Source organism: Taudactylus pleione, unplaced genomic scaffold (assembly GCF_031769625.1).
Source record: "Taudactylus pleione unplaced genomic scaffold, aTauple2 ptg000935l, whole genome shotgun sequence".
Lineage (NCBI taxonomy): Eukaryota > Metazoa > Chordata > Amphibia > Anura > Myobatrachidae > Taudactylus > Taudactylus pleione.
In genome coordinates, this window is record NW_028285336.1 from 2,680,561 (window position 1) to 2,752,649 (window position 72,089).

Sequence of the window (72,089 nt, forward strand, 5' to 3'; positions counted from 1 at the left end):
TTGTTGATGAAGGTGTTGGTGGTGAAGATGGCAGGTGCTTTTATCTAGCAGAGAAGAGAGAAGGGAGCTAGCTGACACTGGACTGCTAGTTGTTACTTTTTTAGCCAAAGTTTCTGAATTTTACAAAAACTTTTTTGATGGATGCGCTGAAGATGATTTAACAGGGAAGAGGTTCCTAGATGTTTAAGGTCCCCACCTCTAATTACTCTGGCTTCACAAAGGGTACAGATGGCTTGACAATTGTGTCTGGATTTGAGTAGATATAATTCCAGATAAAATATATGAATTCAGCATCCCTACTCTGATGGAGGTTACACATATCCTGACGGCTGGAGACATTAACGTAAACCAGCGGAGTGCCCGGGACCAATGCTGAAGTATTACACTTTACGCTCATTGAGGTTTTACCTCCCTGCCATCTGATAATTGCACACCTTTGTCATTTGGGATTTCCTAGCTAGGGATGCTGAATTCATGTATTTTATCTGTTTATGTTAAATAAAACTGTGCTTCACTATATGCACATTCTCTCTCCCATTTATGTCCATGAGCAACATAGGTCTACTGTGAGATGGGTCATCAATCAGACCTATATTTAGGGGTCTATTTACTAAGCAGTGTTAGGAGGCAGAGTGAAAAGTGATAAGTGCCAGCCAATCAGCTCCTAACTGCCATCTCACAGGCTGTGTTTGAAAAATTACAGTTGGGAGATGATTGGTTGGCACCTTATCACTTTTCACTCTCCTAACACTGCTTAGTAAATAGACCCCTCAGTCTCCATTGAGTGATTTATTAATTAAAGGGGATTTCCCCCTTTTTTGTGTGGATTTTAACTAAGTGCAGGTTATGTGATTTTCTACTTTTTCTATTTTGTCTTGTATTGGTGGAGGTGTGGGGATCCCTTTATAAGAAAATTACTTACCCGCTGCAAGAGTTTATTGTGCGCACATCTACTTTCTTCACCTACTATATAAAGTATTGGTATATGTCTTGTCACATATACCAATACTTCGCGAATGACAGGAGACAGGCCTCTACAGGAAATCCCATGGCCTGCCAGCCAATCAGAGGCCGCTTTATTTGTAGCGGATGCTCAATGGCTGTGACCCACGTGTGTCATAGCCAATGAGCGGCCACTACATGTAAAGCAGCCTCTGATTGGCTGGCGGGTCATGGAATTTCATGTAGAAGCCCATCTCTTGTCATTCCTGTGTTATGCTGAAGTGAATGAAAAGTACTTCCGAATTGAGTCAATGGTGTACCATTTCTAGTGAAAAAAATGTCCGAATTTGCGGGATTAACATGGCCAAATTCACCCCCCCCCAAAATAAAAAAAATACCCGATGTTAACAATAGTAAATTAACGTGTTGGTAAAAAACTATATTTTCACCAAAGTTTGCAATCTCAGACCAACACAAATCTTAATAAAATTCCCCCTAGGTTTAGCAGACTGTAGTGATGAATGAATCCTTGCTGCTGAAGGCAGACAGCACACTGTTGCAAGGTAGCGCTGATTAGAACAGGTGAACACACTCTTAGGAGTAAATTTACTAAGAATTGTGTCTGGTCGAAATTGCCCGAGTAGAAACTCGATTTGCATCGCTGATACTCGGGTGATTTTTGCGTGATTAAATTCTCAAATTTACCAAGAATCAGGATTTGCTGAAAACGTGTTTTCCAATAGTGTATGTCATTGAGATTTCTCTGTCAAATTCCCTGAGTCTGACTGCAACCAAATTCACCCTAACAAGCAGCCTGCACATATCAGTGAGAAAAAAAAATAAATGGTTAATGTTAAAAAAAAATAACGTACGGTTTCCCCCCAAAAAGCATAACAACCCCCGGGCTCCTGAGACAGTCCTGGGTCTAAAAATATAGGAAAAAAATTAGTAGGGTTCCCCCGTATTTCTGGACCCTACTGGACAAGGGGACTGACCTGCACCAGGAGGTAGGTGATTATTTTTTTTTTCACAGGTAAACCCATAGGATTTGTATTTGGAGAAGGGGACGTGAACATCTGGTAGAAGGTAAGTATTTGTGAGTGTGTTAGGTGTGTAATAAACTTTTAAATTCTACGGTGGATGTGTACTATCTTTTCTTTTTACAATTTTTTTTTTACAGTGGGAGTATGGGTGCTGACCGCCTGCTGGCACTTGTAGTTCCACAAGTGCCAAAGTGAAGGCACGCTTCCACCTGTAGTTCAACTGTAAAAAAAAAAAATAGAAAATAGTTTTAATCTATTCTGCACACTATTACCCCTGCACCCACCGGCCAGGGGTGCAGGGAAGAGTCCCGGGCTTCAGCGTAAGCCTAGGGTGCTTGAGAGAAGGGGTACCCCTTTATTGGGTGGATCCCCAAATCACCTGAGATCACCAGGTTATGCTGACTAGCTTGGGGTGTTAATGCTTTGGCCGGGGAGACCTGGTGAAAGGGTCCCCTGGCTGTGACACTACACCCCGGCTAGATTTGAGTCCGGTGCTGGTTTTAAAAATAGGGGGAACCCCATGCATTTTCCCCTACTTTTAAAACCAGGACTGGCTCTGGGAGCGCAGTGCTGGTTTAGAAAATACGGGGGGACCCTACTCATTTTTCCGCCCATATTTTAAGAACCAGGACTGTCTTAGGAGCCCAGGGCTGGTTATGCTCTTTGGGGGCATCCCTACGTAAGTTTTTTTAACATTAACCATTTATTAATTTTTTAAATACAAAAGCAGCCTGCACATTTCTCACTGACATGTGCAGGCTGCTTGTTCAGGAACTCGGAAAAGAAAACTCAATCACATACACCATCAGAAAACACGATTTAAGCAAATCTCGTTTCTTGGTATATTTGAGAGTTTCATCAGGCAAAATCACCCGAGTTTCAGCAACGCAAATCGAGTTTCTACTCAGGCAATCTCGACCAGACACAATTCTTAGTAAATGTATCCCTTAGTTGCAGTATGATAAGCGAATGCTGACAGGCTGAATCCACTGGAAGGAATGCACTCAGGTGAAATAGTCGAGTAGTACAGATGCTGGAACTCAGGAGATGGGAACCTGTCACAGGAGACCAGGGGCCCTAGGAAGCTTGTACTGGCAAAGGACAGGTAGCAATAAGCAGTTTAAATAGGGAGCTCCAGCACAGGATTGGATGTGAGAGTCATGTTCAGCGCAGAGATGCGGTGGATGGCTGAAACAACTAAGTACTCGATTTGTGTCAAAGAAATAGTGAGGTCATCTCCGCAGGGATATGTATTGAAATAATTTCAAGGATACACTATAACTTGAGGATGATGGGAGATTTTGTTTTTCCAGTCGCCAAGTACAAGCAACCGCCTTTAGAATCTCCTCCGATTCCCAAAATGCTGCTCCGCAGTGCCGGACCGGCGCTCTAGAGCAGAAAACACTCACTGGGAAAATGGCGGTGGCCATTTTCCCAGTGATCTGTGCATGTGCAAAAAAAGTGTCCCCGGGAAAGTAGGCGTGGGCACCATTTTCCCGGAGACCCGCACATGCGCTGTAGATTCAGGCATGAAGCCAGAATCCACAGCGCTCAGTGCGCCGCTGAGCCGCCGTCAGAGATGAGGGGGCCCAAACGGAGGCTGCACACGGGCCCCTTCCTCTCTTAAAATGCCCCTGTATAGATAGATACATTATTGTGATGGGCAACACCTCCACTTGTCTTCTTTAGAAGGTTTATACAATTTCCACTTAGTTGGCTGAGCTGTCCAGGGTGGCTCCGTTCCGATTATCCTGGGACTGCCACTACTCAAAGTGCTACAGACAGGTGTGCGGTATAAAGAATGCATATACATTATGCAATAATATGCCACCCAGCATTCCATATTCTAGTACACTTCCACTTAACTAGTGCATATGCAAATACACAATGAAGGAATAAGTAATAAGTTAAAACACAAAGGGCATGACACTGTTTAATTATGAGAGTTGCAAATAATATCTTTACATATTGTCTAGTACTGCAGGGAATCTTGTACTCAGAAATGTTGTGGCTTTGTTGTAGTAGCTAAGATGCAAGTATATTCAGTGCTTATAGGTAATAAAATCTGTCTGCATCCCTGACATTAGTGTAATGTTATGTCAATAGCTGGAGGGGTTATATAGTGCTATGCTATTTTAACAGCTATTACACCAACATAGATAATGACAGCAGTGAGACAACTCTTGAAGGTTTTAGCACTGAATCAGTATTACCTTTCCCAGATTGGCTTCCCTCTAGTTTAGTGACTACTGAGCAAGGATGCAGGAATAGCCAAAGGCCTAAGAACAAGACACAACAAAGAGAAAGACCAAAAACAATCAAATATTCTACGTAGTATCTTCAATCACTGTCCAAGCAATTGCATCTAGTGTTAAAACCAACATCTGCTTTCATAGGTAAAAGAATCAGGATAAGGAGAGAGACCAGTAACAAAGATACTGCAGGGTGGAAGCAATTAGCAAAATTAAAAATAAATAAAATAAAACAATATTGTGCCCATTTCAGGGGCTCACCTGCGATAGCTTCCTCATCCAAAGGAAAACATATTAATGCAAATTCACCAAATATAGTGCCTGTAACTGTACCACCAGCTGTACATTCTATCGCCTGTAACTGTACCACCAGCTGTACATTCTATCGCCTGTAACTGTACCACCAGCTGTACATTCTATCGCCTGTAACTGTACCACCAGCTGTACATTCTATTCTACGCGATAAATTCTATCGCCATCTCAGGATGGTGCTAGTAGATGCAACAAAGCTATAAAAATGCTTTATTGTTCAAATAGAGCATTTTTACTTGTTTCATGTACTTTTTCTATCTAATTTTTACAGAATCTGCACGTAGAAGCCCAAAACCAGGTTCCAGGTGCAGTCTGCATGTGTGATCCATCAATGCCAGGTCACCATGCTGATATGAGACCACAACTGACTGGCGATGTTGACAGTAACTGCTTACTGCTGCCATCCAGAAGGTTCAGGGATCTGAGCATCACTCAGCTGCCCCAGAATTTTTTTTTTTATTAAAAAGTCCCCAAAATTATCTTCTTTCACTGTGATAAGTAGGACTAAAAAATAGACCCCTTCATTTGATTTGTGTATACCTATTTTTAAAAGGTACACCATAATAAATAACAGAAAGTAACTAAGGACCTCATTCAGAGTCGGTCATTGCGGCCGCACGGTCGTACGCCACCGATGTTCGCTAAACTGTGCATGCGTAAATTTCGCAATGCGCGTGCGCAAACTAGCTGCTACGATCAGAAATTTCTCTCTCCTTGAACACAGCCAGTTCGGTAGTTTGAGTGACAGAATGAGGCGTTTGTGGGTGGTAACAGGGGAAGGTGCTTGAAAACGGGTGAGTGGAGATCCGAACGCAGGCGTGCCTAATTATGCGAACAGCGTTTAATGGGAGTGCATAATTAACAAAGTACTGTCATGGCACACGTGACATGGGTGGTTTGTACTCTGACTTGATCGTAGTGCTTAAGACAGGGTATGGTCAACCTTAAGCTCTAGGACCAGTTCCGATGGTTCCCGATGCTCGCAATTAATCCTTATATCCCAGGAGATGACGTGTGTGGTGAACGAGAAGGGGGCGTGATTTAGTCTTACGACCACTTCTTACCCTCGGTCGTTCAGCTAACGATCTCATCTTAGGACCGCAAATTGTGATCGCTTAATTTGCATATCCAGTCCCTTTCCCCTACGACCGTGTGGCCGCAACGACTGACTCTGAATGAGGTCCTAAATGTCAAGGTGTGTGGCCTGTCAGGAGACAAGCAAGCATGCCACTAAAAGGCATGTGGTCTGCTAAATAAAGTGCATTTTTTCTTTTTGGTAATTGTTAATTATGCGGATGCCACTGTGTCTCCTCCATTGAACAACTTTTTTCCAATCCCCAAGTCCATGAATAAGTCATTGCGACAGCCAGTCAGCTAAAGATCTGAATAAGACAACTCAAGTAGAGGTAATAGACCAGAGCTGGAGAGTTAAAGTAGCATTTTTATAATTAACAAGTGCCAAAAGAAAAGAAAATTATAAAAGTTATGTTTTATCTGGATTAAAAATGTTGTTCCCAATTAGCCTAAGTGTACCTGTAAATAAGCAGCTTTCTTTATTTAGACAAATAATTGTATAAATAAACATATATATATATATATATTAAAGAAAGCGCTAGTGTGTAAAACTATAAATAAAAAATATATATATATATAAAAGCAATATAAACAAATGGCAACAATGTAAATAGTAGAATTCTTGTGTTTATTCATTGATACTTTTTAAGGGTAAGCGGTGCCTGCTTGTCTGTATACGGACACAGGTATCTTTCCCAATCTTACCCTAACTTAGGCTGTCTTCCCATTCTCCTTCTTCTGCACTTAGGGCTAGTAGTGCGTCCGGTGTGTGGATCTTTCTAACCAGCTGCAGTGGCAAACGCAGGATTTCCAGAGGGGGGGGTTTCCAAATGCTTAATTTTAGAGCGAATGTGGCCAGTCCATGAAGAGGGCAGAATTAGTATTTATCCAGCTTTAATAAGCATCATATAAAGTGTATTATGTGTCATAATTCCAGCATATACAGGACCAGTGATCACAGTGAGCCATTAGATGTGGCAGTAAGCCATCCTGCCTGAGCTGAACATATTTATTTTAGATGTGGGCATTATTCCAGACTATTGGAGCAAGTCCGGGAGCCTGTAGGAACAGCAGAGGAACCTAGCACTGCCCTGCACATATATATATATACATATTGGGCTCTATAGCAGTGCATCTCTAACAGTGCATGTTTTCCAGATCTTCTAGTTGGTGCACAGGTTATTACTGGCTTATACAGTACATTTTAAAAGAACCACAGGTGGTGCTAATTATTTCATTTGTGATACTGAGAAGAACATGCAGCACTAGTAACAATCCATTATATTACTATTTCTAATGTTGTCATGGTATGTGTTGGGGAGGGGGGTTTCCAGGCAGACGGAAACCCCAGTGGCAAACGCAGGATTTCTAGAGGGGGGTTTCCAAATGCTTGTTTTAGTGTGATGTGGCCAGTCCATGAAGAGGGCAGAATTAGTACTCAACCAGTTTTATTATGCCTCATACAAAGTTTATTGTGTGTCATAATTCCAGCATATACAGGACCAGCGATCACAATAAGCCAATAGATGCGGCAGTAGGTCCATCATTCCTGAGCTGGATGTTTTTATTTTAGATGTTTGCACCATTCCAGACTATTGGAGCAAGTCCGGGAGCCTGGAGGAGCAGCAGAAGAACCTCGCACTGCCCTGGACATATATGTACATATTGGGCTCTATAGCAGTGCATCCCTAATAGTGCATGTTTTCCAGATCTCCTAGTTGGTGCACAGGTTATTTATTACTGTCTGATACATGTTAAAAGATCCACAGGTGGTGCTAATTATTTCATTTGTGATACTGAGAAGAACATGCAACACTAGCAAAATTCTATTATATTACTATTTCTACTGTGGTCATGTGTGTGCTGGGGAGGGGGGTTTCCAGGCAGACGGAAACCCCCCTGCGTTTGCCTATGAGCTGTCTGTCTTTTCTGTGAGCGCGCAGACACCGTCTTCGATCCTCCGAGCACCCCTAGGGGTAAATTTACTAAAGTGAGAGATTTTAGAAGTGAGTTTTAAAAGTGATGTTGCCCATAGCAACCAATCAGATTCTAGCTATTGTCTTCTAGAAGGTGCTAGTTAAATGTTAAGTAGAATCTGATTGGTTGCTAGGGGCAACATCACTTTTAAAACTCACTTCTAAAAACTCTCGCTTTAGTAAATTTACCCCCTAGTCTGTGCGGGCGTCAGCTGTAGTAAGCACAGCTCCGGCTGTCCGATCTGAGCACTGCCGTGTTCAGACTTCCCAGGAGCAACATTTTAGATGTGTGGTTTCAATGTGTTTCATCTAATAAAAGACTTTATTAAGAAACGCACCATATATATTAAAGAAAGCGCTAGTGTGAATGACTAAAAATTAGAAAAAAATAAATAAATAAATAAAAATAATGCAGCAATATCAACATAAACAGCAAGGAACCTCCACCATGCTTCACTGGGGTCTGCAGATACTCATTATTGCACTGCTCTCCAGCACTTCGGAGAACAAATTGCAGGCCAGGTGACAGGTGGGGACTAGGGGCACAGCTGTACCGGGCCCCGAGATTGTAGGGGGCCTCGATGCTGCAGAGAATACATAGAGACATTGCATCGTCACATACAAAGGGGAGGAGGGAGATTATTATTATCATCAATATATATGGTGGGCTGGGCTGGGTGGCCACTAGTTTCCTGCAGCTGCACGCGGCATACCCTGGAATTGTCCATCCCTGCATCTAGCTCATTGACAATCTGACTGCTGCTGGGACCTGGAAGGCTGAGCACTTTGGTGGGGGCGGAGCTGCTCAGTGATGACTCCACGGATCTCAGCCAGTGATTTCAGAAGTCTTAAATAAATTGAACTGTCTGCTTCAGACTGCTCGGCGCACTGGCTGAGAGATCTGAGGAGTCATCAGGCAGTAACCCAGCCCCCACCCCAGTGACTAACCACTTCAGTACCGCCCTGAAAGGAGCCAGCAGCACTCGGAACTTTCCCTTTCCAGCTAAGGTAAGTGCACAACAAGGTCGGTGAGGACGCAACCGTCAGTAGGGGTGGGGTCACTTTGAGCTGTGGGATTAGGAGGAGGGGCAGGGCAGCACAGGGTCAGTGAGGCATGTGTATAGGAGAAGGGAAGAAGTAAGCACAATTTTGATGGGGAGCACAGTAAAGGGAGTACAGTCAGTCTGGGATGTGGAGGGAGAAGGGGAGCACATACTGGCATGTGGATGGGGAGCAAAGTGTGGGATGTGAAGTGGGAGCACCGTGTAGGATGTGGAGGGGGAGCACAGTCTGGGATGTGGAGGGGGAGCACAGTCTGGGATGTGGAGGGAGAAGAGAAGCACAGTCTGGCATGTGGATGGGGAGCAAAGTGTGGGATGTGAAGGGGGAGCACCGTGTAGGATATGGAGGGGGAGCACCGTGTGGGATCTGGAGGGGGAACACAGTGTGGGATGTGGAGGGGGAACATGATGTGTATGGGGAGCACAGTGTGGGATGTGGATGGGGGGCAAAGTGTGGGATGTGGAGGGGGAACACAATGGGGATGGGGAGCACAGTGTGGGATGTGGATGGGGAGCACAGTGTGGGATGTGGATGGGGGGCAAAGTGTGGGATGTGGAGGGGGCACACAATGGGGATGGGGAGCACAGTGTGGGATGTGAAGGGAACACAATGTGGATGGGGAGCACAGTGTGAGATGTGGATTTTTATTCATATATTAATATAGGAATTATAAATAATAAAGTAAATGCATGCCACATTTATAATGTAAATATCTATATAGTTTTCCGGCACAGTTTTCTCGGGCCAAGTGCTTGTGTTTGCCCCCCAGCCTGAAAGTTGGACAGGTGGACAAGGACAGGTGGCTGATCCAACCTCAGGGGCACCCTAACCAGTCTTTTCTCATCCCCGTTACAGCGCTGCAAACTGCCATTAGCAGGAGCAGCCTGAGTACACCTGTGCAAACTGCAGGATGGGGAGACATGAACCCCGCGAAAGAGCCGGGAGAAGGCAGCACTTAGTGGCTGGAGATCAGCATGACGTGGCTGGGGAAGGAGAGTCTGTGGAACCACCGTGCTGTTTGGAAGTGGCTGCAGGAGACCCCAGAGAGGAGTGCATGGACACCACCATACAATCAGCCCTCAGATCCGGCCAGGTGAGTGCCTAAGACTGATAGGAAAACACAGTATAATATGCATGGCATTAAGAATCCATACTGTAACCATTAGGTTTAAGTTAGGTTTAGGTTGCGGGAAGGGGGAGGTTAGGTTTAGACTCTCCAGAGACCGGCTTGTACTTGCCAGGGATCCGGGGATGGGGGGGGGGGGGGGCAAAAAAATGTGTGTACCGGGCCCCATGATTTCTATTGCCGGCCCTGACAAAATGCCTTCTGTTACAGCCAATTATATAACATTTTGATTTATTACTCCAGAGCACCTGCTGCCATTTGTCTGCACCCCAGTACCTATGTTTTTGTGCATCTGGCCAGACTTCTCCAAACAGTAGATGGGTGTACCTGGGTCCCATTGGTTTATGCCAGTTCTGAGCTGATGGCACTGCTGGACATCATTCAATTTTGAAGGGAAGTAAGCCTGACGTGTCTTTCATCTGATGTACTAAGTTTCCTTGGCCGACCACTGCATCTACGGTCCTCAACGTTGCCCATTTTTTCGTGCTTCTCCAAAATAGCTTGAACAGCACATCTTGAAACCCCAGTCTGCTTTGAAATCTTTGGCTGGAGAGACCTTGCTGATGCAGTATAACTACCTTGTGTCTTGTTGCTGTGCTCAGTCTTGCCATGGTGTATGACCTGTGACATGAAACTGTCTCCCACAACCTCACCTTTGTAGCAGAGTTTGACTGTTCTTCACCCAGTTTTAAGCCTTCTACCCATATGTTTTTGTTTCAGTTAATGACTGTGTTTCAACCTACATATGAAAATGATGATCATTATCACCTGTTTATTATGATTGGTTAGTATTACCCCTGACTATAATCCTACAAAATCCCTGACTTTGTGCAAATGTACCTAGAAGAATTGATGCTGTTTTGAAGGAGAATGGTGGTCACACCAAATATTGATTTGATTTAGATTCCTCTTCAGTTCATTCACTTTGCATTTTATTCATTGGTAAAAATAAAATATTAACACTTCTATTTTTGAAAACATTCTTACTTTGCAGCATTTTTTTCCACACCTGCCTAAAACGTTTGCACAGTATTGTGTATATATATATCTCTCGAGAGATGGCTCTCAAAAGACACTATTTGGCAAGGGGGTGCTAGGTCCAAAACAAGTTGTAATATAAACACCCTGTCACTAAGCTAGCTAATCGCCTGCAGAGTAAACAGAAAACAGCACTCACGTTTAGATGAATCCACAGGTTTATTCACCAGGCATGTAAACAGACATAGCACATAGCTATCAGGGGCTGAGGAAAACCGAAGTACAGTTGAAACGATCGTTGGGCCACTGATAGCTATGTGCTATGTCTGTTTATATGCCTGGTGAATAAACCTGTGGATTCATCTAAACGTGAGTGCTGTTTTTTTGTTTACTCTGCAGGCGATTAGCTAGCTTAGTGACAGGGTGTTTATATATATAAATATATATATATATAATATATATATAGTATCTCAATAGTCCGGCACTCCTTAGCTACAAATCAACTTCTAGTGTGCCCGTGCTGTAATGTGTACAATGTTGGTCCTCATGTGTTGAATTGCACATCCAAATATGTAATTTATTACATTACCTGTCCGTGCGGTCTATTTTACGTGGGTATGACAAGCCGAACATTTAGAGAAAGAATGGCCCTTCATAGATCAGCTATCAATAAGGCCATCACAGGAGGTAAAGTGGACCAACCAGTGGCAAAACACTTCAAAGAACAACACCATCTATTGTCAACCTTGAAATATCAGATTATCGACCAAGTCCCCCCACTTAGTAGGGGAGGAGATAGAAATAGGCTTCTTTTGAAATTAGAATCCAGATGGATACATAGATTGAACACATTGTACCCAGCAGGACTGAATGAGAAAATAGATTGGAATGCGTTTTGAAACATTGGAGCCGTGGTTATACTACAAATTTATCATTCATACATGCTAATATTTTTGATTTATTAATTATCTTTTTTACAGGAATTTCTATATATGTATTATCTGTCTTTCATCACTTTTAGTTTTCAAATTGTTATTTATGCAGTGTAAATTGTCATATACATTAGGGACACTGTATTTTACATTTCATTCAGTGATCCATTATACGGATAGTGATCATATTAGGTAGAGAACTATGTATTTATTAATGGGCTTGACATTATATGCAATGTACCATAGAAGCAGGGAGACTATGTCATGCCTTTTACACACTTTTCATACACATGTGTAGTTTTTTTCTTAATATTTTTGTTTTCATACAGCCGTGTCCCGGAGACAGAGGCAGCGTCGGGGTTGCTTTGCAACGGCCTGACGAGCAGCGCTGATGTCATTGGAGGGCGTCCGGATGGACAGGAGAGCGCGGCCAGTCTCCGGGATTGGCATACACGAGGTGACATAACAGATAAAGGTAGGAAGGTTTTAACATTCACATATTCACTGTATTTTCTTTGCTTAGTATTGCAAACATCATAGCAGCCTGAGGACGGGGTCCGGAGGGATCCTGAAACGTTGCTCATAAGCTGGACATTTTGTAACATGTACTAATTTGTACTTCAACATGATATAAACAGTTTTTTTCTATAGTAGTGCCGTGCGTGGACTTTGGAATATTTTTTGAGGACCAACATTGTATATATATATATATAATAAAACTTCTTTCTTTCTTTCTTTCTTTCTTTCTTTCTTTCTTTCTTTCTTTCTTTCTTTCTTTCTTTCTTTCTTTCTTTCTTTCTTTCTTTCTTTCTCTCTCTCTTTCTTTCTTTCTTTTCTCCACCGATTGCAAGATTAATCAATAAGCCATGCCATCTGTGCCAATGTAACACTTGATTTTGGACTGGGTTTCATTAATCCTCAACCTGTACAACTGTTACTTGTTTGCTTAAATTTTTAAGACCTACGTGCTCATGTTGTATATGTGAACAAATTAGGCTTTATGAAATTAACGTTTAAATGGAGCGATTATCACAAATGCTGGCACATGATGGCCCTAAATTAGGTCTTGAAAGGACTAAAGTCAGTAGTGGACAAACTGTTAATTACCTACCTCCCAACATTTGCTGAGGAGGAATCGGGACTACCGCGCGCTGTAGGTGCGAGCGGTTGAAAAAGGGGGCATGGTCTGATTGCAATGGGGGTGTGGCCTGATGGTAAAGGGGACATGACCTGGTGGTAAAGGGGTGTGGCCTGGTGGCACACCTCCATTTAGATCACTAAGGGGCGTGTCCAGCATCTCCGAGATGCTGGGCTGCCCCTGGGCTTCTCCCAGTGCTGTGAATAGATGCTGTGCGATTCTCGCTCTGCATACCCGCTGCTCTGCATAGCTTCCCCCAACTTTCCCCCCACCGCGGGACACTGTGGCCCGCGGGTGGGACAGCGGGACAGTTCCAGAAAAACGGGACTGTCTCGTCCCGCTAAATGCGGGACAGTTGGGAGATATGTAATTATAAGATCCATACCGCAAGCGAGGTACCTCCAAAGTCAGAAGTACAAATCACAACTACAAAAGGGATACATTAAAATTAGTAAGAGTACCAAATAAATATATAACTGGACACAGGTCAGATAAAACAGAAGTGTGCATGTCAGGCCTGTATCACACAGCGCTCTCGTGTTACCAACCTCTGTGACTGACGTGTGTTGTGCTGCATCTAATGCAGGGCATACAGTGTAAAAGACTTTCCACCATGTTCCCAAACTATCTCCCATGGGTGCCTGGGTAAGATCACCCTCACACCCAGGGCTTAGATCTTCTCTACTATGACTTAATGTGCCAATAATTCCATAAAAAAGAATGATGTGGTGCATAAGAATGCCCTGCACATAGGGAAGGACCTGATCCAACAAAATGAATTTGCAATGACTGCGCAAATGTGCTGTTCATCTTTGCAAAAATATGTGTAATAGATTTGTCTAAAATAATTGTACAAATTAGAACAACATTTATTCCCAAGTCTGTCTCTTCAGTAAAAAATAACAAGGCCAGAATTCTGGATTTATTGTCCATACTGGGCTGTTATGGAGAGAGATGCACAAAAAGCCATCTCACAGCCACAGCTGGTCTTCAGGATAAAGCATTCCACCACTTTACCAGTGTCCCACCCAAATATCTCCGTCACTCACCTCTACAGCAAGGGAAAATTGCCCGGAGAGAAAATAGTTTAGACAAACAAGGATATTCGTGATACTAGCAATCAGGCCACAACCCCTCCCCACAAAGGAGAAACTGTGCTGTCCAGAACCTGGGGGAGATGACATAATGGTTACAGCATTAAAAGATATTAACATGCTTGCAATACAGTATAACACACACTATTACTAAAGAAACTCACTGTACCTTATCTGTACAATGCTGTGGTGTCTCTATGTGTGGGGCCAGTCACCAGGAATAGCAGCAGGACCTGGGCAGTGTAACTCTGCTCACTTCTAGTTGGGAAGAGAAGGAAACATTACCCTTCTTTCAGGTATGCCCAGGCATGCCGCCTCTGTTATAAGACCAACCTAGGAAGGCACATGCGACCCTGCCTCATCTAACATGGGTACTATGTTGCAGAATCATGGCTTTGTCCCCTAGGGTGTCCTGGTAAGCCTTTCCGGCACTGTTCAAAATACATGGAAGCATTAAAAAGGTCCCTTATACAAGAACAAGTTTTTAAACATTTTAATTTTTTGGGAGTCAGAAAATAATTGTTTTATTCAACCATCAACAATTCATCCTGAGTTTATTAGCATTTTAGGAGCTGTTTGTTGTTTTTGTGCTATGACTACAGTACCAGTAGGGAAAACACAGTGGCAGCAATGGGATGGCACTTTTAGTTTAAATGGACAGGGTCATGACCCCTAGAGAAACTTTATCTCTTCACTGTCACCTCCAATTGCAAACTAGCACCAGAAAGAGGTTCCCCCCCCCTCTACGCCACACACAAACACACTCACACAATACATTGGCCTGAGGCTGGACCCTCTGCTAGGGTTAAGGGATTTATGATCCTGCCACACTTTGCTTTTATTGAGCTGTTTTCAGAAGAGGTGTGTAGCCTTCTCCATCTTGCCTTTGGCTGACGGATAGGCTGATTGTCTCTGCTGAAGGCATGTTTATCTCAAGAGATTATGGAGCTTGAAAACCTTTTCCTAATGCTGGCCATACACTAGTACGACCAGCATTAGATAAGATTCATCTTACGATTTCCCTTGAACTCCCCGGCAGCTCCCTGGCAGTCTCGAACGCACTTTGGACACACGATGTACATACAATCTCACGTTACGATCGATCATGTGCCTGCTGAAAAACTGATCATCATTCTTCAATATGTCCCTGAAATGACAGCGGTCGGACGCACGATGCATCGCATGGTGAAAAACACGGGAGTGATCAGCATACGAATACGACTGATCATATGGGCTGCACATCTGATCATACAATACCTTTTAGGAGCTGCGGGAGAGCGCATCGGATCGTATCCTACCTAAAAAATACACGATTCATCTTACGACAAATTGAAAATCGGGAAATCGGCCCAAAATCATGCTAGTGTATGGCCAGCATTACTCTGCCCTTTATAAGTCTTGCAAAATATATAAGATGGGGAAGAAAAAAATATATACAGCTCACACTTTACTGTATGAAGAGAATAGTAACTATCAGTCATGTTGTTTGCTCCCTACTTGGAGAAATGTTGGTTGGATAGTACCTAATCTTAGAAGATATTAAAGTTTATCTTGTAGGCTGATTTATCAAAGGGAAATAAGCCCAAAATTAGCCCTGGCCAACCTGTGGCTCTTCAGCTGTTGTGAAACTACAGCTCCCATTGTGCCCTGCCACAGTTTTTGGTTTTATACCACGAATGACATCTTGAGCTGGCTTCTCTTATATTTAAAATGGGATGTAGTCAAATTGCCGGCGGACGGGATGCCAACCATTGAAATACTGCTACCAGAATCCCGCCGCCTGGCATAATGCTGATGCCGATATCATACCTCCCAACATGACTCTCTCCAGGAGGGACAAGATGATCTGGTCCTGGACTTCCCTGGTAATCTATGATTGGTAGAGGCTCCAGGGGCGGGGCTGCAGTACAGTCCAAAATTCAAATAGGGGAATCACACCAACTGCCAGTGAGTCCCAGCCAGTGATGTTTGGCAGCATTTGAAATGACAGTTGGTGTGACTCCCCTATTTGAATTTTGATCTGCGCTGCAGCCCCACCTCTTAGCAGGGAAGTCCAGGACCAGAGCATTGTCTCCCTCCTGGAGAGGGTCATGTTGGGAGGTATGCAATATCCCGAAGCAGTGGCGTAACTATGGAGGGTGCAGGGGGTGCGGTTGCTATGGGGCCCGGCGGCTTAAGGGGCCCGCCGGCCCAGCGATCGCACCCCCTGCACTTTCCATATGCCGGGCGCCCGCTGAGATTGTGTTACCAGCGGACGCCCGACTCCTACTCAAACCCCCGGCGGCAGCCGGAGGACGGAGCTCACTCCGTCTTCCGGGTCCCGCAAGGCACTACGGGAGTGACGTCATGCCGTCACTCTCATAGTGCCGAGGAGCGGACGCCGGGGACGGAGCTCAGGAATGAGCTCCGTCTTCCGGGTCCCGCAGTGCACTATGGGAGTGACGTCATGATGTCACTCTCATAGTGCCGAGGAGCGGGCGACGGGGCGGTCGGCGGCTTCACTGGAGCGGGGATAAGGTAAGGTTTTTTTTGTTTGTTTTGTGTGTGTGCACGCGCCCGCGCGCGTGGGGGGAAGTTACTGGGATCGCACTACTGGGGGCATTACAGAGGGCTCACTACTGGGGGCATTACAGAGGGCTCACTACAGGGGGCAACTACTGGGGGCATTACAGGGGGCTCACTATTGGGGGAAGCTACAGGGGGTCACTACTGGGGCAGCTACAGGGCTTCACTACAGGGGGCTCACTACTGGGGCAGCTACTGGGGTCTCACTACTGGGGGCAGCTACAGGGGGTCGCTACTGGGGGCAGCTACAGGGGGTCGCTACTGGGGGCTCACTACTGGGGGCAGCTACAGGGGCTCACTACTGGGGGTATTACAGGGGGCTCACTACTGGGGGCAGCTACTGGGGGCTCACTACAGGGGGCTCACTATTGGGGGAAGCTACAGGGGGTCACTACTGGGGGCTCATTACTGGGGGCAGCTACAGGGGGTCACTACAGGGGTCTCACTACTGGGGCAGTTACAGGGGTCTCACTACTGGGGGCAGCTACAGGGGGTCACTACTGGGGGCAGCTACAGGGGGTCACTACTGGGGGCAGCTACAGGAGGTCCCTACTGGGGGCAGCTACAGGGGGCTCACTACTGGGGGCAGCTACAAGGGGCTCACTATTGGGGGCATTACAGGGGGCTCACTACTGGGGGCAATTACAAGGGGCTCTCTACTGGGGGCATTACAGGGGGCTCACTACTGGGGGCATTACAGGGGGCTCATTACTGGGGGCAACTACAGGGGGCTCACTACTGGGGGCACTGCGTAAGGGGCACCATTACAGTGGGCATTGCATAAGGGGCACCATTACAGTGGGCATTTAATGTTTTAGGGGAACTACTGTGGTTATTGTGTAAGACCTAAGTTAGGGGGGGCCCTTAAAAATGTTGCTATGGGGCCCAAAAAGTTCTAGTTACGCCCCTGTCCCGAAGGACATCAGGATACCAGCGTCAGCATCCCGAATGCCAGAATCCTGAACATACAGACATCGGTAAGTAAGAGCTTTAACCGTGGGGGGTAAGGGTTAGATTTAGGCACCCCCGGGGGGACATAGGCAACCCCCTGGGAGGCTTAGGGTAAGGCTACAGTGAGGGGGGTTAGGGTTAGGCACCACTGGGGGGAGGTTAGGGTTAGGCACCCCCCCGGGAGAGTTAGGTTAAGGGTGCAAGAAGGGGGGGTTTTGGTTAGGCACCACGGGGAGGGGGTAGGGTTAGGCACCCCCCCAGGTAGGTTAGAGTTAGGCACCACTAAGGGAGGGTTAGAATTAGGGTGGAGAGGGGAGGGTTAAGGTACTTACCTGCCCTAGCCGGCTGTCACAAGCTGCTACTGCGTCTTGTCTGACAACAGTACACCGGGCAGCTCTCTCAGGCCGGTTGCTAGGAGACAGGGACGCCGGCCTGTTTCTCCGTAAGGTCCTCCGCTTTGTCCACTCCATCATCTCTGCCCTGCTCAGATTGGATCCTTCTCCTTATTCTTCCCTGCTGGTTCTCTGCTCGGATGCCGGTGATAGCGTTCACTACTTGCCTTCCATTTCCTGTGTGTGGAGATCATCCTCGTGTGTGTTCCAGATCCTCCTGTCCAGCATGTTTCTACTGTCTCAGCCGCACTGTTGTGTCTGAGTGGACTTTTAGTTCCTTTAAACATCACGATGGTCTCAGCCGCATTACAGTGTCTCAGTGTACTCTCTGTTACTAACATCGCATCACAGCCGCACTGCTGCATCTGAGTGGACTTTTAGTTCCTTAACATCACGATGGTCTCAGTCGCATTGCAGCGTCGGAGTGGACTTTTGTGTCTTACACCTCGGCAATCTCAGCTGCATCACGGCCCCAAGGCCGCACCTCAGGCAAGTACACATCAGCCCTCATGGCTGCAACTCGGCTTGAGGCCGCACCTCAGCCAAGTACACATCAGCCCTCAAGACTGCAACTCAGCCTGAGGCCGCACCTCCACCAAGTACTTATCAGCCTTCAAAGTTGTAACTTGACCATAGGACTGTACCTTAGTCTAGCTCTCATATGTTCTCCTGGGACTCATTTATACTTCTTGTGTGTGTGATCTCCCCAGGGATTCATAACACCGGAATCTCATACCCATCCCATTTAAAACATTAAGTTCCATTAATTTTACTATTTTGTACAATTTTTTATGACTCCCATAGGCAAACGCATAGGGGTTTCCGTCTGCCTGGAAACCCCCCTCCCCATCCCACACCATGACCACAATAGAAATAGTAATATAATAGAATTTTACAAGTGCTGCATGTTAATCTCAGTATCACAAATTAAATAAGTAGGACTACCTGTGGATCTTTTAACATGTATTCGCTAGTAAGAAATAACCTGTGCATCAATTAGGAGATCTGGAAAACATTCATAATTAGGGATGTGCTGCTATAGAGCCCAATATGTACATATATGTCCAGGGCAGTACTAGGTTATTATGCTGCTCCCAGACTCCCGGACTTGCTCTAATACTCTGGAATGGTGCCCACATCTTAAATAAAAACATTCAGCTCAGGCAGGATGGTCCTACAGCCGCATCTAATGGCTTACTGTGATCGCTGGTCCTGCATATGCTTGAATTATGACACACAATACACTTTGTATGACGCATATTAAAGCTGGTTAAGTGCTAATTTAACCCTCTTCATGGAGTGGCCACACTCTCTCTAATATCAAGCATTTGGAAACCCCCCTCTAGAAATCCTGCGTTTGCCACTGACTCCCATTAATATTTCTGTATTTTGGAGTATATGCATACCATAATGAGATTTCTAGGGGATGGGACCCAGGTCTAAACACAGAATACATTTATGTTTCATATACACCTTATTAGAGATGAGCGGGTCCGGTTCTCGGAAAACCAGACCCACCCGAACATAGGGGATACGATTAGCATCCGATTCCGGCTCGGGTTTTCCCGCATACCTTGGAAACCATAATGAGGCAAAACGTCATCCAGCTGTCAGATTCTCACGGGTTTTGGATTCTATAAAGGTCCTGGTGACCTGCGCCATTTTCACTCCGGCTGTGGAGAATGTACAGAACAGACGTGCTTTGTGCTGCTCTGTCTGTGCACGTGTTCTCAGATTCTCAAGGTTCTTTGTCATCCACCTATTGTGACACTATAAGTCGTAGCGCAGTGTGTTATTCTAATTCATAAAAAATATTGTGACACTGTAAGTGGTAGCAAATTGTATTATTCTTTTCTTATTCATAAAAATTATTGTGACACTGTAAGCAGCAGCGCAGTGTTTTACTCATAAAAAATCTTGTGACACTGTAAGTAGTAGCAAAGTGTGTTATTCTTATCTTCTTATTCATAAAAAATATTGTGACACTGCAAGTGGTAGCGCAGTGTGTTATTCTTATTCATAAAAACATTGTGACACTGTAAGTGGCAGTGAAGTGTGTTATTCGTTTCTTATTCATAAAAAATATTGTGACACTGTGTTAGCACAGTGTGTTATTCTCAGTCATAAAAAATATTTTGATACTATTAGCGCAGTATGTTATTCTTATTCATCAAAAATATTGTGACACTGTAAGTGACAGCTCAGTGTGTTATTCTTTTCTTTTTATTCATAAAAAAATCTTGTGACACTGTAAGTGGTAGCGCAGTGTGTTATTTTTTCCTAATTCATAAAAAATATTGTGACACTGTAAGTCATTGATACCGCAGTGTGATATTTAATATTGGTACAAATTGACGTGTGTGCTGTACTCCACTTCATTCATGTTTGTTGATATGGAGAACGATCAGTTGAGAGGGGAGTAGGAACCACATACTAGTGCAGGAGCTGCTGCCAGTGCCACCAGTCATGACGATACTAGTTTGTCTACATCATTTACTAAGCCGATGCCCAAGGGCATACAGGGCTTAAGTCAAGGCATCTAAAATAAAAGAACAAATTTTTTACAGTGGTAAAGAATAAAACATCAAAGGGAAAGTTGGCTGCAGAAAGACATAAAATTGGCAAGGCTAAGGCCTTGGCCATTATATATGACTGGTGGTTCTGATTCTTATGATGATGTAAGCCCTTCTTCTTGTAAACATTTGAAAAAAAGAAAATTGTTAAGGCACAGGAACCAACTGTGTGCTCAGAAATTTCACAAATCCCTGAGGAGAGTCTCAGTGTGTTGGCGGGTGCCATGGGTGAGCCTGACCTTTCCAATACTGTACTCAAAGAGGAGCCTACTTCCACCACTTGTGCATCCTCTGCAAATGTGGGGATGAGCAGCACAAGTCAACATGCTGAAATTGAGGATGATTCTATAGAAGTGCACCAGAATGAGGAGGATATTTGTGTGGCTGACCTTAATAAGGATGTTGATGATGAGAATGCTGATGATGAGGATGTTGTTGATGAGGATGTTGTTTGTGTAAATCAGGCCCCATTTGAAACACTTGTTGCCCATGATAAAGAAAAGCCCATTGTCATGCCTGGGCATAAAAATCCACTTCTTATGTTTTGAATCATTTCTACCCATATCCGGACAACAATTGTTAAGCCATCTGTACCCATTGTCATGCCAGAGTAAGTAGAGTTAGGGACCTTAATCATCTTGGAACCTCCTCCCTGTTACGTCATCTACAGCGCATCCATCCAACACATTTGCAAAATTCAGAAACTTTGGTTAAAATGTAACAACAAGCAGTCCAGCATCAGCTAGCTAACTTCTCTCTGCTAGATCCTTCACCACCAACACCATCATCAACAATATCCTCAATTATGATCGGAACTAGTCCTGCATCCAATTTGATAAGGCTAACTCGGTCCTCCCCTATCCTGGATTCCTCAGAAGAATCCTGAAGCGCTACTCCTGCTGCTGCTGCTGGGAGTGGATCTTCATCCCAGAAGGGGAAAATGAAGACTACTAGTAGTCTTCATTTTTTCAAAAAACAATGGACTATTAAACAATCCTTTGTAAGGGGGAGCAAATATGACAGCAGTCGCCCAGTTGCACAGCGGATCACTGACGCCATATCATCTATGCTGATATTAGATGTGCATCCGAAATCCACCATTAGTGCAGTGGGTTTTAGACAGTTAATTGAGGTCCTGTGTCTCTGCTACCAAATCCCATCTACTTCAGTAGAAAAGCAATTCCCAGCCTGTACAGGGACTTAAAAAAACGTAAGAAATGTCCTCCAAAATGCCATTTTACCCACTGTCCACTTAACGACAGATATGTGGACAAATGGAACAGGACAAAAGCACGATTACATGACTGGAACAGGTCACTGGGTGGGTGTATTGCCTTCAGTGGCACCAACAGCAGCAGCATCTAAGAAACAGCAGCTCATTCAGAGGCAGGCTACTCTGTGTATCACTGGTTTCACTAAGAGGCATACAACTGACAACCTCTTAGAAAAACTCAGGGAAGTCATTGCAAAATTACCTACCCGTTTGGACTCTCCTCGGGATTTGTGATTTCTGACAACGCCACCAATATTGTGAGAGCATTACAGCAGCATTACAACCTCCCATGGTTTGCTTACACAATCAACTTGGTGGTGCAAAACTAAAAAAAAATGACAGGGCCATGCAGGAGATGCTCTCTGTGGCCCGCCAAATTTTCTGGACATTTTCACCATTCAGCAGGTGCATGTAGAAGATTGCAGCACCTGCAAGAAATGTTGAATTTGCCCTGTCACCAGCTGAAGCAAGAGGTAGTTACAAGGTGGAATTCCACACTTTATATGCTTCAGTGGATGGAGGAACATCAAAAAGCCACTCAAAGCTACACAATGAACTATGACATAGGAAGAGGAGGGGGAATGCATCTTACTCAAGCTCAGTGGAAAATACTTTCTGTGTTGTGCAAAGTGCTGAAACCCTTTGAAGTAGTCACCTGTGAAGTGAGTTCAGACACTGCCAGTTTGAGTCAGGTAATTCCCCTAATTATACTGTTGGAAATGCAACTTGAGAAACCGAAGTAGGAGCTGAAATAAGTGATTCGGACTTGTAGATCAAGTCCTTTATTCGCTTTGCCAGTATTCAAGGGTTGTCAGGATCTTACAATCGGATCAATACATTTTGGAGACCGTGCTGGATCCTAGGTTTAAGTCATACATCTTGTCTTTCTTCCCAGTGGACACATATCTGAAGAAATGCAAAGAGCTGTTGGTAAGGAAATTGTCAGCTCAAGCGACACGTAATGCAGCGATGGCTCCTCCTTCAGTTTCTCCAGCAAGTGCGGCTGCCAGGAAAAAACTTAACTTTCCCCAAAAAAGACCCACTGGTGATGCAGATGAGTCAACAAAACCAAGTTTTGACATCTGGTTGGATCTAAAAGATTTGCCTACATTTAATGAGACCTCTACCATGACTTTATCTGATATTGTCACCATTCAAAGAATGGTTGAGGACTATTTAAATGATAGCATCCAAATAGGCATGTCAGACAGTCCATTTCACTACTGGCAGGAAAAAAAAGGCAATTTGGAGGCCCTTGCAAAAACTGGCTTTGCTTTACTTGAGCTGCCCACCCTCCAGTGTTTACTCAGAAAGAGTTTTCAGCACAGCCGGGAACCTTGCCAGCATGCAGCCTAGGAGGCTACTTCCTCAAAGTGTGGAAAAGATGATGTTCATGAAAGTGAACTACAATTTTCACGAGGAAGACCTTTACCGCCAATTACATCCAAAATTTACAGAGGCACCTGAGGCTGTAATGGTGGATTCTATTGTGTGAAGATGATTTACACACTGTTGAGGGTGAGGAATCGGATAACGATGGCCACAACATATTGCCTCTGTAGAGCCAGTTTGTGCACAGAGAGATCATTGCCAGCAATGTCAGCTACCCGTTGGTAGCTTGTTTTGTGGGGGCCCAAACAAACCAATTGCTTCAGCCACAATTGTCAGTCCCTGTCGCTGACGTGATTGGTTTGTTAAACTGTGCATGTCCTGTTTACTATATACAACATAAGTGTGGGTGGAAGGGCCTAAGGACAATTCCATCTTGCACCTCTTTTCTTTGCATTATGTGCTTTTTGGGGCATTGTTGCCTGACATTTTTCATTTTATAAAAGGCAGGCAATACTGGGCATTACATCTAGTGTGATATAAACAACAACAACAGCTAATCAAATTCAGCCATATTTATATTGCAACTTACTATATAGATTGAAAGCACATGTTTGAATTCTGCTGAGGGTTACGTAACATCTGCACACAGAGCATCACGTTATCCACTTCTTTAAGATGTTGTCATTTTACAGCAATGATTACATAAGACACACAAAGCAATAGTAACCAAACTAAGCACTCAGAAATAATTATCTACATCGTGACACTAAGCAACAATTGGCTTTACCAACTGTGGCACTCAGCTAACATAAGCTCTGCAGTCTTTGTCACATAACAAAAATAAATGCTGTGGCCTGTGGGCCTGATTCAGAGCCGCTCATAAGCGGCCGCTCGTTCGCTCCGAGCGATGTTCGCACATCTGCGCATGCGTATGGGTTGTAATACGCATGCGCGAACCAGTCAGTGCGGTCGGAAATCGTGTACTCGCAAAATAGCGAATGCCTGCTAATTTGAGTGACAGGATGAGGTGTTTGTGGGTGGTAACAGGGGAAGGTGCTTGAAAACGGGGAGTGGAGATCCGAACGCAGGCGTGCCAAACGGTCAAAACGGGCGTTTTAAGGGTGTGCATAATTAATACAGCAGCGTCATCTACCACGTCACTTGGCTGTCTTTTAGCCTGAACTGCTCGCATGATTGCGGTAGGAAAATGCTACCACAAGAATAGCGAGCAGTTCATACGCCGTTCGATGTACTTGATTAATCTAATAAATAGCGGAGATGACGTATGATGCGAGTGGCCAGGGGGCGTTTTTTTCAAAATAGCGAGCGCATGTTTTGTTCGCTCGTTCAGACATAGAGGCGTGAACAGACCACAAAGAGCGAGCGCTCAATTTAAATATCCGGCCACTTTTTCAGAACGAGCGTCCGCAAATAGCATCCGGCTCTGAATGAGGTCCTGTGGCTCCCAGAAAAAATCAAATATGTGGCATATAGCAAAAATCACCTCTGCATCCTATGGCCCTCAGCAATACTAAACACCCAATAATAATAAGCTCTGCAGTCTCAGCAATAAGCTCTGCAGTCTGTGGCACCCAGTAGTAATAAGCTATATGGTCCGTGAGACCAAGAAAGAACAAGTGCTACTGTCTGTGGCACCAAGAAACATACACCTCTGAAAACTTAGGCAGCTGGACGCAGACCCACCCTGCCTTCGAGGCGCGTGTGGTGCAGTTCTGCCTGGGGAATGGAAGAGCACTATCTCGCGTGAGGACTGCAATGTTTTTTCTCACGATGTCAGCCTGCTTGCTTTGACAAATGCCGGCCATACAGTACAGAGAGCATGTCAGTGAACACCATTCAATGCATAGACATCCTAGTAACACTTTACATTACTACATATATGTATAATTCCACTGCTCAAATTACAGAGGGGTTATTGAAGTAAGTAAGAACGAAGGCTGTCAATTTAGGTCTAAGGGACATTAAACCATCAGTGTTTTGAGTGTTGCCAGTTTAATAACGTGTTGGATATTGCCCCTTTAAGTTTATCTGGTCTTATGCAGCCAATGAATGTTTCATGGGGAGTGGTCTAAGAGTATTTAATGGAGTGATGTATACAAATCTGCCTCTTTGTTACAGTTTTTCCCACCCTCCCTCCCTCTTTTTTGATTTGTTTATTGAATGTATGATGGTGTTTGTGTAAGAACGACACTTGGAGTTAGTTTATGTTAATAGGTAGGCTTAGTGGGTGCGCTCTCATTGAAGTGGAGTAAGGCGACAGCCAATTGTCCTGGACGGGAAATGGCTATACCACCTGATCCGGTGGTTGAAGGTAAAGGATAGTTGATCACCAATGCTTGGCTTGTGTGTGTGTGTTTGTATTGAGCTGTTTGGTTGTTATTGTTCTGTGCGTTCTTTTGTGTCGTCATCATTATTAGCATTAACTTATAGTCTAAAAATTTAATGACATGTCAAAAATAAATTTGACTAAATATTTAAAAGCCAACACTGTTGTCTGTGTCTTTGTTTTAGAAGATAAGTTACATTGTATTTAAGAAGGTATTATATGGTAACACGATGATACACGTTAGTGAGTTTAGTTGTATTAACCATCATAATGTTTTGAATGAGGCAAAATTATTTTTAAGTAGAGTTAACCTGAAAGTTCTACTTGAAGGATCGCGCTATCCAAGAATGCTGGGTGAAGAAAAAAAGGGACTATAAACACTCCAAAAATTATATTAAAACAACAAACAATGATTTGTATATCAAAATGATGGTGAGGAAGCAGAGAAGCATAAAGGGTGTCAATCATATACCAACAGAACAATATTGGCTGCAGATACATGATTAAAAGTATCACAAGAGTAACATGATGGAAACAGAGCACAGTTTATAGATTACATTGTCTGGTATACTATGCAAGCATTCACTTATATATGGGAGAGCAAACGCTGGTACTGTATATGGTGGGAGCACTGGTTGGTATGTAGTCACTAGTGTTTTGGTACACTTGAGGGGCACAGATTGTCATGTGAGGGCACCAGTACATAGGAACTCGTTAGTACTATAGGTACTGGTTCTGCTATTTTCAGAAGTCACCAGATGGAATATATGGTCTCTGATTCTGTTATTCTTTAGGGGCATAGGTTAGCATACAGTATGTGACATGGCAGGGATAATATGGAGGGGTAATGGTATACTGCATAGGCCCTGGCTAGACTATAGATGGACTTGCACTGCTAATTTCACATGGCACATAGGGACGATTTAATTGTAGTGTAATTTTTTTGTAAGAAGAGTTTGAAAAGTAAAGCAAGTGTAAATCATTATAGAATACAGTATGTGTCCCTTCCCCAGTGACATAAGACAGATCCATTCCATTCTACACAGTCACAGAATAATAATAATTATAATAATAATAATTAATAATACTGTGGCACCTCTCATCTGGACTAGCAGTAGAGAGGAGCTGTTATTATTGTTAATACCACCCTCCACTGAGTGAGTCCCTCATGCCCCCTTTAACACTAATGGCTATAGAATCGAGACCTGACTGATGTGGCACCAGGCAAAGCAACCACTTGCCCGCACCACCAGCAGAAAGAGCAGCCCCTGGTCCAAAACAGAGAAGGCAGTCTCCATTGTACCCACTCTTCCACCCTCCATGAATGCAGCATCTGTACTGCCTCCCCTAGAGAAGGCAACCTCCATTATGCCTCTGCCCCGAGAAAGCAGTCTATGTTATGGCTCACCTCCACCCACAAGCTAGAATGCTTTATTTAATACTTACTCACCACCAGGCAGGCAGCCGGACGTGGACCTGCTCTGCCTCTTAGGCGCAGCGTCTACTGTAGGCAGGGAATGGAGGATGGAGTTCTGTCTTCTTGCGAGACTTGACTGCTGCAGTGACTCTTCTCGCAATGTCAGCTCATCCTCCATGGGCGGGCCACTCTGCTTGCTATGACAGGAGAGTGAGGGCTGCCTGTCATTCAAGAAGGCTGGGTGATGTGCTACTGTGGGTGGGGCCACCAGTTACAGGTGGCCCCACAGTTGCGTCAGCCCACCGGGAATCTTCCCGATGAAGTTAACTGCCAATCCGCCCAGGCCCACATACCACCCTGTCAGGCCTCTTGGTTTGACAACAATGTTGGTGAACTCAAGAAAAGGGGTCATAGACTTGAAAGGCAATGGAGGAAGACGAACCTGGTAGTCTTCCAACCGGACTGAAATCCCTACAGTGCCATCAAAGGATTGCCAGACTACCAAGCCTGCCAAAATAAGCCACCTGTCTCCATGGAACAGCTGTGACATAATGGATGCAAACGACATTGCTAAAATTACCCGAATGTTGTGTCCCACCACCTGTCATCCGGATCCTGCCTCAACCATGCTTCTAATAGAGTGTATGGACATGATTGGCCCTGTATTTGCAAAAATAGTTCAATGCTCTTTGCAGACAGACATTTTTCCTGAACCACTAAAAGAAGCAATTGTTAGACCACTTCTTAAGAAACCTAATTTAGACCCCGACTGCATGACCAACTATAGACTGGTATCAAACCTTCCTTTTCTAAGAAAGGTTATTGAGAAAGTGGTGGCAAATCAATTAGAAACCCACCTGTCTACCCATGATATTTATGATCTATTCCAGTCAGGATTCAGGAGAAGACATAGCACTGAAACAGCCCTGGTATGGGTGCTTAATGATCTTATGATGGCAAGAGACAGAGGTGACAGTTCAATCTTAATTCTTTTGTGTCTCTCAGCAGCATTTGATACCATGGATCACGGGATTCTAAATTGAGAGTCTGAAAAATTTCTGTGGACTGGATGGCACAGTCCTTAGCTGGTTCAAATCATTTCTCACTGGTTTCTTCTGGAGTAAACTCTTCATGACTAGTGCCACTGCCATGTTATGTCCCACAGGGTTCTTTACTATATCCCATGCTTTTTACCATATACCTGCTACCATTGGCTGAAATAATCAGACGTCATGGCCTTGTCTACCACTGCTATGCAGATGATACACAACTGTATCTGTCCTTTGCTCCAGGTACTGGGAACCCAATACCAACCCTAAATGGCTGTCTAGCCAAGTTCCAGGAGTGGATGAGTGCCAGTTTGCTGCGACTAGGCCTGATAAGACAGAGGTCCTTTTGATAGGTCACAGGACAAGGCTACAGCATAGCCAAATAAACAAAACAAACACTGCGCTGTAGTCACGGCAAACCATGGAATCGATTAAGTGTAAGAATGTGTCAATACACTGAAGATTTAATAATATAAATGTAAAGTATAAAAGGATAAACATAGACAATAAAAACAGTGCATAAAAAATATATAGAAAATTGATACAAGGTTAAATAATCTGCTGAGCAGTTTAAATGCAATTACAATGTTGCTAAAAATAGGCATGAATATGTAAATTCAGTTCCAACAAATATTGTAAATAAAAAGTATGGTGGTCACTCACATCAGCTTAGTGACATTGCACAGGTGCTTGTAAAGCACACTGCAGCAATATCAACAAAAATACTTGAATCCTACATAATAATAGAAATTCAGAGGTATTGGTTACATACATTTGCAAATATCTGGATAAGAGCCGGGCCAACATCAAGGCTCCTCTATACCGGCGTCCCTAACATTATGGGGTTCACGTCCGAGGTGCAAGGAACCCCAAAAGAATCCAGCCAAGGACCATCCCCAGGGCATCACACGAAAAAGGGAAAAAAGGTGATAGTGAAGTGTAAAGTATAGATGTGTAAAGATAAATCAATAAGTGTTAATATAATGAGAAACAGTTAAAATTACATAAATAATAGACAAACAAATAGAAAGTTGATGAAAAAATATCTATGTGAATTAAGTGGTGATGCCCTGAAAAAGGTCCAGCCAGAGCAACTCCGGGGGCCCCACGCCCAAACGCTTACCCCAAAATAATTGTTGCTACCTAATAGTAGCACCCACTCTGGGTCATATAATTACAAATTAATGTACTGCATAATAACAGCACAAGTATAAGCTGAGAGCTGACTCACCTAGGAGATACCCCAGAAACCTCCTAATGGCACTATACAGACCAGCACATCCTCCCAATGCTTGCTCCCTTCATGCCTCACAGAACTGCAAACAAAAAGTATGGTAGTTACTCACATCAGCTTAATGATATAGCACAGGTGCTTGTAAAGGGCGGGGTTTACACTAAACTACAGAAAAAAAGGGATATTTCCTCCAGCACAGTGCAGCAATATCAACAAAAATACTTGAATCCTACATAATAATAGAAATTCAGAGGTATTGGTTACATACATTTGCAAATATATGAATAAGCAACGGGCCAACGTCAAGGCTCATCTATACCGGCGTCCCTAACAATATGGGGTTCACGTCCGAGGTGCAGGGAACCCCAAAAGAATCCAGCCAAGGACCATCCCCAGGGCATCACACGAAAAAGAGAAAAAAAGGTGATAGTAAATACAATGTTGTTATTTGTAGCAGATATAGCTGAATATATTCTTATAAAGGAATGCCAAATGCATTTATGGATGAAGTGCTCTATACATCCACATTTGTAAGAAGACAAATGTAGCCGATTTCTTTATTTGTACCTGTAAAGGGGTTGAGTAGACTTTGCTGGCGTCCCACCGCAGGTATTGAGCTCCGTTCGACCGCAGTAGTGAGTGGCGGGACCTCCGGATAGACTTTATAGTGTTCCCGTGAGTGTGTGCAATCGCAAGCACAGATGCTGGTATAAGCGGTGTGCTGGTAGTCTCACTCTCTCTCATTGAGATGTATTGGAGAGAGTATTGCCGCTGTGCAGAGCTGAGGTGTGTAGCTCCGTATGCTCAGCTTTCTGTATATCAACGGTCGGTTCACTCTTGGGCTTCTCCGGGCAGACAGGTTTTTAGGCTACAGCAAAAGGATAAACAGCAGGTGACGCCAATGCGTTTCGTCTCTATATCCTAGAAACTTTTTCAAGACTGGCAACAAGTTTGTGAATGCTGTACTTATCCTCAAGGAAAGTCCCCCTTTCCAATTAGTATAATTATAAAAAGTTAAAATTAGTTTATCTCAATAGGATAACGTGTTGGTTGTGCTTCACAATTCATTATAGATAGGAACAGTGTATAGGATGGAAAAACACTGTTTGATCATACGTTTATTATATAAACAAAAAAATAAAAAATACATATAATAATAAATATGTTGAATTAAACTGAATTAAGCAACATTAGATGCTCTATCATGACAAATACAGAACTATTTTATTGAAGATTAAAGCCAGCCAGCATGACACATTTCAGGGTTCAGAACTAAAAAACACTGAACGAGTGGAATCATGGTGTTGTCCTGGATAGTGATGTGACACTTAAACATCAGGTTTCAGCCACAATCAAATCTCATTCTTTCATCTGAGGAACATAGCCAGAATCAAACACTTAATTCCCTTAGAAGATCTGCCTAATGTCATACATGCATTTATATCATCACGCCTAGGCTACTGCAATGCCCTCTACCTTGGTCTTTCAGCAAAAGAATTGCACCACTTGCAGATGGTAAAAACAATGCAGCTGCCAGGCTATTAACCCACTAGCCCTGTTTCAGCCACATAACACCCATTCTCTACTCCCTTCACTGACTGCCTGTAAGATGTCGGATCGTTTCAAAGTTGGCTTACTTACTGTCAAAGCCCTACATGACCAGGGCCCAAGGTACTTGAAGCAGCTTCTGATCCCTTACTGTCCTACTCAATTACTGCGATCCGTTGACGAAGGACTATTATCAGTACCTAGAATCTCCCGGAATTCATTTGGTGGTCGAGCTTTCAGCTTTGCGGTCCCGGCTATATTGAACTCAATTCCCCACACAGTTCGAGAGGCCTCCACTCTAGAATCCTTCAAAAATAAACTGAAGACTTACATTACCTGTTCATCCAATCATTTTACTAATGTCCCTTGTTAAGCTTGTTTTGTATTATTATTATTTTTATTATTATTATTATTATTATTATTATTATTATTATTATTATTGTTATATATAGCCTGAAAGTAATTTTATACAATATGTTTAATAATTTTGTTCATCAAACAAAGTTTGTGTTAATACATGTATTTCATTTGTTTAATATACACCTTATAAACACAGCCTGAATGTAATTGTATACAATATTTGTAATAATTGTGTACCTTAACTAGGGGTGAGCGGGTTCGGATTTCTGAAATCCGAACCCCCCTGAGCCCCCCGATCCGGGGCCGATCCGAGTCAGGCTCAACTTTTCCCGCCTGACTCGGATCTGAAATCGAGGCAAAACGTCATCATCCCGTCTTCCGGGTCTCGCGGGTTTTGGATTCTATATAAGGTACCCGCGTTGGCGCCATTTTCTTACTCGGCTGTGGACAGTGAAGAGGGAGGGTGGGAGTTAGGGCTGGCTGGGCTGTGTAGTGTAGTGTAGTGCAGTGTAGTGTTGTGCTGTGCTGTTCTGCGCTGTGCTGCTGTTGTCCATAGGGGCTGTGTCCACTCCTTCAAAGTCCATAGGGGCTGGCTGTGTTGTGCTGTGCTGCTGTTGTCCATAGGGGCTGTGTCCACTCCTCCAAAGTCCATAGGGGCTGGCTGGGCTGTGTTGTGCAGTCAGTTGTCCATAGGGGCTGTGTCCACTCCAAAGTCCTGTGCAGTGTCCCAGTCCTAAAGGGGTGCTGTAGTGTTGTCCAGGGGTTGCTCTGTCCATCAGGGGTGCTCCCCCCAAGTGCAAAAAAAATAAATATTTTTTCTGTGTTTTTGAATTGTGTGCGCAGTAGTCGCACGTGCATCAACAAAGTAGCGCCAAGCGTGCGCCTGTGTCATAAGTAAAGGGCCGGCTGACTCGTCAGTTAAAGGGTGCTGTAACCCTCAAAGTACACTCCAAATAATATTTTTTTTTCTGTGTTTGTGAATTGTGTGCGCAGTAGCCGCACGTGCATCAACAAAGTAGCGCCAAGCGTGTGCCCGGCTGGCTTAACCGTTAAAGGGTGCTGTAACCCCCAAAGTGCACTCCAAACAAAATAAAAAATTATTTTCTGTGTTTGTGAGTTGTGTGCACTGTGGCCGCACGTGCATCAACAAAATAGCGACAAGCGTGCGCCTGTGTCATAAGTAAAGGGCCGGCTGGCATGTCTATTAAAGGGTGGTGTAACCCCCAAAGTGCACTCCAAACAAAATAACAATATATTTTCTGTGTTTGTGAATTGTGTGCACTGTGGCTGCACGTGCATCAACAAAGGAGCAGCACCAAGTGTGCGCCTGTGTCCCATAATTCTGTTAAAGGATGGTGTAACCCCCAAAGTGCACTCCACAAAAAATAAACAATTCTTTTTTTTCTGTGTTTGTGTGCGAAATGTATGCGCAGTAGCCACACGTGCATCAACACAGCAGCAGCGCCAAGCATGCGCCTGTGTAATAAGTCAAGGGCCGGTTTGGACATCTGGTCTGGACTGAAGGACGTGCCAACAATTTCTGACATGTCTACTGTCACTGCATATGATACTGTCACCACTGACAAAATGGTGGAGGAATTATTTTCTGTGTTTGTGAATTGTGTGCACTGTGGCTGCACGTGCATCAACAAAGGAGCAGCGCCAAGTGTGCGCCTGTGTCATAAGTAAAGGGCCGGCTGGCTTGTCCGTTAAAGGGTGCTGTAACCCCCAAAGTGCACTCCAAAAAAATAAAAAATTCTTATTTTTTTTTCTGTCTTTGTGAATTGTGTGGGCTGTAGCCGCACCTGCATCCTCAAAGCAGCAGCGCCAAGCGTGCGTCTGTCTGTTAAAGGGTGGTGTAACCCTCAAAGTGCGCTCCACAAAAAAATAAATAAACTTTTTTTCTGTGTTTGTGTGTGAAATGTATGCGCAGTAGCCGCACCTGCATCCTCAAAGCAGCAGCGACAAGCGTGCGTCTGTCTGTTAATGGGTGGTGTAACCCCCAAAGTGCACTCCAACCATATTAAAATAATCTTCTTTTTTTCTGTTTGTGTGTGAAATGTATGCACAGTAGCCGCACCTGCATCCTCAAAGCAGCAGCGACAAGCATGCGTCTGTCTGTTAAAGGGTGGTGTAACCCCCAAAGTGCGCTCCACAAAAAATAAATAATTCTTTTTTTTTTCTGTCTTTGTGAATTGTGTGGGCTGTAGCCGCACCTGCATCCTCAAAGCAGCAGTGACAAGCGTGCGTCTGTCTGTTAAAGGCTGGTGTAACCCTCAAAGTGCGCTCCACAAAAAATAAAAAATTCTTCTTTTTTTTCTGTCTTTGTGAAATGTGTGGGCTGTAGCCGCACCTGCATCCTCAAAGCAGCAGCGACAAGCGTTCGTCTCTCTGTTAAAGGATTACATCGGTGACAGCATCCAAGTAGGCATGTCAGACAGTCCGTACCTGTACTGGCAGGAAAAAAGAGGCAATTTGGAGGCCCCTGTACAAACTGGCTCTATTTTACCTGAGTTGCCCCCCCTCCAGTGTGCACTCTGAAAGAGTGTTTAGTGCAGCCGTGAACCTTGTCAGCGAAAGGCGTAGGAGGTTGCTTCTACAAAATGTGGAGAAGATGATGTTCATAAAAATTAATTATCAACTCTTCCAGGGAGACCAGCCTCCAGAACGTACAGAGGGACCTGTGGTTGTGGATTCCAGCGGGGACGAATTAATACTCTTTGAGGATGAGGATGTACACAACACTGAAGAGGGTGAGGAATCGGTGAATGAGGAGGATGTGGACAACATCTTGCCTCCATAGAGCCAGTTTGTGCAGGGACAGATTAATTGCCAGCTTGTTTTGTGGGGGCCCAAACGAACCAATCATTTCAGCCACAGTCGTGTGGCAGACCCTGGCGCTGAAATGATTGGTTTGTTAAAGTGTGCATGTCCTGTTTATACAACATAAGGGTGGGTGGGAGGGCCCTAGGACAATTCCATCTTGCACCTCTTTTTTTTCTTTGCATTATGTACTGTTTGGGGCCTAGGTTTTCAAACTGCCATCCTGTCTGCCACTGCAGTGTCACTCCTAGATGGGTCACGTGTTTGTGCCGCCCACTCGTATCTCTTAGCATAGTCATCCAGCTACCTCGGTGCAATCTTTTGGACATAAAAACACTATTGTGAGGTGTGAGGTGTTCAGAATAGACTGGAAATGAGTGGAAATTAAGGATATTGCGGTTAATAACAGCATAGGAGCAGAAAAACCAACACATTCTGTGATTTTAGCTGTTTTTATGCTTTTTTTCAAAAAATACAGATCCAAAACACAAAACCCAGAACTCAAAACACGGAAAGGTGGTTTTGGCAAAACCAATCCAGATCCAAAACACGAAGAAAGATCCAGATCCAAAACTAAAACACAAAACACGAAAAGCTGGTGCACACCCCTAACCTTAACAAAGTTTGTGTACATTGAACTATCAGAAAGCAATGGTGTCACTATCTCAGTCGTGCTCATAAATTTCCGGATTTCAGAATATTCCATATTTCTGAATATTTGGATATGGGAGAAACTAATTAAAGAGACTATAAGGTACAAGGAGCCCAGACAGACAGCTATTTCTTGGTAAAGTCCTTAAATAAGGTTGAAGCGTGTTGAGGAGGAGAGTGTTTACCAAGCTGCACTTTTCCCATCCCAATACCTTATCTTGGTGTACAGCGGATGATCTGTATTTGCTAGATACATCACTGGCTGTGTGACCATGTTACAACTTACTGAGCGGAAACACCGATCCGTGCTGACACCTGCCGTTTCCATTAGTTTCTGAGCAGAGCGCCAGGTGTCCAGTCCGCTCCACCAAATGTATACAGAATCCCACTGCAGGAATGTGGTGGGGAGATTCAGAGGTCAGCTCAAAGTTTACCTGCCACATCAGAACACATGCACTTTGAGCATCCACAATGACATTTAAGTGAGCCCACCAAAATACACATCCACCTGGCTCCTTTTGCAGTGTTTATAAATTCTGCAAATAATAAATCTGATTAATCTGTATATACAGCAATCTAAATAGTAACAAGTCAAGCACTGTGGGACCCGGATACTACTATTGAAGGTGATCCGTTCTAATTACTGGAGCCTCAGGACAGGGGTGTATCTACTTATTTTCCAGGATGGCACTCGCCAGGAGCGCCGGCCAAGGGTGGCGCCATCCGGTGGTGCCACCCGCGACAAAGGGGTAGAAATTCTTCCAATAAAAATAGGCCTGCTGCCCCCTCAGAAACCGCTGGTGACGGAGTATTTTTTTCCTCAAAACAGCCTGTCCGAGCAAGCTGAGCGAGGTCCCGCCCATTAAACCCTGCCGGGTCACCACCACACCTACCAGAGGAGCATGGGGTCAGTCAGGGAAACCTGGGCATAACCTGGGAAAATGGCTGCGCAGTGATAAGGCTTCACAAGCCCTTCCTGCGCCGCATAGGGTATCAGTGTCTCCTCCGGGTGACATCACCTACAGGGTCAGGTATGCTGCCGGCCGCCTGCCCACCTGTAGATTCAGTGAGAAGCTAGCGCTGAGTTCTGTGAAGTCAGCCTGGGAGAGACTCCTTCTACTCATCGAGACCTCTCTACTGGCATCGACTAATTTTCTATAGTCCAGCTAATAATATATGTGTGTATGTATAAATGTGTATATATATATATATATATATATATATATATACAGTATATATATATATGGTATATAAGGGTGGCTGGCTTGGGAGACAGAAGAGTGGTAGCTGGAGAAACGGGATGCAGTCAGGAAGCCGACGGTCGAAATTCCGACCGCAGGGTACTAATGACAGGCACCCCTGAGGGAAAGTTAGGGTTAGGCATCCCCCTCAGAGACTTAGGGTTAGGTTTTAGGCACTTAGGGTGGGGTTCGGGTTCTCGCGTCGGGATAATACATACCGATTCCAGAGAAACAGAAGGAGGATGGCTGGGGAGACAGGGGGATGGCTGAGGAGACAGATGGAGGTGCTGGCTGATGAAACATGGGGGCTGGCTGGGGAGAGAGAAGGGACATTTGCTGGGGAGACATTATAAGTACTTATTTAGTGTATAGTGTCATTTTTCAGAAACTATGGGGGAGGGGGGCGCCAGTCCATTACGTTGCCATGGGCGCTCAGACCCCTAGATACACCCCTGCATCAGGACACTGCACATACCGGGGAACTTACCAGATTGCCAGATATATATTTTTTATATGCATTTTTCTATATACCAAAGGACTATATAATCATATAATTATTGGGTATTAGCAGCTGTAGAGTCTTAACAAGTACATACATGTAATTTTTTTTTATATTGTTATTGTAATTTTTCTGTCTAAAGTAATATGTATTATAAATAAATATTTAGTAAATAAGAGAAGTCATCTATTCCAATATCTTATCGATGAGCAGTTATACACAATTAATATAGCTGCTTAACATAAAGCTTTGCACTGGCGCAGTCTACAATTGTTTTATTTATTTTAAATATCTTTAGCTTTTACTGAACCAGCAGCCAGTCTTTTTAGATTTGCAGCAAGTGCATAATAACATTTGTTATTACTAGGGGTGTGCACCGGCCACTTTTCGTGTTTTGTGTTTTGGTTTTGGATCTGGATCTTTCTTCGTGTTTTGGATCTGGATTGGTTTTGCCAAAACCACCCTTCCGTGTTTTGGGTTCTGGGTTTTGTGTTTTGGATCTGTATTTTTTTTTAAAAAAGCATAAAAACAGCTAAAATCACAGAATTTGTTGGTTTCTCTGCTCCTATGCTATTATTAACCTCAATAACCTAAATTTCCACTCATTTCCAGTCTATTCTGAACACCTCACACCTTACAATAGTGTTTTTATGTCCAAAAGGTTGCACCGAGGTAGCTGGATGACTATGCTAAGCGACACGAGTGGGCGGCACAAACACGTGACCCATCTAGGAGTGACACTGCAGTGGCAGACAGGATGGCAGTTAGAAAAACTAGGCCCCAAACTGTACATAATGCAAAGAAAAAAAAGAAGTGCAAGATGGAATTGTCCTTGGGCCCTCCAACCCACCCTTATGTTGTATAAACAGGACATGCACACTTTAACAAATCAATCATTTCAGCGCCAGGGTCTGCCACACAACTGTGGCTGAAATGATTGGTTCGTTTGGGCCCCCACAAAACAAGCTGGCAATTAATCTATCCCTGCACAAACTGGCTCTACGGAGGCAAGATGTCATCCTCATCCTCCTCATCCACCGATTCCTCACCCTCTTCAGTGTGTACATCCTCATCCTCACAAAGTATTAACTCGTCCCCACTTGAATCCACCACCACAGGTCCCTCTGTACCTTCTGGAGGCTGGTCTCCCTGGAAGAGCTGATAATTCATTTTGATGAACATCATCTTCTCCACATTCTGTGGAAGCAACCTCCTACGCCTTTCGCTGACAAGGTTCCCGGCTGCACTAAACACTCTTTCGGAGTACACACTGGAGGGGGGGCAACTCAGGTAAAATAGAGCCAGCTTGTACAGGGGCCTCCAAATTGCCTCTTTTTCCTGCCAGTACAGGTATGGACTGTCTGACATGCCTACTTGGATGCTGTCACCGATGTAATCCTCCAACATTCTGTCAATGGTGACAGTATCATATGCAGTGACAGTAGACATGTCAGAAATTGTTGCCAGGTCCTTCAGTCCGGACCAGATGTCCAAACTTGGTCCTGCCTGCCCTGCATCACCGCCAGTGGGTTGCTTAGGATACCTAAGTTTTTTCCTGGCAGCCCCAGTTGCGGGAGAAAATGAAGAAGGAGCCGTTGACGTGTCACGTTCCGCTTCAGCTTACAGTGTGTTCACCAGCAGGTCTTTGCACCTCTGCAGGCTTGTGTCGGCCGGAAAGAGAGACACCACATAGGCTTTAAACCTAGGATCAAGCACGGTGGCCAAAATGTAGTGGTCTGATTTCAACAGATTGACCACCCTGGAATCCTGGCAAAGCGAATGAAGGGCTTCATCCACAAGTCCCACATGCCGAGCGGAATCGCTCCGTCTTAGCTCCTCCTTCACTTTCTCCAGCTGCTTCTGCAAAAGCCTGATGAGGGGAATGACCTGACTCAAGCTGGCTGTGTCTGAACTGACTTCACGTGTGGCAAGTTCAAAGGGCTGGAGAACCTTGCACAACACGGAAATCATTCTCCACTGCGCTTGAGTCAGGTGCATACCCCCTCCTTTGCCTATGTCATAGGTGGATGTATAGGCTTGTATGGCCTTTTGCTGCTCCTCCATCCTCTGAAGCATATAGAGGGTTGAGTTCCACCGCGTCACAACCTCTTGCTTCAGGTGATGGCGGGGCAGGTTCAAGAGTGTTTGCTGGCGCTCCAGTCTTCGGCACGCAGTCGCTGAATGGCAAAAGTGGCCAGAAATTTTTCGGGCCACCCAAAGCGTCTCCTGCACGCCCCTGTCGCTTTTCAGAAAATTCTGCACCACCAAGTTTATTGTGTGAGCAAAACATGGGACGTGCTGGAATTTGCCCAGATGTAATGCCCGCACAATATTGGTGGCGTTGTCAGATATCACAAATCCCCAGGAGAGTCTAAGTGGGGTAAGCCACTGGGCGATGATTTCCCTCAGTTTCTCTAAGAGGTTGTCGGCGGTGTGCCTCTTACTGAAACCGGTGATACACAGCGTAGCCTGCCTTGTAACGAGCTGGCGTTTCTGAGATGCTGCTACTGGTGACGCTACTGCTGTTGCTGCGTAAGGTGATACATCTACCCAGTGGGCTGTCACAGTCATATAGTCCTTAGTCTGCCCTGTTCCACTTGTCCACATGTCCGTGGTTAAGTGGACATTGTGTACAATGGCATTTTTCAGGACACTGAGGACACTTTTTCTGACGTTTCTGTACAGTCTCGGTATCGCCTGCCTAGTGAAGTGGAATCTAGACGGGATTTGGAACCGGGGACACACTACCTCCATCAATTGTCTAAATCCCACTGCACTAATGGCGGATACCGGACGCACGTCTAACACCAACATAGCAGTCAAGGCCTCAGTTATACGTTTTGCTTCAGGATGACTGCTGTCGTACTTCATCCTCCTCGCTAAGGACTGTTGGAGGGTCAATTGTTTAGTAAAAATAGTGGTGTTCCTACTTTCTCTCTGGGATGATGAACGACTCCCAGCAGCAGCAACAGCAGCAGCGGCAGCAGGAGGCGTAGCAATGCAGGATCCTCCAGAGGAATCCCGGATAGGAGAGTCAGTCATGCCAGTGACATGGCCTGCAGGACTACTTCCGATCCTGACTAAGGAGGAAATTGACGAGGAGGGAGTTGACGGTGTGGTTTGCAGGCGCTTGGATACAACAGGACAACGGGATTTAGGTGTCCCTGGACTGCTTACGGTCTTAGCCAAAGTTTCTGAACTTGACAGTAACTTTTTATGAACGCGCTGCAGGTGCCGTATAAGGGAGGATGTTCCTAGGTGGTTGACGTCCCTACCCCTACTTATTTCACCTTGACATATGGTACATATGGCAAGACAGTTGTTGTCCGGATTTGGATAGAAATATTGCCAGACCAAAGAGGTGGAATGTTTGGTCTTCTGCCCAGGCATGACCGTGATGGGCTTTTTCATCCCACGGACAACAACTGTCTCCCCCGGAGCCGGATTTAAACAAACCACATCACCATCAGAATCCTCCTCGCCAACTTCCTCCTCAGCGCCAGCTACACCAGTATCCTCATCCTGTTGTACTTCAACAGTGACATCTTCAATTTGCATATCAGCAAGTGGACTGTGGGTGCTCCTTTCACCACTTGCAGGGGGCGTGCAAATGGTGGAAAGAGCCACCTCTTCCCGTCCAGTGCTGGGAAGGTCAGGCATCGCAACCACCACCACACTTGGACTCTCCTTGGGGATTTGTGATATCTTCTTAGAAAGCACAGTTCTTCGCTGTGCTTTTGCCAGCTTAACTCTTTTGATTTTTTTAGTGGGAGGAGGGCTTCCATCGTCATGTGAAGCTGAACCACTAGTCATGAACATACTAGGGATCGACCTTAGCCGTTCCTTGCCACTCCGTGTCGTAAATGGCATATTGGCAAGTTTACCTTTCTCTTCAGCTGATCTAAATGTCTTTTTCAAGGTCATTTTCCTGAACTTTGCCATTTGGGATTGTATGTGCCCTCTACTATGACATTGGGCATCCGTCTTGGCAGACGACGTTGATGGCATGTTATCGTCTATGTCATGACTAGTGGCAGCAGCTTCAGCACTAGGAGGAAGTGGTTCTTGATCTTTCTCTATTTTATTTTTATCGGAGAAAGTTTGGTCCTCCATTTATGTTATATCGATTTGATATATACGTGCGGCTAAACACAGAAAATAATTTTTTTTTTGGTTTGGACTGGAGTGTACTTTCGGGGGTTACAGCACCCTTAACGGTCAAGCCAGCCGGCCCTTTACTTATGACACAGGCGCACGCTTGGCACTACTTTGTTGATGCACGTGCGGCTACTGCGCACACAATTCACAAACACAGAAAATATTTTTTTTTTTGGTTTGGACTGGAGTGTACTTTCGGGGGTTACAGCACCCTTAACGGTCAAGCCAGCCGGCCCTTTACTTATGACACAGGCGCACGCTTGGCACTACTTTGTTGATGCACGTGCGGCTACTGCGCACACAATTCACAAACACAGAAAATAATTTTTTTTTTGGTTTGGACTGGAGTGTACTTTCGGGGGTTACAGCACCCTTAACGGTCAAGCCAGCCGGCCCTTTACTTATGACACAGGCGCACGCTTGGCACTACTTTGTTGATGCACGTGCGGCTACTGCGCACACAATTCACAAACACAGAAAATAATTTTTTTTTTGGTTTGGACTGGAGTGTACTTTCGGGGTTTACAGCACCCTTAATGGTCAAGCCAGCCGGCCCTTTACTTATGACACAGGCGCACGCTTGGCACTACTTTGTTGATGCACGTGCGGCTACTGCGCACACAATTCACAAACACAGAAAATATTTTTTTTTTTGGTTTGGACTGGAGTGTACTTTCGGGGGTTACAGCACCCTTAACGGTCAAGCCAGCCGGCCCTTTACTTATGACACAGGCGCACGCTTGGCACTACTTTGTTGATGCACGTGCGGCTACTGCGCACACAATTCACAAACACAGAAAATAATTTTTTTTTTGGTTTGGACTGGAGTGTACTTTCGGGGGTTACAGCACCCTTTAACGGTCAAGCCACCCGGCCCTTTACTTATGACACAGGCGCATGCTTGGCACTACTTTGTTGATGCACGTGCGGCTACTGCGCACACAATTCACAAACACAGAAAATCATTTTTTTTTTGGTTTGGACTGGAGTGTACTTTGGGGGTTACAGCACCCTTTAACGGTCAAGCCAGCCGGCCCTTTACTTATGACACAGGCGCACGCTTGGCACTACTTTGTTGATGCACGTGCGGCTACTGCGCACACAATTCACAAACACAGAAAATAATTTTTTTTTGGTTTGGACTGGAGTGTACTTTCGGGGGTTACAGCACCCTTTAACGGTCAAGCCAGCCGGCCCTTTACTTATGACACAGGTGCACGCTTGGCACTACTTTGTTGATGCACGTGCGGCTACTGCGCACACAATTCACAAACACAGAAAATTATTTTTTTTTGGTTTGGACTGGAGTGTACTTTCAGGGGTTACAGCACCCTTTAACGGTCAAGCAAGCCGGCCCTTTACTTATGACACAGGCGCACGCTTGGCACTACTTTGTTGATGCACGTGCGGCTACTGCGCACACAATTCACAAACACAGAAAATAATTTTTTTTTTGGTTTGGACTAGAGTGTACTTTCGGGGGTTACAGCACCCTTTAACGGTCAAGCCAGCCGGCCCTTTACTTATGACACAGGCGCACGCTTGGCACTACTTTGTTGATGCACGTGCGGCTACTGCGCACACAATTCACAAACACAGAAAATAATTTTTTTTTTGGTTTGGACTGGAGTGTACTTTCGGGGGTTACAGCACCCTTAACGGTCAAGCCAGCCGGCCCTTTTCTTATGACACAGGCGCACGCTTGGCACTACTTTGTTGATGCACGTGCGGCTACTGCGCACACAATTCACAAACACAGAAAATACATTTTTTTTGGTTTGGATTGGAGTGTACTTTCGGGGGTTACAGCACCCTTAACGGTCAAGCCAGCCGGCCCTTTACTTATGACACAGGCGCACGCTTGGCACTACTTTGTTGATGCATGTGCGGCTACTGCGCACACAATTCACAAACACAGAAAATATATTATTTTTTTAGCACTTGGGGGGAGCACCCCTGATGGACAGAGCACCCCCTGGACAACACTACAGCACCCCTTTAGGACTGGGACACTGCACCGGACTTTGGAGTGGACACAGCCCCTATGGAGAACTGACTGCACAACACAGTCCAGCCAGCCCCTATGGACTTTGAAGTAGTGGACACAGCCCCTATTAACAACAGCAGCACAGCACAACACAGCCAGCCCCTATGGACTTTGAAGTAGTGGACAACAGCAGCACTACACTACACTACACAGCCCTAACTCCCACCCTCCCTCTTCACTGTCCACAGCCGAGTGAGAAAATGGCGCCGACGCGGGTACCTTATATAGGATCCAAAACCCGCGAGACTCGGAAGGCGGGATGATGACGTTTTGCCTCGATTTCAGATCCGAGTCAGGCGGGAAAAGTCGAGCCTGATTCGGATCGGACTCGGATCGGGGGGGCTCGGGGGGGTTCGGATTTCAGAAATCCGAACCCGCTCACCCCTAGTTATTACTATTAACTAATTTATAAGCGCCAGGAGTGAAATGCCCTTTGAGCACTCCTAATTGTACGATATATATTTTGCATTTTATCCCCAATATTTGGCAACATTCCCCTCTTCTACTACAAATGTAGCGCCAATATCAAAGAGACTGTCACTTTTTCTGATGTGAACTGCCCCTTTATGCAGATTGGAGATATCTTTCTCCACCCATTGAGCGGGATTATACATAAACTGAAGCACACGATGTCTTGTGACAGCAAATTTATTATGTCTGATTACTTGCTCCTGCAATTGCATGTATATTGGAAAAACAATGTGTATGCTAAAGGAAAGTATTGCACTTCATAATTCCTTCATGAGAAAAGCTGGGTTCCAAATGGATCAAACTACCCCACCAGTAGCAAGACATTTGCAATAAGTCAGTCATACTATACAAGACTATAGTTTTACACTGATACCAAAAGTCATGGGATAGCAGTATGTAAAGGTAACAGTAGACATCTGGAAAATGCCTAGACCTGTACCAGATGTAATCTGACATCTCGTGATTCAGGTTGAACACTGGCTAGCCTGCTTATGGCAAGGCGACGTGAATTATCAAAGTTCAAACGGGGCATGATCATGGGTGCTTTACAGACAGGACGTTCCAATTCCGAAGTTGTATGAACTGTAAACATTCCTTGATCTATGGTGTCACGTGTGTACTGGGAATACCTCATAGAAGGCATTGCCACCCACTGTGGACAGCGCATTCTCCAAACATGGGTGCTCAATGATCGTGATCAGAATTTTCAGTGGAAGCAGACAAGGGACACTGGCTCAAATCACATCCACATTCAGTTCAGGAGGTACCAGATGCATATCCAGCAGGTAAGTGCAGCGTTCTTTAGCTTCCATGGGATATGGGAGCAGTAGACCCACCAGAGTGCCCCCTGTTAACACTACGACACTAGACACAGTGCCTCACCTGGGCTTGTGATGACACTAATTGGACCCTGGAGGACTGGTCTGATGGAGTCGGTATGAAATACCACCGGCCCCATGGTCAGCGGTTCGTTTCCCGGCAGTGACATCCCGACAAATGCAGAGATCCCGGCAGCGGAAGCCTGACAGCGCTGGAAATAACGATCGTGGATAGGTATGTACTAACTAACCTAACCCCCTAACCCTAACCCTACTTAGGGGTGCCTAACTCTAACCTCCCCACAAGTGCCTAACCCTAATCCCCCCTCTAAGTGTCTAACCCTAACCCCCCTTCCCTGCTACCTAAACCTAAGTCCCCCGAGGGGGGTGCCTAACCCTAAATCCCCCCCAGGGGTGCCTAACCCTAACCCTCCCTCCACCTAGCCTAACCCTAACCCTCCCGGGGGAGTGCCTAACCCTAAGTCCCCCCTGGGTGCCCTAAAGCTAACCATCCCCCCCGCGGCTGTCCGCTCGTGGCGCCCGGCATCCCTTCGATCGGGATATGACAGTCGGGAAGCCGGCTGCCGGTATTAAGGCAGCCGGCTTCCCGATTGTATACCGGTCTGATGAGTCATGGTTCCATTTATTTCGGGCAGATGGTAGGGCTTGGGTGTGGCACAGACCCCATGAGGCCATGGACTCCAGTTGTCAACAAGGCACCGTGCAGGCTGGTGTTGGTTTTATAATGGTGTGTTCACGTGGCATGGGTTGAGTACACTGGTCTGCATGAACATTTCATTGATCAGTAGCTGCTATTTTGCATTGCTTGATGACCATTTGTACCCCTTCATGGATTTCATGTAACCGCACAATGGTGGAAAATTCCAGCAGTATAATGCACCGTGTCATCAGTCCCAAGTTGTCCAGAATTAGTTCAAGGAGCTTTCTGGAGAGTTTCGGTGAATGTTGTTATGGCCACCATGTTTCGCCTGAGATGAACCCAGTTGAGCATTTATGGGATGTGGTGGAGAGGTCCATTCGCACCCAAGATCCTGCACCTACAAATATCAGGGAGCTGTGGGAAGCTATCCAGATGGCATGGGTCAACATTTCTCCAGAGGTCTTCCATCCACTTGTGGAAACAATGCCATGTTGAGTTGCTGCACTTTGCCGGACTAGAGGTGTGCCTGCATGATACTAGGCATCTATCCCATGACTTTTGGCACTTCAGTGTATGCCCTTTTTTGGATGTAGCACCTCTGCGCAGAAATAAGGACAGGCAAAGAATACTACTACAAAATACATGCAAACTGATAAATAAGTTTCAGAGTCTCTCACCAACTGGCATAATAAAAATAATAGTTTGACATGCTTTCTTTAATGTTTTATGTAGAGATGAACGGAATCAGTTTTCTGAAAACCGAACCTACCCAAATTTTGCATATCCAAGTACTTCCGAGCCCGGGCTTGGGTTTCCTGCCAGACGGAATCCAAAATGAGGCAAAACATCATCATGCCGGCGTCGGATGTCGCAGGTTTTGGATTCAATAAAAGTCCCTTCCTTGTGATATCTGGCGCCATTTCACATAGGACACTGCAGGGTTAGGGTAGGCTGTGGGTTACAGCACTAAGGGCCTAATTCAGAGCCGCTCGTAAGCGGCCGCTCGTTCGTTTGGACCAATGTTCGCACATCTGCGCATGCGTACGGATTGTAATACGCATGCGCGAACCAGTCAGTGCGGCCGAAAATCGTTTGTTCGCTATATAGCGAATGCCTGCTATTTTGAGTGACAGAAGGAGGCGTATGTGGGTGGTAACAGGGGAAGGTGCTTGAAAACGGGGGTGTGGAATTAGTTCGCAGGCGTGCTTAAAGGTCAAAACGGGCGTTTTAAGGGAGTGCATAATTAATACAGCAGCGTCATTGACCACGTCACTTGGTTTTTTTTTACCCCGAACTGCTCGCTCCTTTTCTAATTATGCACTCCCATTAAACGCCCTTTTTACCATTAGGCACACCTGCGTTCGGATCTCCACTCCCCCGTTTTTAAGCACCTTCCCCTGTTACCACCCACAAACGGTGCATTCTGTCAATCAAATTAGCAGCCCCTCGCTGTTTTGCGAGCGCACGATTTCCGACCACAATAACTGGTTTGCGCATGCGCATTACGACCCATACGCATGCGCAGTTGTGAGAACATCGCTCAGAGCGAACGAGCGGCTCTGAATCAGGCCCACTGTGCAGGGCTGTAAGCTGCCTGCAACTCTAAAAAGGCTGTCAGTGAAGCAAGCACTACTGTAGCACTACTGCTGTGACTGTGTCAGACTGTGAAGGGCTGTGTGGTGCAGCACTAAGGACTGTGTAAGTGAAGGGCTGTGTGATGCAAGCACTGCTGTGGCTGTGTCAGACTGTGAATGGCTGTGGGGTGAGCACTGTGGGCCTGATTCAGCAAGGAACGCACGCTATTGGACGCACGCACCCAGCCGTTGTGAGAATATGCTAATCAATGCATATGCACGGAGACTGCAGCACAAGAAGCAGACACCCAGAAAAACATAAAGCCGCCCACCTATGCGGATTGACAGCGTAAACATCAGGAACATCGAGTGCCATCGAATCTGCGTGTAAGCTAAAGGTAGACCTGACCCTGCCGCAGGACTTGAGAGATTCTAGCACAAGAGAGACGCCCAGCTGCGTGCGGTACTGCTGAGATCAATTTATGCATGCCCCTGTAACGGCGTACGAACACACAGGCACCCCTGCGTTCAACCACCACCCACAAACGGCACTTCCTGTCAATCAACATCGGAGGTCTCTGCGGGCTCCCTACGTACTCTGAGAGAACCCTTACTGTACTCAGCAACCTGTTCACACACGTGCAATGTGATGCATATGCATGCGCAGATCGCAAATATCGGCTCGCAACGTGCATTCTCTCACTTGCGTTGCTTGCTGAATCAGGCCCAGTGTTCAGTGCCTGCATTGTGTTAAAAATTTTAAATAAAACTGTCAACTAATAACATTTATTAGGTGCCATTTTGCAGCCATTACTATAAGCACAGTGAGTCACAGCAGTGTGTAAAGAAAACAACTTGTGTGTTGTTCAGGCTGGTATTGTTTTAAAAAATAATAATGTTCACTATGTGCTGTGCCACTGTTACTATAAGCGCTGGGAGTCGCAGTGTGCACTTGTGTCATTTGTAAAAAAAAAAGAAAACTTTTTTGTTCTAAAACTTGTGTGTGTTCAGGTAGTGCACTGTGGCCTGATTCAGAGTTGGGAATAGAGGGCCTGATTCAGAGCCGGACGCTCTGACCAGAGCGCTCGCTCTGAATCAGGGCCCTCCTACCTAGCATTGTAGTGGCCTCCTGGACGCTCGCATAGCTGTGGGTTACCACCCACAGCTTATGCGAGCATCCATGATGATGGTCACGATGGTCAAGACCATCGCGACCATTGGACTTGCGACGAGACCCTGCGGTAGGGTCTCGCTGCCGCAAGCCCAGGAGTGATTTTGGCTCTATCAGAGCCAAAATCACTCCCACTGACATCACTAGTGATGTCAGTGGGAGTGATCACTAGTGATGTCAGTGGGGCCGGACCCAGACGGCAGGCGTTCCCATGGGAACGCCTCCGTCTGGCAGCCACGCCCCAGCACGCCCACCAAAGGGGGCGTGCTGTCACTCACCATCAACAGCACGCCCCCTTTGGTGCGAGACCCCGAGAGACGGATTCCCCGTCGCTCGCCGGGTCTCGAGCATGCGCACAACGGAGCTCCCTCCGTCGTGCGCATGCGCACTTAGGCACCATCGACCTGCTTGCGAGCGTACAGCGCTCCAGAGCGGGTCAGAATCAGGCCAAGAGTGAGATATCTCTCTCAACTGTGAACCTGAACAAACCATATTGCAATGCAAGGGGTGTAAATAAAAATTTTTTTTTATATGTGGGATAAATACTGGCTGCTTTTGCATGTAGCCCACAAGTACTGCAAAGCTTTATTATTACTCTACAGTTTAGATGTCAGTTTGGAAACACTCCTCCCAAATCTAAATCTCTCTGCACATTTTAAATCTGCCCCACCTGCAATGCACCATGGTTTCACCAAGATGATCAGTTGAGAGATATCTCACCAAAGGCTCTATTTATTAACATTATTTTGACTAAAATAAAGTGAAAAAGGGTGTGGAGGTGGCGTTATCCAGGGTCTCCTCCGGTTACCGCGCTCCCAGTCTGCTCTAACGGGGAGAGCAGAGGTGGGAGCCGGTACCAGTAATCAGCTGTGTGGTCTAAACAGACCGGAAGCTGATTGCTGTAAAAAAAAGAAAAAAAAAATTGAAACATTTTTTTTTTACTTACCTGACTCCAGGGACCGGTGATCGGGCCTCCGGTGATGGCTCCTCTCCGGTCAGCTGGTCTCCCATAGTGCCCTGCTGCCCAGTCATCAGGTGATCGGGCCCCAGTGCAGTATGGGAGATCACCTGATCGGGAAGCCCGGAGAAGATCACCGTAGGCCAGGAGGATGCAGGTAAGTGTAATGAAGGGAGGGGGGGGTCGCGGGGGTCCGCAATCGCATGGGGCGGGGCTTAGCATCGGTGGGGGGTAGCAGCGACGGTGGGTCGGCACATGCGCGGGCTCTTAGTTGCGGTATTTTTTCCGAAAATACCGCAACTAGAGTGCGGATGGGATGCGCAGGGACAGAGCTTTATCGCAAGCTCTGTCCCTGCAAGGGATTTATAGTAAATCCCTGTGATATTGCCTGAATTCGCAATGCGAATTCACTCGGTAATATCACACTACAATCCGCATTCAATATGCGGATTGTAGTAAATAGAGCCCTTAGTCTGAATCAGGCCCTCTGTTAATAAATAGTGTTCAGTAGGTGCAGTATCACTGTTAATATCAGCGCTGCGAGCTGCAGTGTGAAGTTGTCACTTGTTAAAAAAAGAAAAATCTTTTTTTGTGTTAAAACTTGTGTGTGTTTACAGTCAGACAGTGGCACTGTGGTAAACAATAACGTTCAGTAGGTGCAGAGAACCATTAATATAATTGCTGTGAGCCAATATGGATCACGATCAGTCAATAGAAGAGCAGGAGCTAGGGTTGTAGCTGCTGCCAGTCATGATGATATTAGCACTTCTACATCTGATAAAGTCGATGCTGAAGAGCATACAGGGTTTAAGACAGGGCAAGTGAAATCAAAACAATTTTAATTAAAAAACATCACCTCTAATTATAAAGGGAAAATTTACTGCAGAAAAAAACTGCATAAAATTTTACTGCATAAAATTGCCAACATGCCACATACCGCATGCAGTGACAAGGAACTTGGGGCTAGATTCAGACCCGCTCGCTAGATGCGTTCACACCCAGCAAAAGTATGCAAATCCGCGATTGCACGGCAAGGTGTGTATGCAGACACCCACCAGCCTGACTTAATACACCCACTGTCCCACATCATCTCCAGGAAGTGTATGCAACCATCGGTAACATCGAGTACCATCGGATGCGATCACAGCACTTGTGGTTGACCATACCCTGCCGCAAGCACTGCGAGTGCTTCTGTGTGAAATACAACCAAGTTAAGTGTACTATGATGCTGCATCTTAATTATGCATGCCTCTTAAACCGCGTTAAGACACTCAGGCACGCATGCATTCGCACCACCACTCACCCTGTCACCACCCACAAATGGCTTGTCCTGTCACTCTGTGCAGCGAGCGAATGCTTCCTGATGGCATTGACTAGTTCGAGCACTGCGATGGGTACGCATGCGCAGATAGCAAAAATTGGCTGGATGCGTGCGAATGCAGCCTAGCGAGTGGGTCTGCATCGGACCCTTGGCCTTTATATGTTGTGGTGGTTCTAGAACTGCTGTCAGTCAGGCATCTTCTTTTGTTACATCACATGATGATGAAACACCTTCTAACTCAGAGTCTAGAAGAGGTGCCAAATCTAAAACAGGCATATCAGTGCAGAAAACACCCCACTAAGGCAAAAGAAACGTTCAGAAACGTCAAAATTTGGACCATTGAAAAAGCACCTGGATGGAAGGAGATTTCTAACCGGCCGTGAAGTTCAGCAAGACGTCATGTTCTGGCTTCAGGCGCTTGACACTGATTTCTTCTATGCTGGAATAGATCCTTTGTGTACCGTCGAAAAACTGTGGAAAATAATCTGAACTAAGCCAATACTATTGATTATACATATAAGTATGAGTTGAATACATTTATGCAATGAGGTTTTGTTACCTTATTCATTGAACCCCCCTTGTGTGTGTGTACATATTAGGGGTGAGCGGGTTCGGATTTCTGAAATCCGAACCCCCCCGATCCCCCCCGATCCGAGGCCGATCCGAGTCAGGCTCGACTTTTCCTGCCTGACTCGGATCTGAAATCGAGGCAAAACGTCATCATCCCGCCTTCCGGGTCTCGCGGGTTTTGGATCCTATATAAGGTACCCGCGTCGGTGCCATTTTCTCACTCGGCTGTGGACAGTGAAGAGGGAGGGTGGGAGTTAGGGCTGGCTGGGCTGTGTAGTGTAGTGTAGTGTAGTGCAGAGTAGTGTTGTGCTGTGCTGCGCTGTGCTGCTGTTGTCCATAGGGGCTGTGTCCACTACTTCAAAGTCCATAGGGGCTGGCTGGACTGTGTTGTGCAGTCAGTTGTCCATAGGGGCTGTGTCCACTCCAAAGTCCTGTGCAGTATCCCAGTCCTAAAGGGGTGCTGTAGTGTTGTCCAGGGGGTGCTCTGTCCATCAGGGGTGCTCCCCCCAAGTGCTAAAAAAAATATATTTTTTCTGTGTTTGTGAATTATGTGCGCAGTAGCCGCACGTGCATCAACAAAGTAGTGCCAAGCGTGCGCCTGTGACATAAGTAAAGGGCCGGCTGGCTTGACCGTTAAAGGGTGCTGTAACCCCCAAAGTACACTCCAAACCAAATAAAAAGATATTTTCAGTGTTTGTGATTTGTGTGCACAGTAGCCGCACGTGCATCAACAAAGTAGTGCCAAGCGTGCGCCTGTGTCATAAGTAAAGGGCCGGCTGGCTTGACCGTTAAAGGGTGCTGTAATCACCAAAGTTCACTCCAAACCAAATAAAAAAATATTTTCTGTATTTGTGAATTGTGTGCGCAGTAGCCGCACGTGCATCAATAAAGTAGTGCCAAGCGTGCGCCTGTGTCATAAGTAAAGGGCCATCTGGCTTGACCGTTAAAGGGTGCTGTAACCCCCAAAGTACACTCCAAACCAAATAAAAAAATATTTTCTGTGTTTGTGAATTGTGTGCGCAGTAGCCGCATGTGCATCAACAAAGTTGTGCCAAGCGTGTGCCTGTGTCACAAGTAAAGGGCCAGCTGGTTTGACTGTTAAAGGGTGCTGTAACCCCCAAAGTACACTCCAAACCAAATAAAAAAATATTTTCTGTGTTTGTGAATTGTGTGCGCAGTAGCCGCACGTGCATCAATAAAGTAGTGCCAAGCGTGCGCCTGTGTCATAAGTAAAGGGCTGTCTGGCTTGACTGTTAAAGGGTGCTGTAACCCCCAAAGTACACTCCAAACCAAATAAAAAAATATTTTCTGTGTTTGTGAATTGTGTGCGCAGTAGCCGCACGTGCATCAACAAAGTAGTGCCAAGCGAGAGCCTGTGTCATAAGTAAAGGGACGGCTGGCTTGACCGTTAAAGGGTGCTGTAACCCCCAAAGTACACTCCAAACCAAATAAAAAAATGTTTTCCGTGTTTGTGAATTGTGTGCGCAGTAGCCGCACTTGCATCAACAAAGTAGTGCCAAACGTGCGCCTGTGTCATAAGTAAAGGGCCAGCTGGCTTGACCGTTAAAGGGTGCTGTAACCCCCAAAGTACACTCCAAACCAAATAAAAAAATATTTTCTGTGTTTGTGAATTGTGTGCGCAGTAGCCGCACGTGCATCAACAAAGTAGTGCCAAGCGTGCGCATGTGTCATAAGTAAAGGGCCGGCTGGCTTGACCGTTAAAGGGTGCTGTAACCCCCAGAGTACACTCCAAACAAAATAAAAAAATATTTTCTGTGTTTGTGAATTGTGTGCACTGTGGCTGCATGTGCATCAACAAAGGAGCAGCGCCAAGCGTGCGCCTGTGTCCCATAAGCAAAGAGCCAACTGGCTCATTTCTTAAAGGGTGGTGTAACCCACAAAGTGCACTACTCTCCAGCAAAAATAAAAAAATATTTTCTGTGTTTGTGTGCGCCTTAGCCGCACGTATATATCAATATAACATAAATGGAGGACCAAACTTTCTCCGATAAAAATAAAATAGGGAAAGATCAAGAACCACTTCCTCCTAGTGCTGTTGCTGCTGCTGGGAGTTGTTCATCATCCCAGAGAGGAAGTAGGAACACCACTACTTTTACTAAACAAATGACCCTCCAACAGTCCCTAGCGATGAGGATGAAGTACGACAGCAGTCATCCTGAAGCAAAACTTATAATTGAGGCCTTGACTGCTATGTTGGTGTTAGACGTGCGTCCGGTATAAGCCATTAGTGCAGTGGGATTTAGACAATTGATGGAGGTAGTGTGTCCCCGGTTCCAAATCCCGTCTAGATTCCACCTGCATCCTCAAAGCAGCAGTGACAAGCGTGCGTCTGTCTGTTAAAGGGTGGTGTAACCCTCAAAGTGCGCTCCACAAACAATAAAAAAATTCTTCTTTTTTTTTCTCTTTGTGAAATGTGTGGGCTGTAGCCGCACCTGCATCCTTAAAGCAGCAGCGACAAGCGTGCATCTGTCTGTGAAAAGGGTGGTGTAACCCTCAAAGTGCGCTCCACAAACAATAAAAAAATTCTTCTTTTTTTTTCTGTCTTTGTGAATTGTGTGGGCTGTAGCCGCATTTGCATGCTCAAAGCAGCAGCGACAAGGGTGCGTCTGTTTGTTAAAGGGTGGTGTAACCCTCAAAGTGCGCTCCACAAACAATAAAAAAATTCTTCTTTTTTTTTCTGTCTTTGTGAAATGTGTGGTCTGTAGCCGCACCTGCATCCTTAAAGCAGCAGCGACAAGCGTGCGTCTGTCTGTTAAAAGGAGGTGTAACCCTCAAAGTGCGCTCCACAAACAATAAAAAACTCTTCTTTTTTTTCTGTCTTTGTGAAATGTGTGGGCTGTAGCCGCACCTGCATCCTTAAAGCAGCAGCGACAAGCGTGCATCTGTCTGTTAAAGGGTGGTGTAACCCTCAAAGTGCGCTCCACAAACAATAAAAAAATTCTTCTTTTTTTTTCTGTCTTTGTGAAATGTGTGGGCTGTAGCCGCACCTGCATCCTTAAAGCAGCAGCGACAAGCGTGCGTCTGTCTGTTTAATAGTGGTGTAACCCTCAAAGTGCGCTCCACAAACAATAAAAAAATTATTCTTTTTTTTTCTGTCTTTGTGAAATGTGTGGGCTGTAGCCGCACCTGCATCCTTAACGCAGCAGCGACAAGCGTGCGTCTGTCTGTTAAAGGGTGGTGACACCCTCAAAGTGTGCTCCACAAACAATAAAAATATTCTTCTTTTTTTTCTGTCTTTGTGAAATGTGTGGGCTGTTGCCACACCTGCATCCTTAAAGCAGCAGCGACAAGCGTGCGTCTGTCTGTTAAAGGCTGGTGTAACCCTCAAAGTGCGCTCCACAAACAATAAAAAAATTCTTCTTTTTTTTTCTGTCTTTGTGAAATGTGTGGGCTGTAGCCGCACCTGCATCCTTAAAGCAGCAGCGACAAGCGTGCGTCTGTCTGTTAAAGGATTACATCGGTGACAGCATCCAAGTAGGCATGTCAGACAGTCCGTACCTGTACTGGCAGGAAAAAGAAGCAATTTGGAGGTCCCTGTAGAAACTGGCTCTATTTTACCTAAGTTGCCCCCCCTCCAGTGTGTAATCCGAAAGAGTGCTTAGTGCAGCCGGGAACCTTGTCAGCAAAAGGCGTAGGAGGTTGCTTCCACAAAATGTGGAGAAGATGATGTTCATAAAATGAATTATCAACTCTTCCAGAGAGACCAGCCTCCAGAACGTACAGAGGGACCTGTGGTTGTGGATTCCAGCGGGGACGAATTAATACTCTGTGAGGATGAGGATGTACACAACACTGAAGAGGGTGAGGAATCGGTGGATGAGGAGGATGAGGACGACATCTTGCCTCCGTAGAGCCAGTTTGTGCAGGGACAGATTAATTGCCAGCTTGTTTTGTGGGGGCCCAAACGAACCAATCATTTCAGCCACAGTCGTGTGGCAGACCCTGGCGCTGAAATGATTGGTTTGTTAAAGTGTGCATGTCCTGTTTATACAACATAAGGGTGGGTGGCCCAAGGACAATTCCATCTTGCACCTCTTTTTTTTCTTTGAATTATGTACTGTTTGGGGCCTAGTTTTTCAAACTGCCATCCTGTCTGCCACTGCAGTGTCACTCCTAGATGGGCCACGTGTTTGTGCCGCCCACTCGTGTCGCTTAGCATAGTCATCCAGCTACCACGGTGCAACCTTTTGGATATAAAAACACTATTGTGAGGTGTGAGGTGTTCAGAATAGACTGGAAATGAGTGGAAATTAAGGTTATTGAGGTTAATAATAGCATAGGAGCAGAAAAACACACAAATTCTGTGATTTTAGCTGTTTTTATGCTATTTATATATATATGTATTATGCTCATCTCTAATATATACACATATTCTCCAAACTGCAAGCCACACCACCCGGGGCGAACCACATTCACAAAGAACCTGTCAAACCTCCCCGCATCACTAGTCACACCCCTGCTGCACTGGTCACACCCTGTTTGGCGGCACACAATAAGCCCTTTATAAATTTCAGCTCCAGGCCCATGTGGGCCTTAATCTGTCTGTAACTCATTTATTAAAGGGTTAATTGTGCTTCTCTCATATCCATTGGTTGTGGTTTTTGACGCTGTTGTGCCTACCCTAGAACCAGAATACAACACAGGAAATACACAATGTTATAATATTAAGTGTTAAATATATGTAAATACTGATCTATACCAAAATAACACACATGAAATATATAACAAAACAGAAATATTCTTCCCTTATGTGGTTTTCTTGTGGCTGCTAAAGATAACCTTCCTCTAATTGGTACATCCTGTATAAAGGAGGATAAAAACACAATAGTGTAATACTATTATTAGATGAGCGGGTCCAGTTCTCTGAGAACCAGACCCACCCGAACATCGCTATTCCGAGTCGGATCCAAGTTAGGTTCTGGTTTTCCCACTGACTCGGAACCCAAAACAAGGCAAAACTTCATCAATCCCGCGTCAGATTCTCGCAGGTTTTAGATTGCATATAACTCCCTCCCAGTGGTCATTGGCGCCATTTGCTTGCTGAGTTCAGTCCAGGGAGGGCTGTGCTGTCTGTCCAAGGGACTGTGTTGTCCATCCAGGGGTGTGCTGTGCTGTCCGCCCAGTATGCTGTCCATCCAGGAGTGTGCTGTGCTGTCCATCCAGGGGTGTGCTGCCCATCCAGGAGCGTACTGCCCATCCAAGGGTGTGCTGTACTGTCCATCCATGGTTGTGCTGTGCTGTCCATCCAGGGTTGTGCTGTCCATCCAGTGTGCTGTCTATCCAGGGGTGTGCTCTGCTGTCCATCCAGGGGTGTGCTGAACTGTCCATCCAGGGGTGTCCTGTTCTGTCCATCCAGGCATGTACTGTTCATCCAGGGGCTGTGCTGTCTATCAAAGGGCTGTAAAAAAAAAGTAAAGGAAAGTTTTTTAAATTTTTTAAAAAATAATAAGTTAAAAAAGAGTTAAAGTATTTTTTTGTGCGCTGTACCCCAATGTATCCACATAAGCACTGTGACGTGGCAGGCCATACCCCAGTGTATGCTTCCGTACCTCAGTGTATCCATATAAGCACTGTGACACTGCAGGCTGTACCCCACTGCATTCGCATAAGTGGTGTGATACCGCAGTGTCATTTGTGAATGCAAAAAGTTTAAAAAATAATTAATAAAAAATATGTTTTTGTTGTTGTACTGTTCCATTCAGTGGCTGTGTTGTGTTGTCCATCCAGTGGCTGTGTCCAACCACTTACTGTCGTGTGACAGACTGGTGCAGCAGTAACTCCACAAGCTATAGCCCACTGCGTTTACTAACTTCACATAAGCACTGCGACTCCAAGCAGTGTCAGTTGAAAAAAATATATATGTTCTATAGTTACTCGTACTGTTTCCTGTGTGCTGTACCAAAGTGAGTTTGTTCATGTACAACAAAGACCTTTGAATCCATGCAGTGTGACCTGAGCTGTGAATTGAAAAATGGATAACAATCAGTTTAGAAGAGAAGAGCAGAATCAACAGTGAAGTGGTAAGGAAAGGCTAAGACTATGGCCTTTATTTATGAGTGGTGGTTCTGCAACTGTCAGTGAGGCATGTTCTTCTGCCTCTTATGACAATGTAAGCCCTTCTCACTCTAAAAGAGTTGTCAAAAAAATTAAAACAACTAAGGCACAGGAACCAACTGTGTGCTCAGAAACATCACAAATCCCTGAAGAGAGTCTAAGTGTGTCCGCGAGTGCAATGTGTGAGCCTGACCTTGCCAGTACTGTACTCGAAGAAGAGCTGCTTATCCCCACCATTTGTGCGCCCTCTGCAAATGTGGGGATAAGCAGCACAAGTCAACAAGTCAAATTGAGGATGCTGCTGTGGAAGTTCACCAGGATGAGGAGGAAATTTGTGTAACTGACGCTGGAGCTAATAAGGATGTTGATGATGAGGATGTTTGTGTAAATCAGGCACTAGTGAAAACAGTTATTGCCCATGATAAGAAAAGCTTATTGTCATGCCTGGGCATAGGACAAAAAAATCCACCTCTTATGTGTGGAATTACTTCTGCCCAAATCCAGACAACAACTGTCATGCCATCTGTAGCGTTTGTAAAGCCAGAGTAAGTAGAGGTAGGGACCTTAACTATCTATGAACCTCCTCCCTGTTACGTAATCTGCAGCACATTCATCAAAGGTTTTTGCCAAATTAAGAAACTTTGGCTGAAAAAGGAACAACAAGCAGTCCAGCATCAGCTTGCTCCCTTCTCTCTGCTACTTCCAAGCACCTGCCATCTCCACCACCAATACCTTCATCAACAATATCCTCAGTCATGATCGGAAGTAGTCCTGCATCCAATTTGATTAGGCTAACTCAGTCCTCCCCTATCCAGAATTCCTCAGAAGAATCCTTGAGCGCTACACCTGCTGCTGAGAGTGGATCTTCATCCCAGAAAGGGACCAAGAAGACTACTAGTAGTAGTTTAAAAAAAATACTGTTAAACAATCCTTCTCAAGGGCGAGCAAGACTGACTCACCAAGTTGTACAGCAGATCACTGATGCCATAACATATATGCTGGTATTAGATATGCATCCAATATCCACCATTAATGCAGTGGGTTTTAGACAGTTAATCCCCGCTACCAAATCCCATCTTCAGTAGATTTCACTTCACTAGAAAAGCAATTCCCAGCCTTTACAGGGACATAAAATAAACTTAATTAGTGCTCCAAAATGCCTTACCCACTGTCCACTTAACCACAGATACGTGGATAAGCAGAACAGGGCAAACTAAAGATACATGACTGGAACAGCCCACTTGGTGGATTTATTGCATTCAGCAGCACCAACAGTAGAAGCAGACTCTAAGAAACAGCAGCTCATTCAGAGGCAGGCAACTTAGTGTATCACCGGTTTCACTAAGAGGCATACTGCTGACAACCTCTTAGAAAAACTTTCGGGAAGTCATTGCAAATTGGCTTACCCTGCTCGGACACTCCTCAGGATTTGTTATTTCTGACAACACCACCAATATAGTGAGAGCATTACAGCTGGTTGAATTCCAGTTGAGTTCAGACACTGCCAGCTTGAGTCAGCTAATTAGACTGTTTGAAAAGCAGCTTGAGAAACTGAAGTAGTAGCTGCAACAAAGTGATTCCACTAAGTATGTCGGACTTGTAGATCAAGCCCTTTATTCGCTTCACCATGACCCAAGGGTTTTCAGGATCTTCCAATCAGATCAATACATTTCAGCAACTGTGCTTGTTCTTATGTTTAAAGTCTTTCTTCCCAACGGACACAGATCTGAAGAGATGCAAAAAGCTGTTGGCGAGCAAATTATTTTAATAGCAGCATCCAAATAGGTAAGTCAGACAGTCTGTTTAACTACTGTCAGGAAAAAAAGGCAATTTGGAGGCTCTTGTACAAACTGGCTTTGCTCTACTTGAGCTGCCCACTCTCCAGTGTGTACTGAGAAAGAGTTTTCAGCACAGCCAGGAACTTTGTCAGCAATCGGTGTAGGAGGCTATTTACTCAAAATGTGGAAAAGATGATGTTCATCAAAATGAACTACAAATTCCAAGAGAAAGACCATTACCACCAATTACGTCCAAAAATTACAGAGGCACCTGTAATGGTGGATTCCCCTGATCTTGTTCTTGATTAATGAAACATTCTTGGTTTCTTACTATGGGGTCGTATAGTTTATTAAACCGCCATACTGTCTGACACTGCAGTGCCACTCTGTTTCCTAGACGTGCCATGTTGGAAGCTGCACTGCCACATGTTTGTGACGTCCATTGCTGTCGCTTAGCTTAGTCAGATGCTAGCTCAGTGCAACCTTTTGGCCTAAACTGGATGAAATCAATATTGTGAGCTGTGAGATGGACTGGAAATGAGTGAAAATGTTAGTGAGGTTAATAATACTGTGGGAACAAAAACAGGCCCAAATTATGTGAGTTCAGCTATTTTTATGATTTTTAAGAAAAAAATACAGATCCAAAACCAAATCCAAAACACGCAAGGGCTGTTTTGGCAAAACCAAATCCAAATCCAAAACACAAAGGAGTTCCAGATCCAGAACCAAAACCAAAACACAGAGGTCAGAGCACATCTCATTTTGGACCCATGAGCCTTACTATGTGTAAATTTTACATATTGGAACCTAGATTTGAGATTTGGTCAGTTGCGGCCTTTTATCACGATCATAGTAACTGTGGTGAAAAAGTTTATATTAAAAAATTGGACGAGGTGACTCAGATGTTAGTGAGGTTGTTACACAATGACAGGCAATCCACTCTGCCTAAGGTGGAAAAAGGGGTAGTACTGTATAATAAACTTGTAAATGGAGGCTGTCAATCAACAGCCACAAGGGTCACAGCCAATCAGCAGCCGCTAACTGTAGAGCAGCCTTTGATTGGCTGGCAGACCACGCGGTCTCTGTCATTCACCGGAGTAGAGGTGCATGTGTTAACACATGCATCTCTAGTTGTCCGATATGGTCCGCGGTACTCATTTTTTGTTTTAAGAAGACCCATGGAGCCTACTGGACAGATCCGCTGCCAGGAGGTAGGTGAATATTGGAATTGTTTTACAGGTAAACCATGGGATTCCTACTGGAGAAGTGGACGGAACATCTGGCAGATGGTAAGCATGTGTGAGAGTGTTAGGTAAGTAATAAACTTTTACTTTCTATGGTGTATGTTACTGTGTAAAGTAATAAACTTTTACTTTCTACTGTGTATGTTACGGTGTATGTTACTGTGTATGTTTGTTTTACCATTTTTTTTAGTGGGGGTATGGGTGCCGGCGGCCTACTGGCATTTGTAGTTCCACAAGTGTCAAATGGCAGGCACATTGTCATCTGTAGTTCCACTGTAAAAAACAATAGTAACAATCTATAGTCCCCACTATTACTCCTGCACCCATTGGCCAGGGGTGTAGGGAAGAGGCCCAGGCTTCAGAGTAAGCCTGGGGTGCTTGGGAGAGGGGGACCCCTTTATTGTGGGGGTCCCCACCTCTCCTTAGATCCCTGGCTTGGGCTGACTAGCTTAGGGTGATAATGCTTTGGCCAGGGAGACCCGGTGAAAGGGTCCCCTGGCTGTGGCATTACACCCTGGCTAGATTTGAGTCTGGTACTGGTTTTAAAAATAGGGGGAACCCCAACACCATTTTTTCCCCTATTTTTAAACCAGGACTGGCTCTGGGCGCCCAGTGTAGGTTCCTAGAATACAGGGAAACCCTACATATTTTTTTCCCCGTAATTTTAGAACCAGGATTGGCTCAAGATCCCAGAGCTGGTTATGCTTTTGGAGGGGAGCGAAACCCTATGTAATTTTTTTTTTAACCCTTTAGACAGTAATTACAGGCAGAAACAAGCACAGATTACATAGATCCTTGTATGGTTCTGCCAAACTCGCAGCTCAGGTGGTAGTCTATTTAAAACTTCTATTTAGAACCGAGTTTGCTCAAATTACACCCGTGATTATAATGACGATTATTGGTAAATTCCTGAGTTGTATTCCTTGCTATAAAAAGTATTTGCGAGTATAGTCGATGGTGTATTGATTCGTGATTGCATTCTCACCAGAGATTTTTTGTCTAAATAGAGAAATCTCTCCTGAGTTTGCCTTTAGTAAATTTCCAAATTGGTGAAAATGGTTAAACTCACTCGAGATTGCAATCTCGACCAGACACGTATGTTAGTAGATTTACCCTTTAATGTTCAATCTACAGTTTTGTTTGATTGGTGTCATTGAAATGTATCTTCAGAACGTCATGGTCTATGTTTACTTGAACTGTATACCTGTATTTTATTTTGTGAAAACCCAATAAATACTTTAAAAAAATAATAATAATACAGATTAAACTCACATGAGAGTCCTGCAATAATTCCGATGATGTAATTATCAGTGTGACTTTGTTTGTTTATTTGTTTTTAGTTTTGCATTTATTTTGTATACTTTATATGTCCTGTATTTCCTTACTGTCCGGCGCCTGGAACTCAATACTTGTATTTTTTTTTTTATTATCCTCATTTCCTTATAAAATCTTTGGCACCTGATTAGCCATTAAGTTGATCAGGCTGCAGCACAGGATGCACAAATTTTGAGGGTAATGCGTGTGCCCAGATTGGGGTGATTGCTTCATTGGTGGGCCGACCCTCTCTCATTACCAGGCATCCTACTACCAGTAGCTGCGGATAACACTGATTCACTGTTCCCTCTTCCTCCCTCCTCTGCTGACAACCTGACATGCACACCCTCTGTAGCGAGAAAGAGAGGCAGACAGAAGAGTCTGCCTCTGCAGTGTGGAAAAGGTAAGTATTACACTGTGACTGCATTTATCCCGGTGGTAGGTAGGGGTGAAATTCTAACATGTTTCAGAGTACTTAGCAAAATGATTGGGCTCCTGACAATTGTGTTTACTCCAATGTTTTACTTATAACTTTGAATGATAGTGTTTAGGTTATTTGTATGCAGTTGCCTTCATTCTATGCTACTATGCTATGTCAGGGGTTAGGCTTGGTAGAAGAACAAGTCAATGTTATAACCTTGCTGCTGCCATCACCTCAGGCATAAAAGTATAGGAAGAGCCCACAGACCAACACCAAACATATCCCCCTCATTGAAGAACCTTGAAGCTAAACCTTCTTTCTAATAGTAAAAGTAGAGATTGGTCAAAAAGGAAATAATGCTTTTCCTCTTAAATTATCCTATACACTCCTATAGGGGACCATTTATCATTTAATATTAGCGGTGTATTCCCCCAAAACACCCGTTTTTGGGAGATACTCGCAAGTATTAATTATTCCCTGATGTATTATAGAGGAATCACAGCAGATAGCTCAGATATCTGCTGCTGTCCCTCCATAGGTTTCTATGGGGATGCAATGCTGTCAGATTTACTTGGTCCATGCAGTTTACACCATCTGAACATGGCATAAATCACTGTAGCCTAAGGGTTCCATAGGAACCCTCCCCCGGCTATTGCTGCCGCCCATGTGTGGTCTGTAGACCACGCATTTGCAGGAGTCCCGGCACAGGAGTGAAGAAACTGCTGACGTGATCACTTCACTTCCAGCACATCACAGGAACGGGATATTTTAGGAGCCCCTATCCTTGCGAGTGCCCTTTAGTGCATTCGGCTGCTATGATCGCATTCTGCAAAGCGATCATGGACGCTAATATCACACCCAGATCGCATTGCAAATGGACCTCTTAATAACAGTAGGATGTATTACACCTAATTGAGTGTCAGCACTGATGACTGCAGCCATGAATTGCCTTTACTGTAATTCACAGTTGTCTGTATATCAGAGGCAGCTTATGGACCTTTCAGTCCAGACCTCTACCTCTTGTGTCCTCCTCTAGGGTGTATTAAGAAAGGAGGGGGCTCATGTGCCATCTCCGTCTGGGGCATTCTCATCTCTACCTGGTGGCCATTAATGAACTGAGTTTAGCAGTAGACTCTGGGTACTAGTTGACCTGTCACAACTCTAGGAAAGTTGTCCTCCTGTGATGAATCAGACTCTGCGGGCTGAGACCATGGTAGCAAAAACTGAGGAGGTTTCAGATAGCTTTTCCTCATAGGAGAAATAAGATTTAGGGTCCGAGTTGAAATCAAGAATACAACGTTTATTGAACAAACAGAGGACTGCTGGGAGCGATGGGTACAAACAGAACTAATAATCCAGAATGAAAGAAAACAATAAGCACGTGAGTCTTGAGAATCTGTGACTGGAAGGTGGCAGCGTATAGGAGTAGGACGACTGGTATTAGTGTATGGACTCCACGACAAGCAGGACACTAGTCAGATGACGCTGAATTATCCTCAATAGACGACTGCTGGTATCCTGAGTCCGAGTCACCGGGGTTCGCCCAGCAAGACGAGACGGGAATCCTAGGTCAATGGTGTACAGGAATATCCAGCTAGACTGTGAAGACTTAGGCTTGCGATGAATGTGGGTATTTGGGTACACAATAGGTGCGTCAAACTCCAGATGTAGTACACTGAGATGTGTCACGGAGATATGGATGGAATACGCAGGTGTGCGTATATAGGAGCTCCGGGTTTGAACCCAGAGTAGCGTCTTGAGGTGCTTTGAGTTTGTATCCAAGGCAACCCTGGAGGATGACATCACACTGCACGAGGAATGCCAGTCAGCGTGGAAGGAAAGAACCATACCCTGTGGCTGGAACATTGCCGCAAAGATGACCGGCGGCTGCCCAGACCCACAAACCAGAGGCCAGAGTAGCGCAGCTGACTGGGCTCTGCGTCGGGACCCGGTACCGGCATTCCAGACAAGACCCTAGCAATGTGCCAGAGTCTACTGTGCATGCGCAGGTCACAGGGGAAATGGTGCAGCTGCTATTTTCCTGGTGATTTCCCTTGCGCACATGTGCAAAACACTCGGTATATAGTCGTCGTGCCATTTTGCAGGTTATTTGTACGGTGCTGCCTCAGCGACTCTGGACTCCATAGAGGTAAGCATTGAATAAATGGGTACAGGGTGTGTGTGGTGGGCTCCCCTGGACCCATGTGCACCACACACCCTGCACCTATGATAGATCCGCCACTGACCCTCTTGTTCCACTGCTATCAGGGGGGAAAGCAGTGTATATAGACCAAAAAGGACCATTAATCCAGATTATTACCTTATGTCCAACTATACTAATGGTGCCTACCCTGTCGGATCTGGTTATTTGGACTGTGTATGGGCACCATTACTCTGTACACTCAAATGAGAAGTTTTCTACCATATAAATGCTGGGCTAACATAATGGCCTGTTATCAACTGAGGTTTCTGATAAACTAATTGTAATCCATACAATAACTGATAAGCATATTAAACAGCTAAAAGAAACACTGTTTTACATACAATATATTAGACTTATTTATACATACACACATATAGGACCCTATTTATCAATATTATATTTACTAAAAAAATGTGAAAAGGGTGTTTTTATGTTATTTTTTAGTATCACATAAATGTATTAAAGGGCTTTTGGAGCAATTTTCATGAAAAACTACTCCAAGCCCTTCATTTCACATATTATTAGTAAGCAGATCGCATTTCCCATACTCTAAATAGACAACAATCTAATCATTTAAAAAAATAAGTTAAAAACACCTACAAACTGTCAGGGTTCAGCCTAAGATCGGCCGTTACTCACCCTAACACCGGCTTCCCTGATTACTCGTGCAGCCAGACGTCAGGTGTGGTGGTCCGTGACATGGTGAGGATTCTGCCTTAGGCGCTCTGGGATTTCCATGTGTGGCTCTGTGTCTTGGTTACCGGTGTTACCATAATGGGCACCGCCATGATAGTCTTTCACACCTGAGTGTTCCTTCAACCAATGGTAGCGTGGTCTCGGTCAGCTGACGCTGTCCTCCTATGAACTGTTACCATATGGAAAATATACTGGGCTCTGGACACCAGGAAGTTGCCTGTGCAACGTCGTTACAACTGGTGTATGCTTGCCGTCACTTCGTTCCAGGTTCCTGTTCCTTGCTATCGAGTCTTCTCAAACTTCTATCACCCTCCGGTGCGTCTCCATTCACACTCCATGTACTCAGTACACTTCAAATGAGTACAACCACTGTGTCATTCTCCGGAGCGTCTCGCATCGCACCCCATGTACTCAGTACACATCTCCCGAGTACAACCACTGTGTCATGTCATTCAACAGTGTGCCTCAATTCGCACCCCGTGTACTCAGTCCACATCTCCCGAGTACAACCACTGTGTCATTCAACGGGGTGCCTCAATTCGCACCCCGTGTACTCAGTCCACATCTACCAAGTACAACCACTGTGTCATTCAACGGGGTGCCTCAATTCGCACCCCGTACACTCAGTCCACATCTACCAAGTACAACCGCTGTGTTATCCTCCAGTGTGTCCCAGTTCACAGCTCGAGTATGCAGTACAACTGAGTACAACCGTTGATTCATCCCTATGCTCCAACAGTGCGCCAGGATCCACACTCCGTGCATTCAGTGCTCATCTATTTTAGTGCTCTCACCAATCTCCTCCAGTTCCAGCAGAGTATCCTACTCCTCCATGAACCTGCCCTCCTGTCTTTCTGTATATCACTTCAGGAAGCAATTCTCATTTTACCAACCCTGTACATTTAGGTATAGAACCTGTACTTGTACTTTTCCAAAGTACATCCTCTGGGCCATAGCGGTGTACCTCTCTCCATTTCCCACTCGTATCGGATACCTGACCAAAGGGCCACGACTTGCTTGCTGGGAGCTGCTAAACCTATATCCCGCTTGGAGGGGTCACTGGTGAACACCTCCTGGCAGGTTAGACTCTGCACCTTTGATCAGGTCTCGTCAACATCGATAATTGTGGATGCGGAGAACTTACATTCAGGCCCTTCGCCTCCTATTCCTTAGCTTTGAGCCCCTCAGTAGGGGATTCCTCAGAGCCGGGTGTGACACAAACACTTACCTGCATCCAAAGACTAGTGATCGTTTCTCTGGAACTACAATCAGCTGGTCTCCGGGCTCCTGTACTGTGACCCTGGTCAGCTGCTGCATAGTTAGTGTAAACTGAATGGGGAAGGGGGGTATTGCAGGGAATGGGAGAGTGCGGGAGGGCAGAGTTGGGAAATCGCAGTCGTGTCGGGGTTGAGCCGGTAGCACAAGTGCACACACCTTCTCAAAAAATGCTGTGAGAAATGTGTGAAGTGGACTCGGTGGATTCGCAGGGACAGAACTTTATTGCAAGTTCTGTTCCTGCATGCAATATTTGATACATCCTTGTGAAATATATTCAAATATCACAATGCAAATTTGGGCAATATTACCACAACCAATCAACATCATTGATGCGGATTGTAATAAATAGAGACCATAGAAAGAGTTAATTTATTAACCACAAACCCTGCAGGCACTGATATGTTTGCTAGGCACATTTTTAGGTGCACTCCTACTGCAGAATCTTTGGAAACACCGTTCCCCATAGATAGGGGTGCATGTCAGGAACGTGCGATCAGGGTAGGCAGGGGAGGCAGAGCCTCCCCTGTCATACTCCCTCCCCTATCATTCATACTCCCTGTCATGCTCCAAAGTTTTGATATAAAAACTATTTTTATACATGTGTGCCTCCCCAGCCATTGACCTCACCGCACGTCACTTGTGAATGTACATTTGTGAGTTTGCTGTCACTACAAAGTACAACCTGCATACAGGGTAACCCCCTTCTTTAGTAAACATTTCAGGTTTTCTAACACACTGCTTGGCTTAGCCATAAATGACTAATTACAAAGGCACCTGGACTGCCTTTTTTTACTTTGCATGTTTGCATGTTTTGGTTACATTTGGTCAAGCGCTTTCTAGCAAAAAATAAATCCGGAAAACTGTGAAATTTGTTCTATTAAATGTATAGGGTATGATATATAGCAGGGTAGGCAACGTTTTCCTCTTTGGGTGCCAAACTTGTCATGTAATAACCACAAAAAATGTTCGGAGAACCACCACCATTACAACATATACAAGCATTTACAAAAGTAAAGTTAGGTACACACTAGGGGTGTGCATCGGCCACTTTTCGTGTTTTGTGTTTTGGTTTTGGATCTGGATATTTCTTCGTGTTTTGGATCTGGATTGGTTTTGCCAAAACCACCCTTCCGTGTTTTGGGTTCTGGGTTTTTAAAAAGCATAAAAACAGCTAAAATCACAGAATTTGTGGGTTTCTCTGCTCCTATGCTTTTATTAACCTCAATAACCTTAATTTCCACTCATTTCCAGTCTATTCTGAACACCTCACACCTCACAATAGTGTTTTTATGTCCAAAAGGTTGCACCGAGGTAGCTGGATGACTATGCTAAGCGACACGAGTGGGCGGCACAAACACGTGACCCATCTAGGCGTGATACTGCAGTGGCAGACAGGATGGCAGTTTGAAAAACTAGGAAAGAAAAAAAAGAGGTGCAAGATGGAATTGTCCTTGGGCCCTCCCACCCACCCTTATGTTGTATAAACAGGACATGCACACTTTAACAAACCAATCATTTCAGCGCCAGGGTCTGCCACATGACTGTGGCTGAAATGATTGGTTCGTTTGGGCCCCCACAAAACAAGCTGGCAATTAATCTGTCCCTGCACAAACTGGCTCTACGGAGGCAAGATGTCGTCCTCATCCTCCTCATCCACTGATTCCTCACCCTCTTCAGTGTTGTGTACATCCTCATCCTCACAGAGTATTAATTCGTCCCCGCTGGAATCGACAACCACAGGTCCCTCTGTAAGTTCTGGAGGCTGGTCTCCCTGGAAGAGTTGATAATTCATTTTATGAACAGCATCTTCTCCACATTTTGTGGAAGCAACCTCCTACGCCTTTCGCTGACAAGGTTCCCGGCTGCACTAAACAATCTTTCGGAGTACACACTGGAGGGGGGGCAACTCAGGTAAAATAGAGCCAGCTTGTCGCTGCTGTTTTGAGGATGGAAGTACGGCTACAGCCCACACAATTCACAAAGACAGAAAAAAAAAAAATTTTTTTTATTGTTTGTGGAGCGCACTTTGAGGGTTACACCACCCTTTTACAGACAGATGCATGCTTGTCGCTGCTGCTTTGAGGATGCAGGTGTGGCTACAGCCAACACAATTCACAAAGACAGAAAAAAAAGAAGAATTTTTTTATTGTTTGTGGAGCGCACTTTGAGGGTTACACCACCCTTTAACAGACAGACGCATGCTTGTCGCTGCTGCTTTGAGGATGCAGGTGGAATCTAGATGGGATTTGGAACCGGGGACACACTACCTCCATCAATTGTCTAAATCCCACTGCACTAATGGCGGATACCGGACGCACCTCTAACACCAACATAGCAGTCAAGGCCTGAGTTATATGTTTTGCTTCAGGATGACTGCTGTCGTACTTCATCCTTCTCGCTAAGGACTTATTGGAGGGTCAATTGTTTAGTAAAAGTAGTGGTGTTCCTACTTCCTCTCTGGGATGATGAACAACTCCCAGCAGCAGCAACAGCACTAGGAGGAAGTGGTTCTTGATCTTTCCCTATTTTATTTTTATCGAAGAAAGTTTGGTACTCTATTTATGTTATATTGATATATACGTGCGGCTAAGGCGCACACAAACACAGAAAATAATTTTTTATTTTTGTTGGAGACTAGTGCACTTTGTGGCTTACACCACCCTTTAAGAAATGAGCCAGCCAGCCTTTTACTTATGGGACACAGGCGCACGCTTGGCGCTGCTCCTTTGTTGATGCACGTGCAGCCACAGTGCACACAATTCACAAACACAGAAAATATTTTTTTATTTTGTTTGTAGTGTACTTTGGGGGTTATAGCACCCTTTAACGGTCAAGCCAGCCGGCCCTTTACTTATGACACAGGCGCACACTTGGCACTACTTTGTTGATGCACGTGCGGCTACTGCGCACACATTTCACAAAGACAGAAAAAAAAAGAAGAATTTTTTATTTTGTTTGGAGTGTACTTTGGGGGTTACAGCACCCTTTAATGGACAAGCCAGCCGGCCCTTTAAGTATGGGACACAGGCGCACGCTTGGCGCTGCTCCTTTGTTGATGCACGTGCAGCCACAGTGCACACAATTCACAAACACAGAAATTTTTTTTTTATTTTGTTTGGAGTGCCCTTTGGGTGTTACAGCACCCTTTAACGGACAAGCCAGCTGGCCCTTTATTTATGGGACACAGGCACACGCTTGGCACTACTTTGTTGATGCACGTGCGGCTACTGCCCACACAATTCACAAAAACAAGAAAATATTTTTTATTTTGTTTGGAGTGTACTTTGGGGGTTGCAGCACCCTTTAACGGACAAGCCAGCCGCCCTTTACTATTGGGAAACAGGCGCACGCTTGGCGCTGCTCCTTTGTTGATGCACGTGCAACCACAGTGCACACAATTCACAAACACAGAAAAACTATATATTTTTTTGCACTTGGGGGGAACACCCCTGATGGACAGAGCACCCCCTGGACAACACTACAGCACCCCTTTAGGACTGGGACACTGCACAGGACTTTGGAGTGGACACAGCCCCTATGGACAACTGACTGCACAACACAGTCCAGCCAGCCCCTATGGACTTTGAAGAAGTGCACACAGCCCCTATGGACAACAGCAGCACAGCGCAGCACAGCACAACACAACACTACACTGCACTACACTACACAGCCCAGCCAGCCCTAACTCCCACCCTCCCTCTTCACTGTCCCCAGCCGAGTGAGAAAATGGCGCCGACGCAGGTACCTTATATAGGTTCCAAAACCCGCGAGACCCTGAAGGCGGGATGATGACGTTTTGCCTCGATTTCAGATCCGAGTCAGGCGGGAAAAATCGAGCCTGACTCGGATCGGCCTCGGATCGGGGGGGCTCGGGGGGGTTCTGATTTCAGAAATCCGAACCTGCTCTTCCCTAGTACACACTATACAATTATTGGTCCGGTTTGCCAATAATCGTGTGATCGGCCTCAATTATTGTATAGTGTGTATTAAGTTAACGTTTGTTTCAGCGTTTCACCGATAAAACGGTTAGAAAACATCCACAAAAGCATTCCTTCGATTATCCAATCTATCGTGCAAGACCAAAAATCTCTGCATCAATTTTCCGATATAGTGCAGTGTGTCTGCATTCTGGATAATCTGCTCATATTTCCTATGAATTTTCCTGATTACCTCATCATCCTTGTGAGCGTACAAATGAAAATTCACTATGAAATTCACCAAGTATTTAATTTAAATTGTATAGTGGGCCTGATTCAGAGCCGGATGCTCTGACAAGAGTGATCGCTCTGAATCAGGGCCCTCCTACTTAATATTGGAGCGGCCTCCTGGCCGATTGCATAGCTGTGGGTGACCACCCACTGCTTATGCGAGCGGTCAAAAAGATGGTCGCGATGGTCAAGACCATCGTGACCATCGGGCTTGCGACGAGACCCTGCGGTAGGGTCTCGCTGCCGCAAGCCCAGGAGTGCTTTTGGCTCTATCAGAAGGCTCTATCAGTATCCCATGGGAACACCTCCGTCTGGGCAGCAACGCCCCCGGCATGCCCACCAAAGGGGGCGTGCTGTCAATCAACATCGACTGCACGCCCCCTTTGGTGCGAGACCCATAGCGACGGCTTGGCCGTCGCTATTCGGGTCTCACGCATGCGCACAATGGAGCTCCCTCCGTCGTGCGCATGCGCACTAGGGCACAGCTCGCGAGCGGGTCAGAATCAGGCCCTGTGTGTAGCACAGATATCAGGGCCATGATATTGTCTAAAAATCATCCCAATTATCAGTTTGATCAAAAAATCGCATAGTGTGTACCTAGCTTAAGAGATGGTTACAAAAAATATTCGTGTTCCCTGTACTTTCTTTTTTTAATTGTTTGCTAGGTTAGGTTGATATAGGACAGAACTATGGGGCAATGTTTGGTTTGTAGGTCAAGATCAAAAATGGGGGGGCAGTGCTTTAATTGTAGTGTTAGGTCAGTAATGAGGAAGAGTGTTTGGCTTTTAGATAAGGGTCAATAATGGAAGGGGGCAGTGGTTCCTTTGTAGTTTCAGGTCCGTAATGGGGCAAGTGTTTGGTTTGTAGGTACAGTAACGGGAAGACCATTTTCAGATTATTGTTTAAAGTAAGTAATTAGGGTGGGCAGTGTTTCTCATTTGTAAGGACTGTACAAGTGAGTAAGGGGGTGCATTGTTTTAAATGTAAAAAAAGGTCAGAAATGGGGGGACAGTGTTTTGATTGTAATTTCAGCATAGCAATGGGGTCCAATATATCATTTGTAGATAAAGACCAGTAATAGTGGGCAGTGTTTTGAGTGAAGTTTCAGCTTAGCAATGGGGGACTATATATGGATTGTAGGTAAAGATCAGCAATGGTCACAGTGTTTGGATTGCAGTTGCAGGTCAGTAATGAGGAACAGTAGAGTGCTGCTACCCTCAGCCCTGCCTTTTCAGTCTTACCCCACTCACTAGCTAAACTGGCCTAAGTCTCCTCTTTGCTGTTCTGACCAGGGTCATCTGCTGACTGAAGGGCAGAAGGTCTGTTCTGGTCGCTCAAAGAGCTAGGCTATTTGTTCCATGCAAAGCAAGAGAGACAGCACAACTTGTGGCTGCTTCAGAGTTCACCTCTTGCTAGGATCCTCTGTTAATGCCCAGTACCACCACTTGCCGTTGCCAATGTATGGAGCACTCAGAAAATTCTTGGAATATATCCTCTTCTGTAAGCAACAGGGAGAGACAGATACAGTCACACAGCTAAAGGGTGAGAAGGAAGCACCGGCCCAGAATGGCCTTCACCACAGTCAATTATACCTTTTGTAACAGAGCACTGCTTTTTCCACAACTAATCACATCCCTCAGCACAGTATTTATCCTCATCCTATCCAATTGACAGTGCCATCTCTTTCATACACAACACATCAGGATGGAACCCATCTGGCAGAATCCCTGTCTTCCTGGCGGTAGGGTTTTGTTTGTACATCTGAGAGGTCCACACAATTTGTCAGCATCCTGTGAAAAGGAGGGGAGGAAAAGCACAGACCAGCGGGTGCCACTTTAAACATCCTTGCATGCCAAAGGTTGCCAACTCCTGATGTTTAGTAGGGGTGTGCGGCAACCCCCATGTTTTGGTTTTGGATCTGTATCTCCTTCAAGTTTTTGGGTCTGGGTTTGGTCTTGCAAACCACCCTCAGGTGTTTTGGTTTTGGATCTCGATTTTTTAAATAAAAAATAGATAAAAAGGGTTTAAATACAGCTAAAATCATGTAATTTATGCAATCCAAAACCCGAAATTTGGATTTAAAATTCGATGTCCGAACTGCAATAAGATGAGACCCGGATTTACCTATATCTCCTCAGTAGATTAGAACCGCGACTTGGAATTACCCGGATTCACGAAATTTGGGTGGATTCGGATTTCTAGACAACCGAACCGCACATCTCTAATGTTTAGTAAAGGGTTTCTGGCCTATCTGATCAGCTGGGGAGTTCAAACCCCTTTCCAGAAGGAAAAAACTGCGTGCCTAGCAGGAAAATGGGGATTATCTTCCTAAATGTGCTTTCTTCATCTTCTACAATTCATTTATATAACTCAGGGCCTGATTTAGAGCTGGATGCTCTGTCAGAGCGCTCGCTCTGAATCAGGGCCGTCCCTCTTGTATTTCAGAGCGGCCTCCTGGCCGCTCGCATAGCTGTGGGAGACCGCCCACAGCTATATCAAGCAGCCAGGAAGATGGTCGCGATGGTCAAGACCATCACGACCATCGGGCTTGCGACGAGACCCTTGTGGTAGGGTCTCGTTGCCGCAAGCCCTAGAGTGCTTTTGGCTCTACCAGAGCCGAAAGCACTCCCACTGACATCACTTGTGATGTCAGTGGGGCCGGCCCCAGATGGTAGGCATTCCCATGGGAACGCCTCCGTCTGGGCAGCCACGCCCCAGGCCCGCCCACCAAAAGGGGCGTGCTGTCATTCAACATCGACAGCACGCCCCCTTTGGTACGAGACCCGGAGCAACGGTTTGCCCGTCGCTATCCGGGTCTCGCGCATGCGCACAACGGAGTCGGCTCCGTCGTGCGCATGCGCACTGGGCCACCATTGACCCACTGAATCAGGCCCTCAGTTCCATAAAATAAAATTCATACATTCACGTGAAAAAGGGTG